This window comes from Spodoptera frugiperda, chromosome 25 (assembly GCF_023101765.2).
Source record: "Spodoptera frugiperda isolate SF20-4 chromosome 25, AGI-APGP_CSIRO_Sfru_2.0, whole genome shotgun sequence".
Lineage (NCBI taxonomy): Eukaryota > Metazoa > Arthropoda > Insecta > Lepidoptera > Noctuidae > Spodoptera > Spodoptera frugiperda.
The window spans coordinates 19,090,714-19,162,802 of NC_064236.1; the positions used below are offsets into that span (position 1 = coordinate 19,090,714).

Here is a 72,089-nt window from a genome sequence, read left to right on the forward strand (position 1 = left end):
GAAATAAAACTTCCATGCGAAGACCGACATCCGCGCGGACGGAGTCGCGGGCGAAAGCTAGTGGTAGAAATAATTAAATTAAGTGCTTTATATTATTACAATGCTATCCTAGGGCGTTTAGCTATGAAAGTAAAGAATGTCAACGCCAATATCAACTTTAGTATTCCTATTTTTAGGGTTCCGTAGGCAAATGGCAAAAAACGAAACCCTAATAGATACGTCATGTCTGCCTGTCTGTCCGTCCATACATATGTCACAGCCATTTATTTCCGAAACTGTTGGGCCTACATAGTTTAAACTTTGTAGGTTGATGTATTCTGGTAACCGCTATTCGAATTTCGAATAAAATCAAAAAATTAAAGGGGCGATAAATGCTCTGATTCGAAAAAAAAAATTTTTTTTAGCTAGCCTATCCGTGATGGGTGTCTCTGAATAGGGCTTTAAAATAGGGATTAAGGTGCTTAAAACCATTTTTCGTCAAAATCAATAGTTTGAAAGATAGAGAGGGTCCAAAGTGTAAAAATGAACGAGACATCATTATTAGTTTTTTAAGAAATAATACATTTTCAAAAAACGCAAATATAACGTTGTCGTTGATACAAACACTATGTAAAACCAAGTTATTTTCTAACTTTTATATTATGTTATCTAATTGCTGCTACGGAACTCTTCATGGACGAGTCCGACTCGCTCTTGGCCGGTTTTAATAAATAAGTTATCCATTTCTTATTGATATAAATGTTTTATTGCAGCCCATAAATTATACTGATTTATTATTTTTAGATTATTAAGTTTGATTTAAGTGTATTTGTGTAAATATGTCATTGCTACCACGGTGGTATAAAAATAATCAATGTGATCCGACTCTATACATTATTGTTTAACTCGTCGTTGTGCAATAATCTCAACGATATGTCGGCCACCATCAAGTTTCTATCCGTTTTCTATCTGTGTGTGGTGCTGGGCGCAGTATTTGGGAAACACGTCGCGCCTGATTCTAAGCCCGTGTCTCATCATGTTGCTAACACTGGAAATGCCGATACAATCGTTATATATTTGAAGGATATTAATCACCATCAAGATGCAACACGATTTAAAAGGAGCCCATGGCTGGAAAAGTGGAGAGATCCTTTGGCCTCTCCGAGTGAGGAAATGGAACCGTTATTTATTTAACCCGACTGGTAATGATCAGTTAGTGTAAATAGTTTATGTAATCTTTATACAACGTGTAACAAAATACCCATATACATCAAGAAGCCCTGATGAATACAGGTTGAATAGAATTTCTATGCAAAGTTTCAGCATAAAACACGTTTAAAAAAAATTAGTACCAAATACTTGGTATCGCATAGTTCTTGATTTCAAATCATATAAACGTGTCATAACACTACAGGGAACACTCGCTAATATTACGAAACATTTCTTCTATCAATCTGACCGCCTAGTACCTGTCTACCTAATTTTGATTCGCGCACCGGCGCGATTTGAAATATTCATAACTTGGTACCATGAAAACATGAGTTTAAAAAACCCTTACCGTATCGTTTGTTATGTTATCTAGAAACCGTGCAATTGATATGTATACCCCCTTTTTGTTACACGTTGTATATATAATTCTTCTGTAAGTGTGTATGTCACTGAACTGCTCTTAAACGACTGGACCGATTTTGATGAAATTTTTTGTGTGGGTTCAAGGGGATCTGAGAATGGTTTAAATTCACAATTTTGTACCCTGGATACTTTTTTTAAAATTAAAGACGTGTAGACAGGACAACGTCTGTCGGGTCCGCTAGTGTTAATATATAAATTTATTTTCGACCGAATAAACTTTTGTAATTGAATGATTTTCCCTCTTTATACAGCTTCGAACGCGTGTTGGGCTGGTGGTGGATGATGAAGCAGCCAACGTTGGACAGCACAAAATTATAACGACCTTCGCATGCATAAATGATAATAGGTATTATATTAAGCTTTTGTTTTGTTTGTGTTTTTGTCTAAATATAAATTAAAGTGGTTTCACGTGGTTGTTTTAGTTATTGTGCTCCCAGAGAGGCATATTTCCATTTTGAAACAATTGGTGCATCACAGGGATTGATGTTAAGTTTATCCCTCTTATTAGAGAGTTTTTCCAAGAGAGAGAGAGAGAGAGAGAGAGAGAGAGAGAGAGAGAGAGAGAGAGAGAGAGAGAGAGAGAGAGAGAGAGAGAGAGAGAGAGAGAGAGAGAGAGAGAGAGAGAGAGAGAGAGAGAGCGATTGTGATGGAGTTTCTTTCCTGGTTTTTCTCCATTCGAAACTACACTTAGGAACAAGCACCCCACTTCACAGACGGACAATTCAATTTGACGGTTCAATAGTACCTAATTAAGGATTAATTGAAATCAATGAAATCAAGGAATGCTTTGACATTGCTCAAGATTCGCCCTAAAGTTAGGCTTTTGAAACCAAACCGTTATTCATTAAACTAGACCTATCAAATTTTTAACTAGACTGATTTTCGACAGCAAATCCTAAACGCTGGCCCGCTTATACAATATATACAATACAGGAACAGCAAACGGTTATATTACAAAGGCTTACGAACTAGTTTAAACATAATACATTTTTATTTATTTAAAATTCTCTAAATTTACATTTTTAAATACTACAACATACAAAATAAAATAATATTTAAAAATATAAAAATAGGAGCCGACCAGTAGCGGGAGCATGGTCCAAGCTACTGATGGTTAGGGCTCCAGAAACAGAAACCTTCTCACAATACGTGCCGTTTCGAAGAGTACTGCCTTCTGCGTCAGGCCCTTAATCCATCCGCCCAACCTTAGCCTCCTAAGGTGATTGTCGAAGCTGTTGGGTATTAATCCGTTGGCCGACACGACTATCGGCACAATGATAGCCGAATCCACACTCCACATGTCGACAACCTCGTGAGCCAACTTTATCGTTCATACAAATACTATGCAAAACCAAGTTATTTTATAACTTTTGTATTATGTCATCTACTTGCTGCTACGGAACCCTTCATGGGTGAGTCCGTCTCGCACTTGGCTGGTTTTTTAATTTAAGTCATAACGAAACAAACAACAATGCAAACAGAACAGAGCGAATGTCAAAGAATGACTTTTTGACATAACTATTAGCATGCCAATGACGTTTCGTTACATCTAATCACTAGACGTTCAACACGAAATAATAATAGGACAGCGTTATGTAATAACTAATTAAGCGACACTATAGAAATTTGAGTAAATGAGCTTCCAAGATTTTAAAGATAAAATTGTGGTTGTGATATCATTATTTATGTTATATGTATGATTTTATTACTGTAAATTAATCCCACAAAAACATTTCATTTGACGAATAGCAATAAAAATCAATTTTAACAAACAAAAACAGACTTCAAAAAATAAATATTCCAAAACAAATTAATATGCACTAAAAAGTAAAAAAAAATAATTGCGTATTTTTCGACAACTTAATAGATCAGATAAAATGGGTCACGTATTTTTTTTTCATATAAGATACTTAGATAAAACGAATCAAACTTTAGGAGTGGGACCAGAGACTTTTTCACTACCATCATACCGAAGTAGCTCTGGTCTGCGTTCACATAATAATATCTATCGAATAGTTCACTCGTACTAACACCTTTCAAAACATTGATGTTTTCAACTGTCAACTAGTAATTCAAGCGTCTTAATCACTACGTTTTATTATAAAAAATGTATTTGATGTTTAAATTATTCACGTCCCCATATACTATTGAAACTTTGTGTATTTACTGTTTTCTACGTTAAACTTTCATTTTTTCTTGTTTCTATTATATTTTCATGGAAAAATGTAATATAATTTTATTGTAACTTTCGTGAGACATACTAAATTATTTATTATGTTATCGGCTTACTCATGTAACTGTTTATCGCGGCGATTGTCGCGCTGCTACTCATCATAATATATCATGAATATGAGCCTCTTGCATGGCTTGAAACTAGTCGAGTTCCCCGTCAAACAGTTACGTGAGTAAGCCGATAACATAATAATTAAAATGTATTATGTTTAAACTAGTTCGTAAGCCTTTGTAATATAACCGTTTGCTGTTCCTGTATTGTATATATTGTATAAGCGGGCCAGCGTTTAGGATTTGCTGTCGAAAATCAGTCTAGTTAAAATAATTTGATAGGTCTAGTTTAATGAATAACGGTTTGGTTTCAAAAGCCTAACTCTAGGGCGAATCTTGAGCAATGTCAAAGCATTCCTTGATTTCATTGATTTCAATTAATCCTTAATTAGGTACTATTGAACCGTCAAATTGAATTGTCCGTCTGTGAAGTGGGGTGCTTGTTCCTAAGTGTAGTTTCGAATGGAGAAAAACCAGGAAAGAAACTCCATCACAATCACAATCGCTCTCTCTCTCTCTCTCTCTCTCTCTCTCTCTCTCTCTCTCTCTCTCTCTCTCTCTCTCTCTCTCTCTCTCTCTCTCTCTCTCTCTCTCAATCTCACCGATACATTATTTTGATCCATGTTTCAAAAACGGTGCTCACATAATGTAGGTAAGATTGGAAAAACATAATAGGGATAATAAGAGGGATAAACTTAACATCAATCCCTGTGATGCACCAATTGTTTCAAAATGGAAATATGCCTCTCTGGGAGCACAATAACTAAAACAACCACGTGAAACCACTTTAATTTATATTTAGACAAAAACACAAACAAAACAAAAGCTTTATATAATACCTATTATCATTTATGCATGCGAAGGTCGTTATAATTTTGTGCTGTCCAACGTTGGCTGCTTCATCATCCACCACCAGCCCAACACGCGTTCCAAGCTGTGTAAAGAGGGAAAATCATTCAATTACAAAAGATTATTCGGTCGAAAATAAATTTATATATTAACACTAGCGGACCCGACAGACGTTGTCCTGTCTACACGTCTTTAATTTTAAAAAAAGTATCCAGGGTACAAAATTGTGAATTTAAACCATTCTCAGATCCCCTTGAACCCACACAAAAAATTTCATCAAAATCGGTCCAGTCGTTTAAGAGCAGTTCAGTGACATACACACTTACAGAATAATTATATATACAACGTGTAACAAAAAGGGGGTATACATATCAATTGCACGGTTTCTAGATAACATAACAAACGATACGGTAAGGGTTTTTTAAACTCATGTTTTCATGGTACCAAGTTATGAATATTTCAAATCGCGCCGGTGCGCGAATCAAAATTAGGTAGACAGGTACTAGGCGGTCAGATTGATAGAAGAAATGTTTCGTAATATTAGCGAGTGTTCCCTGTAGTGTTATGACACGTTTATATGATTTGAAATCAAGAACTATGCGATACCAAGTATTTGGTACTAATTTTTTTTAAACGTGTTTTATGCTGAAACTTTGCATAGAAATTCTATTCAACCTGTATTCATCAGGGCTTCTTGATGTATATGGGTATTTTGTTACACGTTGTATAAAGATTACATAAACTATTTACACATATTGTATGCATACCACGTAGTCTGATCATTACCAGTCGGGTTAAATAAAAAACGGTTCCATTTCCTCACTCGGAGAGGCCAAAGGATCTCTCCACTTTTCCAGCCATGGGCTCCTTTTAAATCGTGTTGCATCTTGATGGTGATTAATATCCTTCAAATATATAACGATTGTATCGGCATTTCCAGTGTTAGCAACATGATGAGACACGGGCTTAGAATCAGGCGCGACGTGTTTCCCAAATACTGCGCCCAGCACCACACACAGATAGAAAACGGATAGAAACTTGATGGTGGCCGACATATCGTTGAGATTATTGCACAACGACGAGTTAAACAATAATGTATAGAGTCGGATCACATTGATTATTTTTATACCACCGTGGTAGCAATGACATATTTACACAAATACACTTAAATCAAACTTAATAATCTAAAAATAATAAATCAGTATAATTTATGGGCTGCAATAAAACATTTATATCAATAAGAAATGGATAACTTTTTTATTAAAACCGGCCAAGAGCGAGTCGGACTCGTCCATGAAGAGTTCCGTAGCAGCAATTAGATAACATAATATAAAAGTTAGAAAATAACTTGGTTTTACATAGTGTTTGTATCAACGACAACGTTTATTTGCGTTTTTTGAAAATGTATTATTTCTTAAAAAACTAATAATGATGTCTCGTTCATTTTTACACTTTGGACCCTCTCTATCTTTCAAACTATTGATTTTGACGAAAAATGATTTTCAGCACCTTAATCCCTATTTTAAAGCCCTATTCTGAGACACCCATCACGTATAGGCTAGCTAAAAAATTTTTTTTTTTCGAATCATAGCATGTATCGCCCCTTTAATTTTTTTAACCGACTTCAAAAAAAAGGAGGAGGTTCTCAATTCGACCGTATATATGCTTTTTTTTTTTTTATGTTTGTTCGCGGATAACTTTGTCGTTTATGAACCGATTTTGATGATTCTTTTTGTATTTGGTAGGTCTTATACCAGAGGTGGTCCCATTAAAATTTTATCAAAATTGGTTCAGCACTTTTTGAGATAATTAACAAAAACAAATATCAATACAAACATTTACTATTTCTGTTCGCGAATAACTGTGTCGTTTATGAACTGATTTGGATGATAATTGTTGTATTTCGTAGGTCTTACATCAGACGTTGTTCCATTAAAATTTTATCGAAATTGGTTCAGCACTTTTTGAGATAATTAACAAAAACTTTTTTTTATGTATGTTAATCGATATCTCCGGCAGTTATAGACCGATTTGAGAAATTCTTTTTGTGTTTGAAAGAGTACGATGTCAGTGTGGTCTCATTATAATTTTTTTAAAGTCTGACCATAAATGTAGAAGATAATCCAGGGAACTCCTCAAAAATAAACAGAATGTGCTCTGCGTTTGAGTTTAAGTGATGTATATTAGCTTATCTTTCTGAGTAACCATAAAATTCAGGACAGATGGTAGCATATCTGGTATAGAATGATGGGTAGCTTGATGTGCTGTCTGATTTACATGTATATGTAGGTACCTAATCTGTTTGTGTTTGACAAATGCATATCTCTGGCAGTTATAGTCCAATTTGTGAAATTCTTTTTGTGTTTGAAAGAGTACGATGGCAGTGTGGTTCCATATAATTGTTTTTAAAGTCTGACCATAAATGTGGAAGATAATCCAGTGAACTCCTTAAAAATGAGCAGAATGAGCTCTGCGTTTACGTTGAAGTGATGCATACTAGCTTATCTTTCTCAGTAGCCATAAAATTCAGGACAGATAGTAGCATATCTGGTATAGAATGATGGGTAGCTTGATGCGCAAGGAGTCGTTGCAAGGATCCGTAGGGATTGCTCGCCGCCCGACCAGATCCAGACCCGTGCGTGCGGCGCGTCGCGTTCCGCGCGCGCCTCAAAGAGCCATCAGACCACCACAGATGGGGCCCAGTAGGGCTGATGCCTGATCCAGAGCTGCGGACTACCTAGCGGGTTTACCGGGGCTCTGGTTCGAAAAGCAAGAGTAGGAACGGGGTGGTTTTTAGTCAGTAAGAGTCTGACACTCCCTCTCGCCTCGCCCAAGACGAGAGAAGTCATTGGATGATTTTCCACCCTCAAAAAAAAAAGCTTGATGTGCTATCTGAGTTACATGACTGTATACCTATGTGGGTATCTAATCTGTTTGTGTGTTTGAAAACTGACTATGTATGTAGCTTATGAACAGGTTACTGTCAACTGTCGGCTCAGCAGATCATAAGTAAGGGTATCAGGTTAATATACATTTGAAAATAATGTAATTATGCGTCAATATGGACAGATATTAATATTATTCATTTAAACGGCGCTGTCTCATATGAGCAGCGCGTTTAATAGGTCGACCCATACTCAAATAAGTTATTCACTAAAAATCAAGAAATAAAAAACATTTTTAACAAAAAAACCGACTTCAAAAAATAAATATTCCAAAACAAATTAATATGCACTAAAAAGTAAAAGAAATAATTGCGTATTTTTCAACAACTTAATAAATCAACTAACTTTACTAACTCATCACACACATTATAATGTAAGTAGATACAATTATTGTTATTTTTGGAGTCGGTGTCAGCCTAGGAAACGCCAACAACTAGCACGGTACGGGCGGAGTGGTGGTTAAGTACCTACTTACAACTGGTGTAAAACTGTAATGTTTTGTTGTGAAAATAGGTAAATAACAAACCTATCTTAGTTGGCTGACACCGACTCCAGAAATAACAATAATTGTACCTACTTACATTATAATGTGTGTGATGAGTTAGTAAAGTTAGTTGATTTATTAAGTTGTTGAAAAATACGCAATTATTTCTTTTACTTTTTAGTGCATATTAATTTGTTTTGGAATATTTATTTTTTGAAGTCGGTTTTTTTTTTGTTAAAAATGTTTTATTGATTTTATTCGAAATTCGAATAGCGGTTACCAGAATACAACCTACAAAGTTTAAACTATGTAGGCCCAACAGTTTCGGAAATAAATGGCTGTGACATATGTATGGACGGACAGACAGGCAGACATGACGTATCTATTAGGGTTTCGTTTTTTGCCATTTGCTTACGGAACCCTAAAAATAGGAATACTAAAGTTGATATTGGCGTTGACATTCTTTACTTTCATAGCTAAACGCCCTAGGATAGCATTGTAATAAATAATATAAAGCACTTAATTTAATTATTTCTACCATTATAAGTGCAATTAATCTTGTACCTAACCTAAACTGGTACCTAACCTAAATGTGATATTTTGTTCTTAGGTCTAGATAGAAACCGCAAGTTCTAAAGGCTTCACCCGAAGGACACGGTGGAGCATACAGTAGCGGTGTGCCCTGTATGGGCTGAGCACCGCCGTGTCCTTGGGGATGTGATCGGCGACGGTGACCTCTCGCGGCTTTGGTTGAGGCCATGGTGCGGAGCGAAGGGGATTGGGACGCCGTCTCCTTCTCCTGCGAAGCAATCATACTAGCTAAGCAGGAGACGGAGCGCGTGAGGGCGATCCTCCTCACGCCAAGATACTCCGGGCGTCGGGGATCACGTGTCGATCTCCGGCCATCGTAAGTGCGGGTCTGCGGACGGCGAGCAAGGGTAGCTCGTCGCCCGACCAGAACCAGACCCGTGCGTACGGCGCGTCGCGTTTCACGCGCGCCTCATAGAACCAGACCACCACAGGTGGGGCCCAGTGGGGCTGATGCCCGATCCGGAGCTGCGGACAACGTAAAAGGTTACCGGGGCTCCGGCTCAAAGAAGAAGAAGGAACGGGATTGTTTTTAGTCATCCAAAGAGTCTGACACTCCCTCGGAGAAATCATTGGATGATTATCCCCCCTCAAAAAAAGTTCTAAAGGCTTTTAAACATGTTTAGTTATCACTAATAGGGCAGCAATAAAATGCTACATTTTGGGATGGCATTTGGAAGTTTCTGGCATTGTCATTTGGAACTTAGTTCAATAATTGTGTGATTGTGTGTAAGCGTGGGAAAAAATCTGAAAATAAAAAAGTTTCTTATATGCATAAAAGTTTTTTTTTATATTTGTATCGTTGAAAGCGTTACAAGTTGATTTTTGAAACCATCCAAATATAATTAGATTTACAAATGGTTAATATATTATCCGACCAAAAACATCATCAAACTTTATAAAACTTTATAAAATTACTGATGTAATGAAAACTGCATTCGTTTGCAACCATTGGTCGCCTCAGTCCTGAATCAATCTTTATTTTTGTACTTGCATGCAAATGTCTGTGTTGACTGTACTAGTACAGTACATAAGCAGATCACTCAATATGACGTCAATTATCCTTAACACCCAAGTTTTTATATACCTAATTACTTACCAGATAATTTTTCATTTCATCAGTCAACATCCCTATTACTCTAATGAGTATTCATATATACATAGGTACAATGTATATAAGTGTTGGATAATTTCTGTTAACTGATGGTTAGAGAAACTACAGCCAGCTGTGTAAGCTGGCAGACTGTTCTAGACTTCTAGGTTACGTAACAAAACCTGTGTTCTGTGTAGATGAGGTACGTTTGAAATAGCCAGCACCCGGCGCACTGTAGCATTCATCAATGTTCTGTTTCTTGTGCCCATAAAATACCAATATTACGTAACAAACATTACACTTTTTGTTCCCCGAAGGAAAGCGAGGAAGAAGTATAAAAAGCGAGGTATTGCATAATGTATCTTTTACAAATTGGGCCAAATGTCCTTTTAGCTAGCTTATGTTATTACGTGAATTCAATGCAAAGGAGATTTAATTTATCAGGTCATACCGCATACGGTAATGACTCACTTTTTAAAAATAAAATGCCTAATACTTGCATAACATTTCAAGTGTAGGAGAGCCACGTTTCGACACGAACGGGCTGGCTCGACCGGAGTGATACTACTGTGGCTTCACAACAAACTTACACAAAACAACGCTTGCGTTATATTTTGTCGTACTCTATTATGAGACTCAATCATTCCCTTTTCCAAACTCCCTGAACCCTCAACAGTCCTCAAACTTTTAACCCCCAAAAGACCGGCAACGCACTTGTAAATCCTTTGGTTTTTCCTGGAATCCATAAGCGGCGGCGATTACTTACAATCAGGTTATAATGATCTGTCTGCTCGTTTACCAGCTTATCCCAGAAATAAATCAATTATATTCATCCTAAACATCTAACCAACCGTTTATTAGTCAGTCACGAAGATTTCCAACAACAAATTGCAGTTCTTAAATACGTACCACATTTTAAACATGCAAGTTCTTCTACAGCACCAAAGTACCCCATCATAGTAAGAAAGCAAGTTATTACAACAGTAATAGTGCTTAAAAGCTTTTTCAAACTTTATTTCTACTTCATCACAAAGCACTCGGGAACTTATCGATTAAATGCCAGCTTGTCAGACGTTCCACCTCAGACGAATCTATTTTAGTTTGCAAGTCGGCAAAGTTTCATAAAAATTTCAAAGATTTCGTTTTTCTCTGATTTCGTTCGTGTTGAGTAAAGCGCCTGGTTCTGCGATCTCACCTGTGTTATAAATATACCAGTTACTAGTCGTATCAGCTAATCTAACGTCTGATATGTGTCAAATTATATGTGAAAATGATATGACTGTCTTCCCAGTATCTTCCGTCTTGGTTTTGTAAATTTTCAGTCAATTTACCAGTTACTTCAGTTCCAAGTTTGAGGCAGATCTTATAATGGAAGTTACTTAAATAAAGAATGACTGGACTGGCTAGTCAAAGTTGAATTATAAATGTAATGGAAAGTGACGTAACTTTGTTTGGAATAGTATTTGAGTCACCATAGTAGACTTTGTTTACTGTTCTATTTATTTTTGTTGTTCTTAAACTAAACGCTTGAGAGTTTGAGATAGAAGTGTTTAAGGATAAGGAGTAAGTGATTGTGATGGTTCTGTAAGAACGTATGTATCTTCTGTTCTCCTTATGTCCAGCAGTGGGCGAGAACAGGCTGATGATGATGTATCTCCTGTGTAATGGATTCCCAACCTTTTCTTGATTAAGGATATTTTTTAACATATTTGATAGGCCAGAGACCACTATTACTATTACCTTTTTATGAAGTTCATTCTGATAAAAATTGTGACTTTTTGATTATTGGAAACAGTTGATCCTCTCAGTTGTGACATATGTATATTATATTTGAACATTAACTGTAGTGTTTTTATTAGGCGTTGTATTATATATCCCTCTTATTTCGCGGACCATATTTTGCTTTCTGCGGACCACCGGTTGGGAACCACTATTCGAAGTGGAAAGAAGAAAGGTAGGATAGTAGTTCCTCCCCTTAAATATAAATGTGGGAAACGGAACGTGAGTGTACGTGAGTGTAAGAGTGAGATAGAAGTATGTATACGAGTGAGAGAATGATAGTGAAATGTTAAATTCAAATTTGACAGAGAAGAGTGGAAAATAAAGGACGACGAGTGCTAGGCTGCTAGCCGTAAGACGTTTAATTTTGTAAGACGTTTAATTTTTCAAGAGGAAATACAATTTAATTTATTTCAAGAGGGAAGCTTTTCTTTTCCCTGCCCAATATCCCACATAAATGATTTGTATTGTATATCTAATGAACCGTATCTTCACTATAAATTGTGTGGCTAACATGACTTGCATTTATGAATAAATAGTCTAATTGAATGTGCCGTTTGCTAAGTTTATTGATTTGTTATGAATTATGAAATAAGTTGGCACGTCTGACACAGTTTGATAATAATAAATAATAGTTGCGAATTACAGAATACTGTCTCGTTCATCATGTGTAAAGTTGGAATATTTTATGTAGAAATGGTTAAATACAGTGTTTTTTTTTTTGAAGCGATGTACTGTGTAATATTTATAGAATATGTAAACTTTATTTATGTTCTGTGGTAGTATTAATAGCAACATCCCGTGATAGTCTACTGGACTGGGAAGGGAATTGGGGATTGTAAAGATTGGGAAGGGGGTAATTGGGCCTCCGGTAACCTCAATTACACAGCGAAAGCGTTATTTCACGTCGATTTTTTTGTGAGGCCGTGGTATCACTCCCGTCGAACCGGCCCATTCGTGCCGAAGCATGGCTTTCCCACACTTGGTAATACAATAGTAGTTTTAATTACATTATCTGTACCGCCGTCGCTAGTCGCCTTTTCTTCTGTAAATAAGAAGCCTTGAAAGCAGAACACATAAATATGAGCGATATTATGATTAACGATTAACAAACAAAATATACATATTTTGGAACGAAAGTCATGACCGAGGTCATTTAAATTTTGTGTAGATTCAAAACTGCAAATGAGTTTGAACACACCTACCTACTGCAGTTTTTTTAATCGAGCGATGACATCATAGTTTGAAGTCTAGTTTTTTTTTTGGTTTTGCCATTAAATGATTCATTCTTAGAGCAATGTTTGTTGAATGACTAGGTAATTGTCGGTTTGAGTGCGATTGTAGGAAGTCGGTAGTTTTGTTCTCAGGTTCATAGGTAAGGCTTTAAGGGTGGGAGAGCCATGCTTCGACACGAATGGGCAGGCTCGACCGGAGTGATACCACGGCCTCACAGAAAACCGACGTGAAACATCGCTTTTTTTTTTTGAGGAAAATCATCCAATGACTTTTCTCGCCTTGGGCGAGGCGAGAGGGAGTGTCAGACTCTTACTGACTAAAAACCACCCCGTTCCTTCTCCTGCCTTTCGAGCCGGAGCCTCGGTAAACCCGCTAGGTTGTCCGCAGCTCCGGATTAGGTATCAGCCCTACTGGGCCCCATCTGTGGTGGTCTGATGGCTCTTTGAGGCGCGCGCGGAACGCGACGCGCCGCACGCACGGGTCTGGTTCTGGTCGGGCGGCGAACTACCCTTGCTCGCCGTCCGCAGGCCCGCACTTACGGTGGCCGGAGATCGTCACGCGATCCCCGACGCCCGGAGTGTCTCTCGCGACGGCTGGGGCGTGAGGAGGTTCGTTCTCTCACGCGCCCCGCCTCCTCCTTAGCTAGCATGACTGCTTCGCAGAAGGAGGAGACGGCATCCCAGTCCCCCTCGCTCCGCACCATGGCTTGTACCAATGCCGGACGCGAGAGCCGTCGCCGACTACATCCCTGAGGACACGGCGGTGCTCAGCCCATGCAGGGCACAGCGCCACCGTATGTTCCACTGTGTCCTCAGGACGGTCCTCGCAGTGATGACACCCGGGCGTTTCCTCCCGCCCAATCAGAAACAGGAACCTACCGAAACTTCCATGTCCGGTAAGCACCTGCGTCAGGCGGTAGGTGAGGACGCCGTGGCGTCTCTCAAGCCACTCCTCAAAGAGGGGACTTATCGCTGCAATGACAGCGAGCCCAGTGAAACAACGCTTGCGTTGTGTTTCGTTGTGTGAGTGAGGTTACCGGAAGCCCAATTCCCCCCTTCCCAATCTTCCCCATCCCCGATTCCCGAACAACAACCCTTAAATTCCTAACTCCCAAAAAGCCGACAACGCACTTGTAACGCCTCTGGTGTTTATTTAACGTGTTTCTGACAAGGTAGGTTTGTCGAACTTGGTTAGAGGATGAGGTCGTGGGGAGAATTGGGTAGTTTCCTCAGTCAAAATACATTTCTTCAACTTTCATTCATAGAATTAATGATCTACTTAAAGTAATAGGTAATAAGTCTGCTATTAGATGCACTATTTCATAAATAATACTGTTTTAGATATTTCAAAAAACGCATTATATTTGACCGGTAGGAAAATAGCCTATTAGATGGAACCACACGGAGTCTATAAAACAAGCTGTATGGCATTAGGCTCATCCTATATTTTTTTAAACATTGCCCCACACTAGGATTTTTCCTGTGTCGTGGGTGCGTTAACAAACATACAATTTCACAAAAACATGACACCTAGACCCGAAACAACACTTTGTGGATCACACAAAGAATTGCTCCGTGTGGGAAACGAACCCGCTACACGTTGCGCGGCAGCCGATGGCCCAGCCACCGTAGGAAACGGCCAGTCGCTTTTCATAAGTATTTAACGTGTCCTACAATAAAGTACACACACTTTACCCACTCTACCCATCCCTTCACGAAATAAGTGTTATGCTATATTTACGTAGCCTTAAGTATGTTATGTCATTATAACGTAATTTTTGGCACACATTGCTGCAACGAGTTGTAATAAAATATTTTACGTTCAATACGTACATACGTGTGTTTTATATATGTATGTTTATGTATTTTACTGGGAGTTATCGGCTTACAATGTAAGTAGGCACACGTAATTAGGCAATACCTACCGTTTAATACATACGTTCACTTTCATAAAAAAAAGAATGTTCTCCATTCATTTAACTGTTATATCATTTGATTTGACTCATGTATAATCTGTTTATACACACATCAACATCACATCAACAGCCTATAAGTGGCCACTGCTGACCAAAGGCCTCTTCTCGCATGAAGGTTTGAGCATTAATCACCACGCTTACTCAATGCGGGTTGGCGATTTCTAACTTATAATAATAATTAGAGATTATAAGCCAATTCCTTACGATGTTTTTCTTCATCGTTTGTCAATAATGTACAAGTAATCTTAGAAAGTACATATAGCTCGGAAAAAGTCTCATTGGTACTTGCCGTTTCAAACCCGCACCCTCATGCATGAGAAGCAGGAGTCTTAAACCTTCGGCCCACCACGACAAATCATTAATATGTTCATTCACATATTTATTTTATTTATTAATGGTTTGAATGGTCTAAAGTGAGTGTCATATACACTCAAATCAGATTTTTTCTTCTTCTTTGAAAAAAATATTGTACAACTTTACGATGTTTTCACTGTGTCTTAGATGAGTTTGCAAAGATACAAGTTCACATACACATCACAACCAGACGCAGACCAATGTGTGTATCGAGAATCATACAAAGAGTTGCTCCCAGCGGTAGTCTTACTATCTACAGATTGGGAACCAGTTAAATACCTACCTAGTTAAATTCCTACCCAAATAATCTTTAGATGAAAATTTTAAACTTTCCGATGAATGATCTTACATAAGCGCAGAAAGATTATGAACACCATAATCAAATCACACTTTCGATGATGGACGCTGTCAACACGAATAAATAATTACCTAATTAAATGATCATAAGTGAGCTAGATAAAAGGTACATAATAATGATGAATCAACAACTTTTTGTCCGCATTACTGGTATCAAGTGACGTAAGTTTAGTAAGTTGTGCTGACACGCGATTGAAGTACGATGTGAGATGATGTGTGTGCTAACAGGTCTAGTCGAACCTTTATAAATTCTTCAATCGGCGAGGCGTCACCGTTTCATGGTAGATATCCCACCCACTCGCACGAAACGCTTCGCTTCAAGCTTCCTTGTGCGAACTGCTAGGGAGTGGAACTCCTTGCCGGAGTCTGTGTTTCCTGATGGGTATAACCTGGGTGTCTTCAAAGGCCGAGTGAATAGGTTGCTTATGACGTGCTCCACCGTAGGCCGCATCATCACTTACCATCAGGTGAGGTTTACCATCGGCCAAACGTCGACCAATTCAATTAATGTATAAAAAAATCTACATTATATTTTTTACTAGATACTGCCTCAGAGTTTCACGGTTCGCTTTAGTTTGGCAAAATATGTAATTTTTAGACGAACTATCAACCAAAACGTACATTGAACTCTGAATAATTTTTTCACCATACTTTATGTGATTGTACTGAAAGAAATATGAATTGCGTTAGTAGTGGCAAATTTTACCAAAGTTGGCACATTTAATAAGGATACTACATAATTATACCAATTTAAACTTTATTTTCTTACTTTCTTAAATTCAGCACTAAAATATTTTTTTGACACGAAGCTCCGTTTCGATCAATTTATTTGGGCTTACTAAAATCTATTTTAGTATACTCAAAGCAATAACCTCGTATCAACTAGACCACGCGCTCAATGAATCATAACTGCAATAAAATTTCATATTACATTTACGAAGGAACATAATTCACATAACATAGTTTACTTAGATAATACTTAGTAGGTATGACGTCATAACTCTAAAATCTTAACAAATAAGGCACGCACGTAACGAATTCTTTAATCAACATTTTTCAAAGTAAATAATAATTATTTCCGTTTTATTATCTGTGTGTGAAACGCTTATGTATATAGCGGATAGATAAACCAAATATTTACCTAAACAAAATTGCACCTGCTTTTTATATAATATATTATATCGTCTCGCCTTTTATCCCAGAAGGGGTAAGCAGAGGTGTCTACATGGAAGGGGTCAGTAGAGGCACGTATGCCAATGTACAATGTTCAAAGGGGGAAAATCATCAAAAAACTTCTCCCGCCTTGGGTTGGAAGGGAGAGTCAGACTCTTATTGATTAAAAACCACCCCGTTCCTACTATTGCTTTTCGAGCCGGAGCCCCGGTAAACCCGCTAGGCAGTCCGCAGCACCGGATCACACAGTACAGGTTAAAAATTGAAAGTTAGTGCCCATCATTATAAATACTACACTCTAATTAGGTACAGAATAAGTAATAATGTGGATAAACAGTGGCCACGCGTCGCGGTCATTTCGGTCAGATGGCTATCTCTCACTGCAATAAATAACTTTTATTTAAACCTAACGCAGTGAAATCGTAACGAAACGAAATGTCGATTATATCATTAAAATTTGCACTAGGTTCATGACTGAATACCTTTTTTTATGAAATAAGGCGGTAAACGAGCAGACGGATCACCTGATGGTGAGCAATCGCCGCCGCCCTAGGAAACTTGACTTGAAACATCAGACCAGACAATTGCGTTGCCGGCCTTTGGGGGTTAGGAATTTAAGGGTTGTTGGGGAATCGGGGATTTTAAAGTTTGGGAAGGCGGGTAATTAGACCTCCGGTAACCTCACTCACACGACGAAACACAACGATTCGATTTTAACGTGTCTCACGCAAACGTGAGAACGGGATATGTAAATCCATAAATGTTGTACTTATACATAAGTAATTTCCTTGCATTGTCCGTATTTTTTTTAATCCTCACACGAGAATAATCTCAGATGGGTACAGTACACCCACCCCGGCATTGATCCTAACTCATAGTGCCTATCGATCTTAGATTTGCATTAGTACCTATGTAGGTTAGGAACAACACACCAAAATTGCACAAGCCCGGAATCTTCACCTTTTATGGCATTTATCAAAGACCCCGAAGCAAAGTGATGCAATTAGGTAACTTATGTTACCCATTATTTCACATCGTCCTTTCTGCTCAAGCTAAAAGGGCAAAAGATCGTAATGACTATGCACAAATACCAGCTCATCAAAGTACACCATTCTGTCAAAATTCTCTATTCGATATTCAACTTTGTCGCTAACTGTTAAAGTTGAAATTGCATTAAAGGAATTAGTCAAATTGGGATAGGTTCAGTTGCTGCTGTCTGTGTATAAAACCAGTCTTCGGTGTGCTAAAACGTTACCGGGTCAGCAGGAAGCGATGAGCATCAGCCTGGTACCATATTAAGCTGATATTATGAAATGTCTCTGAGATACATTTTCGAAACGCCAAACTGCACAGTGACAATTTTAAGGTGATCTGGGTCACGATTTTGGAAAACCGGATAAATGCAATTTGGTCACACGGTTGCACTGTCGCCGATAGTGCAATTTATAACAGGTAGGTATATAATGTGTTAATCGAGGCAATATGTTAAGTGCCATAACAGGCGTTGCACCACGGGGGCGGGGTTGGTCTACTAAGAGGGACCGGTGCCTCCTCTAGGTGCAGATGGTGGCCAAGTGGAAGTTCTAGTGCGGTAAAAATCTCACACTCCCTAGGTCCCTAGTATTTTCCCTAAAAAGCTAGGCGCCTTTTGAAGGTTTCCACCCGTCGACAACAACAAAAAAAAGGTATTGTGTTAACCTGAATAAACAATCACACTTTGGCTGTATGGACAGGGCATTGACCTATAGAATGACTAATTCCTTAAGTTATATACTATAGGTTGTGTGTACTACAGATGTTCCTCTTTACTACGCTGGACCCATCGGGAAACGAGCTGGAGACTCACGGCGATAGTAGACATTCAGCTGACAAGATTGTCTCGTCCTTATACTCTGTGCCTAAAATACAGATAGCCGACCATAGCCTACTCATTCACCTGACAGAAACCCTCAGCATTGCACAATGGCAGCCAAAACAGTCTACATCCAGGGTCGAGGAACCATTTCAAGATATCACGCGTTGCCAAGATTGATACTATGTAAGATTGACACAAGGAAAACTTTATGTGCTATATCTACTATACAACCTACATAATACTAGCTTCAGCCCGCGGATTCACTCCCGTTTTTTAAGGGAGAAAATCATCCAATGACTTCTCCCACCCTTGGCGAGGCGAGAGGGAGTGTCAGACTCTTACTGATTAAAAACGTTCCTGTTCCTACTCCAGCTTGTCGAGACGGAGTCCCGGTAACCCGCTAGGTAGTCACTAGGTAAACCCGCTAGGTCGTCACTAGGTAAACCCGCTAGGTAGAACATTACGAGCAATAGGAGGCAAGCAACAGGAGAAACCGACTGTCCTTGACAATGCAATAGAGTGTCTTTAAACGCGGAAAGATAAAACGCAAACATAATATTATAATATTATTAAGAAACGTAACCCCAAATCGCGATACAGCGTGTAATTTTGATACTATTATTTATTTCTTAAAGAACGAATAAATTGTAGATAAGAATAACAGATTACGGACACAGACGTTGAAGTAACAGCTGACATTTCGAGGCTAGAGTAAAAGGTCGATGCTCGAAGTAGTCTACGTATTAAATAACATTACGTTTAAGAAAGTTTATTGGGATTTTATAAATATACTAGAGCTGACCCGACAAACGTTGTTTTGCTTTATAAATTATTTTTAGATAGTAGTCGATTCTCAGACCTACTGAATACGCATATAAATTATGGTAAATATCGAAGGAGTACGGTTACTAACATTGTGACATGAAAACTATACATATAAATACTAGCGGACCCGAAAATTTGTCGTATCAATGTAAAACATTCCAAAATCAACAACTACTAATAAATTAAAAATTAACTAAAAAACATTGTCCAGTGGACAAAATTGTGAATCTAATCCATTCTCAGATCGCCTTGAACACACAAAAAAATTCATCAAAATCGGTCCAGTCGTTTAAGAGAAGTTCAGTGACATACACACTTACAGAATAAATATATATATAAAGATAAGTATGTATATGAAGAAACTTCAGGACTATTTTTCTTGCAAGGTGACATAAATGTCCTCATTATCATTCCAAGCCTTCTTCAATCATTTCGTATAATATATCTTGTATAACCCTTTCAAGTTGTCCTATTGTAGCACCTATACGGCCATCGATAGATTCGTCAGTTCTTATTTAGTTCATTTTATACCATTATCTTACTCAACTCGAGAAAGCATATTTTTAGGGGAGCCTATCCTAAATCTTTCTGCTATTAAAAGTATCATTTGTTTAAATGTACAACGTTAAATCCTACTAATATTATAAATGAAATGTTTGTAAGTTTGTCTGTCTGTTTGTTACGCTTTCACGTCCAAACGGCTGAAGGGATAGGGATGAAATTTGGAACAATAGTGGATTATGGTTTGGAATAACACAGGCTACTTTTTATTTCACGGGAACGCGGCCAAAGCCGCTGGCAGAAGCGAGTATTCAAATACACTTGAAGTAGCTCTCCAGTGAAAGTGAAATCACTTTATAGTCTGTTACTGTCCCTTGTACACTTTGTAAGACTACAAAATACTACACAATTCGCGAAAATCGATAAATAATCAGTTTGGAATACCGGAATCGACTTCATACTGACATGTGACACTTTGGAATGTAGATAAGTACATACGGTCGCTTTATGTGTATACCCCATCACAAGTATTTTTATAACTTACTGGGGACGTCTCAATTTTGTGTATGCATGACAATGTTTGAGAACAATAAAAGCAGTTTTATTTTTTATTTTATTTATTTATGTGTGAGGATTGTTGCTACAGTACTTATAAATGACTAGCTACTTCCGCGCGGTTTCACCCGCTTTGCTTGGCTCCTGTTGGTCATAGCGTAATATTTTATAGCCTCCCTCGATACTACCCAACACAAAAAGAATTGTTCAAATCAGACCAGTAGTTCCGGAGATCAGCCCGTTCAAAAACAAACAAACTCTTCAGCTTTACAATATTAGTATAGATAGTATAATAATATATTTATAATATTATAGTATATAGTATAGATGTGTTTTTTTATACACATTCCTTATTGGCTGTAATGTATCTATCCTGTTTTGGATGACGGAGAAAACTATGGCAAGACACTTATGTGTATAAAAGGCTAACTGTATAAGGTGAGATAGCGGCCAAACGTCGACCCATTAAATGTAAAAAAAATAAAAATAAAAAAACACTCCCCTAAAATCTCAATCTCAATCATTAACCACATAATGAACTATTCCTAAACCTTAAGCTTTGTGTGGCACCACATTTTATAAAAAAATATCTGGAGTTGCTAATGAACCATATTATTAATATTGATAGATTTATGTACTGTATCTATTTAGATAAGTTACATCTTAACAAACAACATTATAATAATATAACTTAATAAACATCATCATCATCAATAACAGCCGGTAAGTGGCTGCTGCTGACCAAAGACCTCTTCTCGCACGGAGAAGGATTGAGCATTAATCACCACGCTTCCTCAATTTGGGTTAGCGATTTCAAATTTATAATTTGAAATTAAATGCCCATGTTTCCTTACGATGTTTTTCTTCATCATTTGTACGTGGTTGTGTAAATACTCTTAGAACGTACATAAATGAGAAAAAGTCACATTGGTTCTTGCTGTTAGTAGGTTTCGAACTTGCACCAAAATGCATGAGGAGCAGGTTAAGCCTTCGAGCCACAACGACTGTAAACATAGTACAATGTTATTCACAGCATAGCCTATAAATGAGACTTGAAGCTAATGAATGATGCATCAAGTCGGAAGGCTGGTGACACCTAGTCTCGGTCTGCAGTGTCCATGGTAATCAGGCTACTGATGTAATCTACGAGGAAGATACGCATTCCTAGGTGTGAGACAAGAAGCGTTTACCTGGAATGTTTTATTAATAGGTGCTTTACTAGTAAGGATGTATTGAAAAAGCATTCAATGTTTGTAATGTCCTCTATGATTTTGATAATTATGTACATATTTAGGGATGCTTTTTTCCACCAGAGATGTGCTATGTAGCCATGTTACGAAGATGCTAAGCTATGACATCTTCTTTATATCTTTAAATTATGTGACTGTTTTCACTGATAGTTAGTACTCCAGACTCCGTGATATTACTATTGAGAGAGTTCACAATATAATCAATTTGTAGAGCACATGACCAAAACTTTGCCTTTCAACTTGGCAATGCGGCCAGTCTTTTGGGAACGTGCCCCAGTGACATTGATGCTTCATCAATCATCTTCATCAACATCAATCATCTAATGACTTCTTCCGCCTTGGGTGAAGCGAGAGAGAGAGAATCAGACTCTTACTGACTAAACACCACCCCGTTCCTTCCCCTGTTATCAGGAGGGATTAGCCCTACTGGGATCCAATGGTGGTGGTCTGGCTCTTTGAGGCGCGCGCGGTACTAGGTCGGGAGTACTATGACGCTTAATGGATAGATTGTTTGGTTTTTCTTTCTTTCTCTGTTTGTTTTAAGATGTATATGTTACGGTAAATCTGATTAATTGAAAATTATTAATAATTATCTACTATTATTAATAATTACCGAAACTCGAGCTAAAAGTGATAAATTAATCACATTTGTCGGCTATCTATACATATAATAAAATCGTAGAAAAGTGCTGTCTGTACATTGAAAATAAAAATAAAAAAAATAGCAGGGGTTATTGTTATGTCGATGTCGAACCCAAAAATGTAATTAACTTTTTTTTTGTCTGTTTGTCTGTTTGTCTGTTTGTCTGTTTGTCTGTTTGTCTGTTTGTCTGTTCGTCTGTGCGCGCTAATCTCAGAAACGGCTGATCTGAGTTGGATGCGGTTTTCACGAATATATTGTGGGATGCTTAAATTTACATTTAGTGTTTGTTTCATGTCAATCGGTTCATAAATAAAAAAGTTATGTCAAATTAAAGAATCACGTCGAACATTCTATGCTTATACCATTAATCTCCGCAACTATTTGACGGATTTGGTTGAAATTTGGTACAGATATAGTTTAGGACCTTAGAAAGGACATAGATATATTTTTATTTCAAAAATCTATTATTAATAATCATGTTATTGTTTTAATTCATCGAAAAAATAATATCAATATAATAAAACATTTAGTACAAAGAAAATGCTCTAACGGAGTATAGATAATTCTATGTCGATCGTTACACGACTTCGGTTCATGTTATTGTTTTAATTCATCGAAAAAAAGTAAATAAATAGTAAAAAGGTATGAAAAAAATAATATCAATATAATTAAACTTTTAGTACAAAGAAAATGCCCGAACGGAGTATAAATAAATAAGCCAAGTTGTCTTTATCCTCGATAGATCGAAATAGATCGTGCTATGGTTTCGTTACATTCATTTGGTTGGGTATCGGCCGAGCGCTTCGGTACTATCGTAGAAAAAGTGTATTATCAGTCGTATGATTATTTGTCTGTAGTGGTCCTGCTGTTTCGTATATTCTAAATTGGTTTCGTTGTATTTGTCAATTAATAAGTTTATTTGTTGGGTTTTCCTGGTTTTTTGGTTAAACTATTTAACGTAGGTTTAGTTTGATATCGATTATTAGTAGTTACTGTAGTTAGTTTTTTTAATAAAATTGTAAGTCTAATTTATAAATTAATTAGATTAGATTTAAGTCGTTTCTTTTAAATTATTTAGTTTAAGCTTGGTTATTATAGCATAGAGGATAGGTTGTAATATAGTTTCGTTTGTTATAAATTCGTAATTCGTAGCTTTCTTTGGTTTTAAGTTAGTTTTCATCTTAAGTTTGGAAAAATTATAATATTTCTTTAGTTTAAGTCCGTTTTTAAACTATTTTTTCAATGCCCTAAGTGAGTATACATCTATTAAATTCAAACGCAGAGCTCATTATGTTGATTTTTGAGTTCCCTGGAATATCTTCCACATCTCATTTTTGAAGAGATCCCGCGAGATCGGGAACTATGTGGTTAAAACCAAAAATTTGCCGGAAGTCACTATTCCACGCGAACGAAGTCGCGGGCAAAAGCTATTATTAATATTTTTACCCTAGTAATGATAAATGTAATAAGTGGCCAAGATGTTATTTTTATTTCAATTTAAACGGCAATATATTGTACTTGCACCACAAATATTTGTTGAATTCTATGAAAATACTTTTAAAATTTATTAATTATTTTCATTTATATATTTATAATTATATTTATTTATTTTCATTTCTTATTGTTCGAGTAGTATTGTGTTTGATTAGTATGGGCACACAGGCGTAAAAATAGTCTATTTAAATGCCGGCATAATATTGTGTATGAACATTAATAAGGTATGATAATATCTATACAATGTGATAGGGGCGAGACTTCTAACCCCTTAAGGCTGAATACTACATCTAATTTTAACGACAAAAGTCCTGGGTCGAAGGGGTCGAATCCCCTCCCCCTAAAAATTATGGCCATTTTAATATTTTTTTTACTTTTTTTGATATCAAAGGTTGTATGCGTCGTAGAAACAAAAAAAAGACGACAAACGGTAGCTAATAACCTTGGCTAACTAATTCATTACTTTTTTCATATGTTTGATAATGTTTTGGTGAGAAAAAAAATAATTTGTGAATTATTCTTACCGAAAAAATCACTATTTTCCTATATTTTCAATTAGGGGTTCAACCCCCCATATTATTTTTTTGTCGATAAAATTAGATGTAGTACTCAGCCTTAACGGGTTAGAAGTCCCAAGCCTATCACATTGTATATCTAACGTGTATTATAAACTCAGAATAACGAGCTGTTTCAGACTGAAATCTAGTATATAATATCATCACGCCATCTAAATGTGAAGTAAACACGCCATTCTCGTATTATTCATCAGTTTATCTGTATTATTTGACGTCACAAGAGTTTTGTTTATTAAGAGGGGTAAATCATCCGATGACTTCCCCCGCCTTAGGCGAGGCGGAGTGCCAACTCTTACTGCCTAAAAGCCGTTCCTACTCCTGCTTTTCGATCCAGAGTGTATGTGTGTTAAATAAAAAATATTTTGTAAGTGGTGTTTCAAGTCCCACGTAAAAGGAGATGAGCTATTGCCTTAAATATATTACTAACTACTACTGCGTACCTGCGTGGTTTCACCCTCTCTGCTCGGTTCTTATTGGTCGTATATATTCTTTAATAAATCCTACAAAAAAATAATAATTCAAATAGGATCAGTAGCAGATTAGCGCCTTCAAACAAACTCTCAGCTTTATATATTAGTGTAGATGTCCAGTTTAATTAATATGAGGTATTATATTGGCCACGTCGTCAACGTCACGCCTTTTAACCCCGAAGGGGTAGGCAGAGGTGTTCATTACGACACGTAATGCCGCTTTACAATGTACACCCACTTTTCACCATTCGTGTTAGAAGTCCCATATTATAATAGGGGGTGAGCCTATTGCCATAATATATGTATACTGGACACGATTCCAGACTCCGTGCTACTACTGAGAAATTTTCGGAAAACCGAAAAAAGCCCAGTAATACTTTGCCCGACCCGGAAATCGAACCCGAGACCCCTTGTACGGCAGTCGTACTTGCGACCACTCGACCAACGAGGCAGTCTATTCAGCAAGAGAGGTATTCCACATTGGACACCTGTTTAAATGGAACTCCAGCTAATAGCACCTGAGATATTCCACTTACGGCACATAAAGGTATTTTTCGAAGGTGCCATTTGTTGAATCATTTAAATTTTTATTCCACCTATGGCACCTATTATACTAGCGTTGGGAAGTTCCCGTTTCTCAGCACGTTAAATAAAGAGGATTCAGGCGACTGGGACCACGAAGAGCTGGGACCGCGGTCCCAGTCGCCTGATAACATTTCTGAATCGGTCCACTGGGACCATAACCTAATTTGCTTTAATGTACAGTTAACAAAAAAAATATTATAAAAAATCAGGTTATACAATGTGATAGGGGTGGGACTTCTAACCCGTTAAGGCTGAGTACTACTTACATCTAATTTTATCGACAAAAAAAATAATATGGGAGGTTGAACCCCTAATTGAAAATATTGAAAAATAGTGATATTTTCGGTAAAAATAATTCACAAATTTTTTTTTTCTCACCAAAACATTATCAAACATATGAAAAAAGTAATGAATTAGTTAGCCAAGGTTATTAGCTACCGTTTGTCGTTTTTTTTTGTTTCTACGACGCATACAACCTTTGATATCAAAAAAAGTAAAAAAAAATATTAAAATAGCCATAATTTTTAGGGGGAGTGGATTCGACCCAGTAGTCATTCTGCATAAAACATCTAAAACATAATTTGAAAACTTTAAATAATTAATAACTTTGTTTTATTTGTGATACTTTTGTGCTAGCTGTACAAATTCTTGTACTTCAACAATGGATTTGTAGATAAAATTAAGGGTGGTCCCACTCGCCTAAGGAAATAAATAAATAAAAACTAATTAGGCGACTGGGACCGCGGTCCCAGTTATGTAGTGGTCCCAGTCGCCTGAATCCTCTAAATAAAATCGAACATGATCCGTAAAGAGTTTAATGTAAGTATCATAATAATAAAAAGTTATGCTACTTAATATCCGACCCAGTATTCAAATTCTGGCCATAATAAAATCAGTGAAGCTAGCATGTCTGTTAATTAAATTAAAAAATAGTCCTCCCTCGGCATTTTAGAAATTAATTTCCTGAATTTTGACTTACGTCATAGAAGAAACTCTTGCGCACAGCGTCACGGTACTAGATCTAGTGTTATGTTATAGTGTCTGAGATAGTGAATTTATGAATTTTATTACATGTAAAATAATTTAAGAAGTTATCATTGTAATAGCCCTCCGTCTTTTTTCGAGACTAATTAAGACTTTTTATAGGTTTGTTATCTCGTTTTTTTAATTGTTGCAAGTATACCTAGTTGCTCTGAAATGAGACGATGAGCTGAGATCATTGAGATAGTGATCCAACGATTTACAAACTAAAAAAAAGAAACAGTTATTTTTTTTATTCCTAACTTGCATATTTAAATACGGTCATACATAATGCGTATGACGTAGGATTGGCCTTCTCAATGCAACAAGATGAGTCTTTTTTTATAATTTAACATCGTGACACATACTAAATTAACTAATAATCACAGTTTACTTACCTAAATTAATGGAACAAAGCTCTATTAGTTTCAATTCCCAGAGGGACTCTTCGTTATGAACAGTGTGCGCAGACGCGGCGACGTCGCGCAGCCTTACTCCCTACTCATGATGATGAGTTCCTTTGTGACTCGAAACTAGTAGAGCTTTCCTCCATTAATTTACCTGTAAACCTGTACCTGTTTACTGAGTAAACCGTGAATTTTAGTTAAGATGAGCGTTGTTTCACGTTTGTTTTCTGTGGGGCTGTGGGGCTGTGGTAATACTCCTGTTGAGAATGGCTAAAGCATGGCATGTAAAGCTCTAGTTCTACATACAAGTGATAAATAGGTGTTTGTTAAGTGCATGTACTATGTACTTCTCTGACTACCCATTCGAACATTATAGCGCGAGAATATGAGATGATATATGATATGAGAACTTTAATATTTTCTTTTCATAGATACGTAGATTAGTTACGTCTATTTTTTCAAAAAATAACTAAGTAATAAGTATATTTGTATCAATGCAAATGTTTCATTATACGTATGTTACATAAGGTTTATTTTACAACAACATTATATATTTCTTAAATATTTAGCCATATATTTTACGCCACCTAGTTAAATATCTAGGTAAATTACGAATTTATTACGTAACTACTTATAAATAAAGTCGTTTTCGTGTAGCATTCGACTGCATCTCGATATATGAATGCAATTAATGTCATGATTTGTGTTAGATCATTATGCTACCTGGTATCGAGAATGTAGGTTCAATAATTTTACCATACAAATTAAAAATAAACGAACAAACTTTCACATTTCTGATATTAAGGATTCTGCACAGTTGGCGCAGTGGTTGGACTATTGGCTGCTGGTCAAAGTGTCGTAGGTTCGATTTTTGTACACGCCTTGATCCACAAATTGCTACTTCGGGTATGGGTGTGATATTCCTACGTGATTTTGTATGTTTATAAAAGCACTGTTGGCGCGATAGCTGCCGTGCAATGTGTCGCGGGTTCGATTCCCGCACGGAAACTCTTTGTGTGATCCACAGATTGTTGTTTCGGGTCTCGGTGCCATGCATATGTGAAAATGTATGTTTGTAAACGCACCCACGACACAAGAGAATATCCTAATGTGGGGCAACGTTTTATAAAAAGAAAAAAAAAGATACGCAAGTCGCAATAACAGGATGGATTACAGATAATGGATTTGTGTTCCATCGGACTTGATCGACTGTTTGTTGATTAAAAACCTTACCGTCACTGCAGTAAATACTCCTCTGGTCTTGCCGCGGGTTGTGTTAGAGGCGACTAACGGAGGACTCACTCAAACAGAAAATGTTTTTAAACTGTGAAACAAGCATAGGTAGCCTCAAAGAGACATCAGCTTTAACCCGGCACTGCGGACTACCTAGCGGGTTACCGGGGCTCCGGCTCGAAGCAGGAGTAGGAACGGGGTGGTTTTTAGTCATTGATTCTGACACTCTCGTCTACGTCTAGGCGGGAGAAGCTATGGGAAGATTATCCTCCTTAAAAAAAGTATGGAGTTTATAGCAAATTCTCTTATCGCTATCAGTATGTAGGCTTTTGACCAGTACCTAGTGTTGATGACGATAACAATCACTAAAATGACGTTTCTCCATAAGTCACTAACATAAACTGTATAGGTAGAGATCCAGAACTGTCATGGCGCCTATCGCTTTAACGAAGCTCATAGAACAGTAACTATAAATTTTCTTAATTTAGATAAAGTACTATTTTCCTAACGATCCAGGAACTCAATAATTCCCACCTATCATGTAAGCAATACATATAATATTACATATTTACTCAATGACGTAAAATTACACAGCTAATAAGATTTAAAAAAGAAATAAAACACAAAAACACACACATTCGCTCGCAGCTTGTAGTTTGTATTCGCAGTTGCACAAAATAAAACAAAATATATATAAAACATTACGATGTGTTTATACAATCTAAGTACCTTAATATACCCATGTATGTTAATTTAGACCTTACAATATAAAATTAAATCAATCAAACATTAGAAGCTAGTCAAATCACAAACGTACAAAAAAAAAACAAGACGAGATAACTTCTTAATGTTATTTTAAGACAGACAAAAGAAACAGATATTGGAATGTAAACAATTACTCGTTTTTAACAAACAATTAAATTATCAATTACTTACTTTCTTTAACAAAACTCATACACAATGTGGATTGATTACATATCTTAAACATCTTAACTATGCTTAACAATCAATCGGACTCGATTCAATTTAGTTCGGCAGGTACCTATTCAACTAAAAAAGTAACTCGAAGAGCGTCGACGTTTATTTACCAAGTTTTTATAGATCAACACTTAGAAAATACACTTAAAAAGTTTATACGATTGAATAGAACTCTAGACGAGAACATTAAGTGGAAAATCTTCAAAGAAAAACACGCTTATCACTCAGTTACTGTTAACCTCACTTTGTCACATCAAAAAACACAGAACTAAAGTATCAAGCGTCCGTTCTCGATGCCCACCCCACCTGTGGCTACACGACGCGATTGTAAAGTGATCGTTTTACGAGCAAGATCCACGAATGTGCTACCTTTCTAAAATCGCCGGGTAAAACGGGCTAGTAGGGATGGACTAAGGGGCAAGATTATGCAATTCTTGGACTTGCAAACCAACGAGTATATAAGCTTGTGGTGCGCTCAGAGGAGTAGAAAGTAAGCCAGTCTTGACAGGCAAAGTGTAATACGGAATCAGTCCAGCAAACCAAGCAAGATGTACGCGAAACTCGCTGTGAGTTAAAAAAATAATTTAACAATTCATAATTATTATTATTAAAAAAGAAACAAAACGTAAATCATAATTTTTTCGACAATGTTCTTTTTTGTGCGGAGTTCTGTGATAAAAGTGTCGTTCGTTTTTTTATTTTTAGTCTTTGTGAAAAATAGCGAGAAATGTTTTTATTAAAAACACATTTAGTAGATTCAGTGTTCTCGAGAGTTAATTAATTTTTTTACATCTTTGTGCACTGAGTCTTTGAGTTTATTAAGCTCCGACAGCGCTTTGTAACTTCATATTTTCCTACGGCACTATCAGATCCTTTCTAACTTATGGAAAATTATTTTCTTTGACAGCTTATCTCCCTCCTGGTAGCCGTCGTGGTCGCTTCTCCAACCCCCGGTGGTGGCGGACAGTGAGTATTTTACTAAATTCATTTCTTACTAACTTTGTAGTGCAGGGTTATAATACTGCGCCATTATGCTAAAAGCGGACGATATTATCGTGATGTTTATATTCAAATACAAAGAAGCGTTTTATGGTTGAAAGAAAATCGGATTCAAAGGAACGTGCAGTTTATTTACCACTCATTCTTATTAAAAGATCTCATCTCATTCATTCGTATACAAAAATGGTAAAAAAAGAATCATAGACGACTGCACTAGTACTATCATTGTCTGTTATTCACTAAACAAACAAAAAATAAAGCAAACAAAATTGCAAGTAAAACGACATGATGCAACCAAATTCAAGTTCAAAGACAAATGTAATAAAAATAAAGAAAATAAAATTGGTTGTTCGTTTTTTAAAGAGCAAAAAAAAGTCGTTCATTCATCGTTCGAATTTAGAATCAGTTCGGCCATTGTTATTGGTTGTGTAATGTTCAAGGTTGTGATGTAATGACAAGAGTTTTTTTCTTTTTTATTACACTTATGTTATTAGTGAATGTAGTCGAGAATCTCAGCGTACCGTTGCATAGAGAAAAAAAAGTAAGCCAATATATTTGTGGGCGTCAATAAAAGTGAACTGTGAACTTAGTTCTTGCTAGATTCTTTTCCTTTAAATTCTGACCAGAATTTATAGAAATTGGGACATAAAAATCAATTACATTATGCACCTAATAACGTAGGTGTACTACGCTCCTCTGATTATCAAAAGAAGGATATCGGCATTCAATCACTAATCAGATTGCGTAGCCGGAAAATCAGTCATGCTGCATTTGACGTAATTAACCTAGTTGGGAAAAGGCCAAGAGAAATAATTATTCAATTTGATTCGTAATTTCTTTCTACGTACATTATGTTGGCAGCATAGTACCTACTGCTGCTTGTAGTGATTTCAAAACTATACATTATTTCAATATGGCAGTTCACTGTTGCTTTTAGATTGTTTAAAAATATCGGCCATTATTTAAGTGGGACTTCCAAACCCCACGGGAAGAGAAGGAATGGTCTCAAATGCAATTTGCTCAACTGCCACCGTACCTAGTAGTACATACTTTCTCATCACATGCTAATTACATGTACCATACCTTGGACTGTCAACCTTGCCACCATCTTTGTCGACACCTACGACAGTAGTCAGAGCTGATACTCGTGCTAAAGATTACAATTACTTGCGAAGAATATTTTAGGTACAACAGTAATTCCAAGAAAACCTAATTTCTTTGTAAAAATATATATTTCATAAATTCTCTCTTCGATTCAAAATATCAACAATACCCGTCTCGTCATTATAAAAATATTTGTTGTTATCACAATAGAGTCGTGTTTTCTCTACACACATTGTTACCTATTTATACGAACGTTTTATTCGTTTCATGGAAATGTAAGCTTTGTTGTAGAGATATGGATGCTCAAATATAATAGGTATGTGTTGTATATTAAAATTCGCTGGAAGTTATTTGAAGTTTATATAAAATATTATGAGAATAAGTCCTCGCATAGTCATTAAGTATATGAGGTACATATTATAGCAATAAATGTAGACCCTATAATGTGTGCAGTGCAGTATAGTCTCTAAAACTAATTTATTAGATTTTAAACCTAAACTAGTTTGTAATAGAGTCGAAAATCATTGAAAACAATTGACAAATGACATTGTGCCTCTGTCATATTGCAACGTCTATTGCTGTCATTACCTTATTATCAGTTTAAAGAAGTCAAGTAACGTGAACATGTCTCGTTCAGTGAGCAACAGAGTATCTTGAAATTGTTTCGGATTACTCTGAAATATTTTCTAATAATTTATCGCACGGTTGGTGCATGACACAAATTCTGTGTTTGTCCAGAAAATATTGTAACAAGAAATAAATTTATACTTTGAACGCACTCGGAAAACATTAGTCCAAAAATAAGTTACACATTAGTCTATAGATAACAGAATCCTTAGTACTAGTTTAATTACGTTGAACGAAAACGAAACGAAAGCGCGTTCGGCGCTTTAATTGGTTGGTTTATGGTGTGACGTCCAATCAGAGCTCCGACCGCGGTCTCGTTTCGATTCCTTTAAACGTAAAGCAAACTTATTCTAAGGGTACTGGCTGTAAAGTAAATCGTTATAGTCCAAGTATGAGTTAATGACCCGAGCTATAGTCTAGCCGCTAGCCTATCATCGGTGGATGTAGATAATGTAACGGGATTATGTAACCAAGGAATCAACACATCTGCTCATTGAGCGATCGATAAATAATCTCATTATATACTTATGTAATACTTCATTCTTATGTAAGGCGAGAGTAATTAGGGAAGCTTACTGTTTCCGTTAGTGAGAGCTATGTGACTGACGAATATGTTATTGTAAATTGATTATTTCCGATTTTACCGACTTTACCGATTTTACCGATTTTACCGATTTATCGACTTTACCGATTTATCGGCTCCAGTCTATATACTCAACTGCAGTTATGATATAAACTTGTGAAGGTCAGTGGTGTCGTGCAAAGTCAGTATTAGGCTACTTACTATCACACCAACTTCATATAGGTAGATCATCCCACTGTGGCTTATCTATGTATACACTATATATCTTAAAAAATGCATTGAAGTCAAAGTCAAATCAGTTATTTCATATATAAAATGTTGAACATCAAACTAAATATTTGATCCATATGGTTGTACGACTGTATACTGCCTTACAACTACATATAATTAAATAACATCGATTTATGTCCGTGCGTAAACACTTGAACTCGATATGAAGTGTCGATGTAACAGTTTACAATCCTGACTGCATTGCAAGTGTCTGAGTTCGAGTCTCGGGTCAGACGGTCTAATGATTTCCGGACAGACAGATATAGAATCTGTTGGCCCGGTTATGTAAAGGTCAAGTTTATAAATAGATATTTCTTTTTATATTAAAAAACTTGCGATTTCGTTCGCTTGTGTATGATTGATATAAACACGGAAATCTAGATAATACTTAGTCTAGACTTCTCTTTTTGACGAGTATCTTTAACGTAAGTTACATCGATAGTTAAAGTAATATTAAACGCGACTATTCAACTGGGGTCACGCTTTCGGGTACTAGACCAATCAAAACATTACAGGTAGTTTAATTTTCATTATAATTCCATTTTTTATGTAATAAGCCGGTAAACGTTTAGACGGATCACCTGATGGTAAGCAATCGCCGCTGCTTATGGACATCTGAAACACCAGAGGCGTATTTGTAACGCCTCTGGTTACCGGCATTCTGGGGGTAAGGAAATTAAGGATTGTTGGGGATTCGGAGTTGAGAACACCACATCCATTAAATAGAAAAAAAGAAATTGCATCTGTTTACTTTCATGGAATTCACTACGAGTCTGGTGCAAACATATAAATTAATAGAAAACATGTATTGCCAGCAAACCTTTCATTTAGCCATGTCTATAATAAATATCACTGTGTAGTTCCGTACGGAAATGTACCGTAGTTACTTGTATATAATAATGGAGTAACAAGTCTAACGCTGTTAACTACACGTTCTATAACTATACAATTATATATCACTATATAATTCTGTGTAATTACTAGCTACTCCCGCGGTTTCACTCGTCTTATCTCATTTTTACGTGACGTTTTATATATGCCACCCTCCATCCCTTCAACTATCTTCACTAAAAAAACTCATCAATTCGTTGGTTCGTTTTGCCATAAACTACGGTCAAAAAATCACACACAAATGCAGTTTCACATTTACAATATACTAGTTTCAGACAGCGGCTTCACCCGCGTTCTCGTGAGATAGAATATCCTGTCACCCAAGTCAGTTCTACTACAATTTTTGCGTGTTTGGGGGATAAAAATCCAAACAAATAAACTTTCATATTATTTTATAATATTAGTGTGATTACTGTCAGTGACCACTCGTCACCAATTAACTGGTGGACTATGACTCCTTCACCACTTAAGAGATTTTGCCTTAACCATCACAACTAACTGACGGGATGGTGATCTCAGTTTAAAAACTTTACCAGTACTTTTCACCTTCAATCCTTTTGTCTTTACGTGAATAAAGCTATATACATAGATATACAATTGAATGTCATATAACTGGAAGGTGCAATGGCAGGTACCTACATCTATCACTTAATAAACTAGCTAGTTCAGCAATTATATAACATGTTCGAAGACTGACCAAAGCCTTTCTCATTGTTTCTTGTTATAATAATAGTTATTGGCTATAATACTTACTTTTGCCAGTGACTTTGTACGTTTAGTAACAATAGGAGTTTCTTATACCTAAGGGAGATTCGGGAAATTCTTTCTTAATGCTATTGTGATACATGCCAATTTTCAATAGTGCATTTGGTAGCACATTGTCCATTAATTACTTGATTAGAGGAAAATATATAGGCACAGTAATAAAGAAGTCCACATTTCCCTTCTAGAAAGCATAAATCTACAGTAATTTTAAAACTTATAATTAAAAGCCTTTTTCCACAATATTAATCTGACATCCATTTTGTTACTTTTATTACATTTTACATCGAAATTAAAACCTCAATACTCGTATTACTTTTGAAATGAAAAGCCCTTCGAGTAATCAGATTAAAATGTTGCCAAAAGACCATACAATGTTTTTAATTATAGTCTATTATGTAACAGTGGTTGAAAATCTGCGTGTGAGCTCATGTTCCATACGATTATTAATTCTCTTTGAGGTTCCCCTTTCATATATTGAATTGCGTGGCCTGACTTTACTCTCTATACTTAAAAGATTTTGATTGTCTGTTTGTCCGTTAATTTCATGTAGGCTCTGATACTACCCGACCGATTTGTCTTTATATAAATTATTTCTTTTTGGGAAGCAATGTTGTATCCCGAAGGGGTAGGCAGGGGTGCACATTATGGCACGTAATGCCACTATACAAAGTACACCCACGCTCCACAATTTCTGTTATAAGTCCCATGTAATAGGGGTGACTCCGTGCTACTACAGAGAAACTACTGCTGAAAAAAGCTACTAAAAAGTACAATACTTTGCTCGACCCGGGAATCGAACCCGAGACCCCTTGTCCGGTAGTCGCACTTGCAACCACTCAGTGGCAACTCAGGACGACTGACGAGGTAGTCAGTGTAAAGTAATTATACCTAAGCATACTTTTTTACCCAGTTATTAAAACAGAATCTGAACCAACTATGTAGATGAAAATCTTCTAAATGAAAAGTAAAACCGCATTCAGAAAGCTAGTGCTAGGTTAAATAAACCTGCAATGCAAGATAGCCACCCGTCTCCGCCCGTCTTTTGTTCCTACACAAAGACGCGTCGAATTCAAAGGGTGATCGCTTTACAGTTATTTTAATTAAATGCGACCCTAGCCTCTATTTACTTACGTCTAGTTTTCAATAGCACCTCATATTACTCTAATTTAAGCTCTTTGAGTTTGTCTGTGAGACTAATTTGTTTTTTATTGGTACGAGCGATTGTGAGCTTTATTTACTAAATGATAAATGATATTTATTTTAGCAAATAGGTTATAAAATAACACTTTTACACGTCAATACTACTTTTAAATAAATGTGCCTTTTAAAAAATAGAATAATAATTTTGATTGTTTAAATGTCGTGTAATTAATCTGTCATCGATGCCTGTACTGTTGATAAATAATATAATAATACAATGTAAAGTAACAAAATGTAGCTTTTGAATAAATGTGATTTGTCCTGTTTTCATTTGAAATCCAATTAATGGAATGTTCAATACGAATTTCAATTTGTTTTCAATTACAAGTTGCAAATAAATAGGTCCTTCGCTGTAATAACACAACTGGTGCAGTTGGATTAGTATTTTGTTACCGACAACATAGTTCCTAGGAAATTGAGTGGTTCCTTTGAGAGCGATTAGCGATAAGCGACATTGAAGTAAAATTTCGCGCAAATCTCAGTGCCAACACCAATAAGTTAGTTTACTGTCACTTCTCAGCCTATCAGATTTAATGAAACAAACTCGACAATGTACCTAAATCTGACACACTTCCTACGACAGTAAATATACCTATTATCTTTTCTTGTTGATAATGCAAGTTGTCACAAACATCTGTCCTATAAAAAGAACATACTGTAAAACATTTAACAATAACGTCCCGTACCTTATTTGTGCAATCGTTAAGATCATTAAAGTTGTCAACATATTAGAAAATATAAACCACATGTTTCGTAAGTATGTATTTTACAAAAAAATACAAGGTTAGAACTATGTTTCGTCTTTTTCGACCACAACGAATGAAACGAATGAAATAGAGCAAATGGTATGTCTTGATTGAACTTGAGTCAGTTAACGTGTTTTGTCACGCTTCGTTTACGAAGATTTACACCTTTACAACATTCTTATTTATATGATAGATATCTATTTCGCTGAGTAAACAAGTATAAACTTGTTTTTGATTAAATTATAACTTAATAACAGTTGAATACATCATGTATAATATCAGAATATCTATATCGGAATATATAATATCAGTTGATGAATATTTTATGAAAATTATTAACAAAAACCGACAAAGATTCCCCTTAACAATAGAGCTAGAATTAGAATTAGAGAAGAAAATATGTTCCCGCTAACACTGGCGCCCAACCTCAACGCACCCTCTATTTAATTGAGAACGAAATGCAAGACGGCTTCCGACCGTCAATAACAGCTACAGACGGTTTCTAGTTTTTTGAAAATTCAATTAAAAACTAGAAACTCTCAGTCACAATCACGGGACACGGTTACAGTACAGACGTAGTTTTGGATTGCCGAAAAGGTAAAAAGAATAAATCAAAACACAATTCGAACCAACTCTAGGTATGAGAGGGTAGCGGGTTTACCGAGGCTCCGGCTCGAAAAGCAGGAATAGGAACGGGGTGGATTTTAGTCAGTAAGAGTCTGACACTCCCTCTCGCTTCGCCCTGGCAAGAGAAGTCATCAGATGATTTTCTTTTCTTAAAAAAAGATATGAGTCATCTACTTTTGTAATAATTAAAGATTATTATATTACTCAAGTAGCTAGACTTACGGCTTGTATCTCTAGACATTTCGTATCTATTTACGATCTAGTTTAACGAGAACTTGTGCAAATATTATGATAGATGGATTTCGTTATAAAATATTATATAGTACTAGCTTTCGCCCGCGACTCCGTCCGCGCGGATGTCGGTCTTCGCGTGGAAGTTTTATTTCTCCATTTTGAGTAACTCTGACAATGACATCTTATAAATATCTATTGGACCCAAATACGGCGAGGCCCATAATAATTAAGGAGATCCCTCTATTGAGCTACTGCTGTTGAGCTCGCGTTCTGTAGAATAAAACTGAAAAATAAAGATTTGTTTTCTACGTATTTTCAGTTGACCCTTCTACAGATTTATTATAATATGAATGAATGAATGAATGAATTAATGAATGAGAGTCTTATAAATTATATTACTCAAGTAGCTAGACTTACGGCTTGTATCTCTAGACATTTCGTATCTATTTACGATCTAGTTTAACGAGAACTTGTGCAAATATTATGATAGATGGATTTCGTTATAAAATATTATATAGTATTACTTTACTACGTTACTCTTACTACACATTCTTAGAATATTATCTATTTGTTGGTAAACTTGATTACCTAGAAACCTAGATAAAATCGCGATACTAAGTAATGTGTTGTAGCTTCTTTTGTAACTGTTGATTGTTGATAATTGCGGTTATTTCTTAGATAGTCTGACTCCGGGTGACTGAATACTAAGCAGTGTGGACTAGATAATAAAATGAACTAATTGATCAGTTTATGACATTAGTTATTTAAAGATTCTCCCAAAAACATAATTATATCGGTTCAGAATAAAATACCTATTCATTATTATTAATTCTATCAGTTATTACAATTATGTATTTGCGACGTTCATGTAGCTTAAATCAGTTATAGTATTAAAGCTCTTATTTTTACAAATCATTATCTTATTCATATTATTTTGGTTACATATGTTAAAATTTGTTACTTAATATTGTTATAGTGTTTATAACAATTACATTATAGTATGTATAACTGTTTCCATACAATTAGTGGTGTTACTCCACTGTAGCGAGCTGAGATGTAATTGTTATGTATATTACGCCACGCTCTCTTATGACTACTCTAATAACTTATTTTGTTTTGTTTCGAATCAAGATATGAAAATAACACTATTGTTATTGTAATCCGTGTTTAGGAAGATGGTTGAAGATAAATCTTATAGTTTAATCTAATTACGAGTGTTAGGCTCGAGATTACGAAGTACCTATTTGTGTCAGAATTCCGAAGTTCTCAACAGGAATTCGTGCTTAAGAGTGTGTTACATAGGACTCCTAATAAAAACAGCCGAGTTGTGTAACACCTGGAACTTTCTAGGTAACAAAAAACCATTAAGTACCCAGTGGCATGTAGTAATGTTTTATTAATGAACTCAATTACAAAACAACACATAAAAATTAAGAATAACCTGCTTCACAGTGTTGAGATCACTCACTCCAGTCACCTTGCGATTTGCACGCGTAATAAACCCAGATGCACATTTACGTCACATGAGCAAAGTCGTCGCAGTCCAATTACTGGTTGCATCACAAATTGTGCGTTTCTCTCGCATTATCCACTTTGCTAGTAAGCAAGTGTATAGGGAAAGTGCGCGATTTGTAAGCACCGAAGACATCGCGCGTGCGATTTGTTAATCTGCCGCGACCTGTCGCATATTGAATTAATTTCTATGAGGCAACGACTTTTTTTCGTGTGAATTTTATGCCGCTCGTGTGTTGCCGACTTTACTTGTATGGAATTAGATTTCGGAGTTTATTTTGTGTTTTGACATTGTTTTTTTTTTATGGATGAACCTCGGCACGTTCCTTTGTTACTTGCGTGGAATATTCGTAGGTCAATGGAGAACATTTTCTTTCGATTTCCATTCGTTTAGATTTGACAATTTTGCTTGATTTTTTATGTCACCCTAGTTAGACTAAGAAGTGGGCAAAACATATTTAACTGACTTTAAAAAATAATTGTTTGTTTGTGCGCGATTATTTAACGAATGGCCGAACCGATTGTGATGCGGTTTTCAGAACTTTTGTTCGGTACACTAAGAAACAGGTTCTAGTATATTAATCGACTTTAAAAAGAAGAGGTTAAAGTTGGTATTTTAAACATAGTTTACTGAAAATTATTTACCTTTATACGCTTATGAGTCCCCTCATAAGTCTATAATTAGTCCCATAACTAACCCAGGGAGGGTTAGTTATGGGACTTCTTACACAGAGTTGGGTATTCCACCGCAATATCAGTACGTAATTAATCAGATACCCCATAATTGCATTCCAATTACATTAGTATATTTCTGAGTAACAGTTGACAGGTAATTGTCATAATAATCCGATTTCTAGTAGTTGTCAAAGAGCTTTTGTTGAAACGGGTATAATGTATAGGTAATTGCACTATTTGTTATGCCATTTGCAACTCTAAAAGCATAATAATAAGAATTATTGTGCATTTAAACATTGTTTTGTAACAAGAAAATCGCATTAAAAACCACTTTTATTTAGTACCGTGAAACGGTGAATAGGTACAGAAGAGAGGTGAAAAAATGTTGGGAAAATATTCTAACATCTATTCACCCCATTTTACCGCTATCCCATCTTAAAGGAGAACAAAAATCAAAATCTCGTTACTCTCTCTCTCTCTCTTCATCATGAGTTTGTTTACGACACAGACACTATCACATCTTTGCCATCGATCCACTATAATATTAACTCCGAAATTTCCAATTCCAGCCACAAGCACGTAACCATCCACGTGCCGTACAAGGTGCACACCATCCACCACCACCACGTCTCGAAAGTCCACGTCCCCGTGCACGTGCCCGTGGTGAAGGAAGTCCCGGTGATCAAGGAGGTGCCTATCATTCAGCACGTTCCTGTCCCGGTGTACAAGCACGTTCCTGTCCCCGTGGTGAAGCACGTTGAGGTGGAAAAGAAGGTGTACCTGCCCGTGCACCAGGAGAGCCATGGATGGGAGGGCGAGTCGTTGTCGCACGGCTGGAACTGATGGACTTTACTTGTTTTAGTTTAAGGTTTGTTTTTGAATTTTTATACTTTGCTAGTTGCTCTTTCTATGGGAGTTGATTTTTTTTCTTGAAATTGGAATGGAATAGGATTTTGAAATTAAAAATACGGTATGTTTAACAATAATACAAGTCCCTAAGCGTTACATAATTTTGGACAAATGGAATTACCTATAAAGTATTTCGGACATTAATTTTGCAGTGAATAGACGAAAAGTCCGAAAGTCTTAGTTACAGAACTCTCTATAATTACTTCAAATGTTTTCATCTGTGTTAATGTATTCAAATCTTTTGAGACAGGATTTTCACACTATGTAGCTTAGATAAAAAATCATAGATACTCAGTTAAAACTATCATAACTACTTAAGGATCATAATAGTCTGAAAATACAATACTAATTCATTCCTTTTGTTCCCAGGATTCTTAGGTTAAGAAACCACACATCGTAATAAACAGGAGTTGCCGCCAAGATTACGAAGTCCCACGAAGTCATTTTCCGAACTTTCCCGAAGTTATTCCGAAGTTTCCCGAACCCAATTGGAATAGGATTTTATACTTATTACAAAATCAATTTGAATTTGAATGAAAGAGACAAAACATTTCATATCTAAGATCGAATCATCTTCTTTTCTTGTATGAAATGTAAATTATTGTACGTAATTGTAAAAAAGTATCAAAATAGACTAAGAAAATTTTCAAACAAAATTTGTACTTACCAGACAAACAAACAGTGCCTGTGTTTTATATAGTTACCATAGATGTTAACCATTTTATTATGTAAGAACCAAAGAGAATAAAAAAGATGTGTTTTAATTTTTTTATAAAAATATGAATTTTTATTTGGTCACCCTATGACTACGTGTATTCCGGAGTTGCGGACTACCTCCGGAGCTGCGGGTTTACCGGGGCTATTATTTTTTTTATCAAATAGGTACGAACACAATGAAATATTTATAAATAGGTATATTAATTAAACGTAAAGTCTATAATTCTGTGGTGTCAAGGTAAAAGGGGATAAGTCATAAAATTTAAAAATGAGTCAATGACACAATTGGATAAAATAAATGAATTAGTTTTACGGTAAAAAGGAGATAAGTCAATTTAAATTGACTTAATATCTCCTTTTTTCAATTTAAATTGACTTATCTCCTTTTTACCGTAAAACTAATTCATTTATTTTATCCAATTGTGTCATTAACTCATTTTTAAAATTTTATGACTTATCCCCTTTTACCTTGACACCACAGAATTGTACATACATTTTCAAAGGACATTCAATGTTGTGTAGTATAATAAACTTACAAACTTACTTAAGTACTTGTAATAAAAAACTAAATAAAAGAAGGTAACAAAGGCTTCATAGCACACAAGTCTGAGACACACTCGAGAGAACTCAGCATTGCCATAATAATCATGATATAAATGTGAAGTGTGTCTGTTTATTTGTCCGTCGTTCAGGGTAAAACGGAACGACAAATCAAAGTCAAAATAGTCGAAGGGATGGACAGTGACACAGGCTACTTTTTGTCTCTTTCTAACCCTCCACTTCTCTAAAATAAGGCATGGAAGTTTGCATGGAGCATTCCACAATTTTCATGGCAGAAATAAAAAATTGCTTGCATTTATTTATGACAATTTTTTTTTATATAATTTTGGAAACTGCTCCCAATGCCTTAAAGCACGTGCGAAGCTGGGCGGAAACCTAGTAAAATCATGTGACGCGGAATGCTGCTCATCAATATAAGCCTCTAGTATGGTTTGAAACCAGTTGAGTTTCTAGTCAAACAAACGCGACTAAGCCGTAAAATATGTATCATTAATTTAAAAAATCATATTTCATTATTCATATTTTTTTTCTACATTTCATTAATTATTATAATATTATCGGCTTATTCACGTAATTGTTTGATCGAGTTTTAAGCCATGCTAGAGGCTCATATTCATGAGCAGCGTTCCGCGACCCACGACGCGACGATTGTCGCGCTGCTTCTGACTTGAAACTAGTCGAACATAATAATTAATTTAGTATGTCTCATGTAAGTTGTAATAAAATCATATTTCATGAATTGAAGACCGTACAAGAAGATCTTACAGTCTATAAAATTAGGCTATGACAATGACACACGACCGTTTTTCCGATAGCCGATAAACAAGGAGGATAGCGGGCCGCCTCTTAAAAAATTAAAAACACAAGATTTCTTATTTATTTACGCTTATTGATTTGAACTCTCTGAACGTGAAACAAATTATTTCGTATGACGTGAACGCAAATATACTGGTCATTTGGGCTTTGTAAACGGTTACTGTCCATCCCCTAAAGAGGCCTTTCAAACCTTCTTTTTTATACGCATACTTGAGGCATTTAAATATATGATTGCATCTGATCAAGTGCTTAGCTTGAGTCGGCGTTTTGTATTTTTCGTTTGGCTTGTGAGTCTGAAACAGTAACCAAGATTTAAAAACCTCATTAGACTACATTACTAAAACATAATTTTAGTTCCGGTGCACTGAGTTTCTTGGTCATTCTTCTCCATAGGAATCTACACCTTGGAACGAGCAAATAGCTTCACTAGAGGACTGACCGACAGACAGACATTTTCTTTTCTTTATATTGTAATATTTGCTTTAACGTTTAAAAGTGCCTTCCCAGTCTATTTGAAATAAATAATTTTGACTTTGACTTTAAATTAATCATCAGTCGCAAGATGGATGCTGCCGAATACAGGCTTCCTCCAATGACATCAAGATCAGTTGCCGACCAGCATACTGTACACAGACATCATAACCAAGTTTTTCACCGACAACTAGCTATTTTCTCGCATTACAAGACACTATGCGATGTTTTTTACTCAATCAGGAACTAAATGATATAACTCATGTACTCAGATGTAACAACGTACGGACAGTCACACAAACATTATATTTAGTTTGCGAAACTGACGGACGTACGCACTTCCTCACCACGTTAACAGTCAGTCGTTGAATGACAGTGATTGCAACTATATTGTAGTTAACTGGTTAAAATACTACATAGTTAGAGCTAGTGCGGATTTAACACTACACCACCAGTACACCATATGAAAATTAGTACCCATTATAAGTCAGGTAGATGCTAAAACAATGACCGATTTTGATGCTCGGCTCAAACAAATGTAGGTATTGTGTTACTGTCCACATATACAGGCTATATTATTATTGATCACATTAAGAAGGCTGGTCTTCATTGATATTTTTGGTAAATTAACTTCGATCCAGTCCCCAAGGGTAGGTATGATGACCCTTCGCTTACTGGCTGAATATAAATTAGAAGGAACCTAGTAGAAGAAAATAAGGGAATTATGTCTTAAGGTGCCCCATTAAACAGTATAATAACACTTACAGAAAACTGCAATCTTCGTTTAACTAAATCCAATGGATATGTGACCGACTTGGAGATGAAGCCAGCGGTGGAAGCAGCCAAAGTACTAGCCATTACAATGTTCTGAGGTCTATGCTTGTTGCCACTGCATTCCTCGGGAGGGCAGACAGCGAACAGACTAAGAAGAAGAGGCTGCATGAAACTAAATACTGCAAACGAAATCCCCGCTTGAGGTCCCATCTGAAAAAAACGTTTAGGTGATTAAAAATTCAACATTTTTTTTTTACACGAGTGACCTCGATTTTATGTAGAGACAGAGAAAACGTGAAAGAACACCTCTCGGATGAGTTTCATAGTCATAAGAAGCAGGTATAATCATCAGGTCCGCTCATACTGTTGTGGTTCTTTCCTCTAAAGACCACTACAGAATCAACATGCACGGTTCTCTCACATTATCCTTTACTTTAAAAGTCTGGACTTTAAAAGAGACTATGACTTCTGAGTTTGTTTCGGAATTTCTTCTCAGAGTAGCGGGCCTCATCTACTTATTTCAACGATTGACGTGTAAAAGTGTTATTTTGTAACCAACTTGCAGAAATAATATCATTTATCATAAAGGAACAAGTTGGAAGCGAGCGACGTGAGGTAGCAGCAGACGAAGTGGCGACACTACGTACTATGCATTTCCATGAAATTTTCTCCGTTGATAGCGACACGGAGCTAGCAATACATCGCCGAGTGGCAGACGCCAGTGTCACCCGACCTGAGATCAGTAGTGATACGAGTAGAAATCATGACTGCAGTGACAGGGTAAAACGATTTGTTCGGGTGACAAGAAGCGATTACACGTCGTCGCCGCTTCCATCTTGTAACTTAATGCTATTTGGGATATTTACCCGATAGGAGAGATCAGTATGGATTATCAATATGCCAACGTAGGTATGTAAACAAGCATACGAAACCCTTGATAAAGCTCTTAGCATCCATAAACATCCACAGGGTCATTTATGATTGTGTGGCCTATATAACTGAGTACGCTCTTTGCTCAAGGTTTTCCGGAGGTATTTTTTTAAAGTATTGATTGCTAACCGTGGCACTCAGAATCATTATTTTAATGGTTACTTAACTCAGTCCTTAGCTATTGTTTTCGGAACAAAATCGTCACTAAGGAATAGTTTAAGTAATCATTAAATGTCTCTGAGTACGGTAGTAAATGTCTTAGGACATTATTTCAGATATAAATGGACCTCACCTGCAATATTGAAGCACTCAGACCTTCATAGAAAGCAGTGATTCCTCCATATCTATAAACTGCTTGTGCTCCCTTAAATACACTACGATACTGATCTTTGACTACCATCTGTCGCACCCGAATTACTTCTAAAGGTATCACCAGGGTGGTTTGTACGCAACCAGCAATGGTGCCGCATATAAAATTGCTGACAGGTCTGCAACAAAGAATACGATAGTTTTGTAGCAGTAATTATGCAGAGGAGTGTTTTTAACCTTGAAATAATATGTCATCTCAGAATAGTTCCATGAAATTAATAAGGATAATCCTGTTGCCATGTGCATCATTTCATATACCGTGCTGCTAAAGTACTAATGAAACTTTCAAAAACCAATAGATGTTTACAATTATTTAAATGGTATAATGACAGTAGGCTTACCCTTAACTATACCTATTAAAGCAGGGGTTCCTAACCTTTTCTTGATTAAAGACCACTTTTTAACATTTGCATTTTAGTAACTATTATTACTTTTTTCATGAACTCAATTTTCACCAGGGTCGTCAGGTTCGTTCTCATAAAAATAGTGATATTTTATTATTGCAATCAGTTGATCCTCTCAGTTGTGACATACAATTTTATTGGAATTTTAACCATGGTATTTTTATTAGGCGTTGTATTTTGTATATCTCTCTTATTTCACGACCATATTTTGCCTTCTGCGGTCCAGTGGTGGTGTACGGACCACCGATTGGGAAGCCCTGTATTGAATGGACGGGACTCATAATATAACTGGTGAAAATGGGTGATGCGGAAAACAGTTGTTTTTAAAGTGCCATAAATTTTAATAGCAACGAGTAGCTCACTGTCGTAATTGCGTTACTACTTGGACTAAATTCAGACTCCTCTATTGTGATGGGTTCCTGTCTTCAATTGCAAGTATTGTATATTTAAAACTTACTTTATTGTATCTGATACATCAAATGCGGAGAACCATTTTGTGGTGAGCTCATACACGAAGAATTGACTGCTTACTGATAACACCGAATGGACCTTAAAAATGAACAAACTGAACATGAAATTTTAAATATTATAAAACCTGAAACATAACAAATGTTATTTTACAAAACATACAGCACAGACTTATTTTTGTTAATTCTAAAAAAAATACAGTGTTGTGAATATCGAAGGGAACCATAATATACATTCATACCTAATACTTTTAACACCCACGTATAACAAAAACAAACAAAGTAAACGCATAAAAGTTTGTTTAAGAACATCGACGATAATATGATAATCCGCAACCTTTATAATTATTTTGTTCAAGTTCAAGTTTAGTAATATAAAAACCAAAGAAAAACGAGGGAAGTGGTCCTGGCTACGTTTCTTATAGTTTAAACGATGTCTCCTTTTCTCTTTCTATCAACGGTATTACGCACACTCCGAGAGGAAACGTTTCATAGAAGATTTGATGAGACTCGTTCATCTGGCGGGAAATCAGCCGCGAGAACAGCTAGCTTAGCTATTTCTACTCATTCTGCACCAATAAGTAACCCGTACTCAAGATTGTATTAGTCATAGGTTTTGGGATTTCGACGTATAAAAAAATTAAATCTTAACTAGGGTTAAATAAGCCAAAAATGTTCTGAAGAATTAACCGTTAAAAAGACCATTCCTCGCTTGCGATGTGTATCTCGATCTACATCTTCGGAAGTCATTACTGTATAGTCGAAGAATGTTTTTATTTGATACGAAGCTGGAAATGTTGAACTTTACATTTACCTGCCCCAATAGGTGGCCGTGCCAGAAGGCAGTGATGCCCTCCTCCCAAAATATCCTCCTCGCTACTCTGTACGTCACGTTTTTCTGTTTCGGTTTCCTGAGCAATTGAGACCTGAGTTTGATCACGTCCATTGGCTGCGTTATACATTTTGTCATCACTCCTGATAGACATCCAGCTATCAACTTTTCTTGAGACGTCATGGAATCATATTTGTCATACCCAACCATATTAAGTGTAACATGATGGGCAGTTCTTGTCTCTTTTGATTACAATGATGTTCATAATTTCAGCGATACATTGTATACATGTCAATTTCAATTTTTATTTGACAAGTTTTATGTCATACCATAGACGTATAAACGTATATGTGCGAGTTTTATCGGGAGTTTTGGCTTCAGTTTTAACAAAGGAGATTGGGTTAATTTATTTTCTTGTTAGTGGAATTTGGGAACAAGGAGATGGCATAATGGTTTAATAACAATTCATATTAACTAGAAATAAACAGGATATATATTTTTTAAATAAATCCAACTCCAAATCATTGGTCGAAACTAAACCAAATTTCACTTGGCATTAACACACAAACAGCTTACATATTGTACCCACAATCATAAACCTTACCCAATAGACGCGAGTTAGACGACAGAGGCTTAATCCTAACACCACAGAGATGTACAAACCAGATTACCTACGCCTTATCCCCACTTGTGTCGGGGTGATAGCGTGGTTAAGGCTACCTGACGCTAGGCGAAAGGCCCAGTCAAGTGACCGAAGCCTAAAGCGCGGCCATTGAGGCGCCTTGTATCGAGCTAATCGGTTTAGCTGCCTAACCGACACGTTGGAGTAAATTCGTACTGGCTTGTAGTATAATCACATCGAAGTGTTAAGCCGAAACGTCACAGGGAAGAAAGAGATGCACATAAGTTACTGAAATTGGAATATTACTTATTAAACAATAATCATCTACAGCTGGTGTTACTCAATTAGTGAATGCTATAAAATGAGCGGTGATAGCCAAATGTCCCAAACTACCTAAATTACGAACAATCTCAAACAAAAATCTCGTGACCTCACCGATCTATCGATCGACGAGGTTTTGATACAACAAAAATCGAAAATCCATCTATAACCAAAGATTTTAAATTGAGGCCTATTATTATTTTTATTAAGCTTAGTTTATTCGGATCGTAGGTACGTCACCCGCCGGACAGGGAGATAGGAATGGTAAGGTGGGGGGACTAATATTATCGTACAGTTTTCTGAGATAAGTGAAAAATAACAGGAGTGAATTAGTCATTTGCCATTGACTCGTAAGTTTAGGTACACAGAAACAACATCTAGCCTGCCCAACGCAACCGTTTTGATTATAATCAGAAAATCAATACAAATGATAAATGGTTTCGCAAACAAAACCGTAGTAGTTATTATGGACTAAGTATATCTAATTCATTTGGTTAGTCAATAGTTATTTTTTATTATTGTTCTGTTATCTAAGTTCAAGTGTATGAGGGACGATTGGTCACGAATGGTCAGGTGGTATTTACTATTATTTTTTTATCTGATTATAATAAGCTGTGGTGAAGCTCCTCTTACAGGTTAGGTGACTGCACATCTGGTAGAGACCGGGCAGCAGCGGTCTTTGATAAATCTGAACCTTTATTCTGTGATTTGTAAAAACTATTTATTTACTTACTTCATTTGCATCACGAGACGTTGGTGATGATGACTAGATAGGCTATTCTGTCTTTGTCAATTCTAAACATTCAAAATTGACTGCTCAGTTGGCGCGGTGGCTAGGCAACTGGCTGCCGCGCAACGTGTAGCGGGTTCGATTCCCGCACGGAGCAATGTCATGTCATGTGTATGTGAAATTGCATGTTTGTAAACACACCCACGACACAGGAGAAAATCCTAGTGTAGGGCAACGTTTAAAAAAAGGGAGTTCAATCTCGTTCGCTATCTCACCCGTCATTGTTCGAGATTATTCTCATAACAAAGGATATACAGAATAGTCTAGCAGGATGCATACTTTCATTAAACATTAAAATGAATTTAATTCATAGTATTTGCCTGATTTCAATGGAATGACTGTGATAAAGGGTGATAAGCAATCAATCAATGGAGCTAGTGTCTGTGATAACATTATCAAAGGACAATAAAACCAGTGGCCAATAACAAACATTACAGGAAAAGTGAAATTACTTACTACGAATATAGAATTGATTCCGGTTATAATTGCAAGGATAATTTTGATTCTGATAAAGCATTATTATATTAAAATACATACATACATATACATACATATCGTCACGCCTTTAAACCCCGAAGGGGTAGGCAGAGGTGCACAGTATGGCACATAATACCACTGTGTGCACCCACTTTTCACAATAATTTATGTTGTAAGTCCCATGTAATAAGTGGTGAGCTATTGCCATATACCGGGCGCATTTCCAGACTCCGTGCTATCACTGAGAAATTATCGAAAAACCGAAAAAAGCCCAGTAATACTTCGCTCGACCCGGGAATCGAACCCGAGACCCCTTGCCCGGCAGTCGCACTCGCAACCACTCGGCCAACGAGGCAGGCATATTAAAGTATTAATATTATACTAATAGTATTAAAACACTATTTTGTAACAATACATACTTACATTTTACATTAACCCACATACTATAATAGAATAAGATATACATGTAAGAAATACCTACTTCTATAAACTTATACTAAGTCATAGGTTAAGTGAATATACTCGTAATTTATGGTAAGTTAGTGATAGCCCTCAAATTTGAAACGCCCGAAAAAGGCATCAAGCTGCTCAAAATATTTAAAATAAGACGTGTGTAATACCTTATTTGAGTTTATTATAGGCAGTAGGTTCTCCTCTGGTGTTGCGGGTGTCCATGGGCGGCGCTGATCGCTTACCATCAGGTGACCCGTTTGCCTCCTATTCCATAAAAAAATGTCTGAAATGAAGCGTGGTGTATAAGACGCTCGCCTCATAACAAGACTATTAAACAGCGCTGTGGTACATATGTGCATTATCTGTGAGTTTCATGTTACAGAGGCTGAGCCAGATGCCACAAAGGGTTTTTAAAAAATCTTATCAATGAGCGTGCTTTTCTACTGGAGACGTGCTGTGGTATGTAGTTATGCTACGAAGATATAATAGCTAAGCTGTGAAACTATGTGACCATTTCCACTGGTACTTAGTTATGTAGCTGTGCTAGGAAGGTATGCAGCTAAATCTAATCTAATGCCGCTATCCACTTTGTTGTACACTCACTTTTCACCATTTGTGTTGTAAGTCCCATGTAATAGGGAGTGAGCCTATTGCCATATACCAGACTCCGTGCTACTGAGAAAAATTCGAAAAACCGAAAAAGCCCAGTAATACTTTGCCCGACTTGGGAATCAAACCTGACTCTTCTTGTCTGGCAGTCGCACTTACGACAACTCGACCAATAAGGTAATCTTTGTAGAATAAAATGGCTTATACCTAATATTGTATTGCCATTAAGATTAAGAGTGTATATTAAATATCAGATCGACCTTTTGTAAGAAACAACAAACAAAGCAAGGCAAGCTAAATATATAGTTTTAAAACTATTTAAAAACCAATCATTACTTTTTTCTTTGTTCTCAAGGCAATAATAAAGTTCGAGAGAGCAGATATTAGCTGGGAAAAATGCACTTTAATATTACTTTATTAGTCTGCCTTTATTAGATGCACAGCGAAGCTTCTACGGTAGGTCTTAGTAACAAGGGTAAAAAGGAGGTTTAATAGGGTAAATTAATTTACAAATTGTACACTGATTTTTTATTGTTGAAGCAATTTAATATTGGAGAGGAGTTTTACGGGCGCTGAGTGCTTGTTAAAAATGTTCTTCTTAAAATAAAGAGAATGCTAGGTATTTTTAATTTGAGGTAATTTCAAACTAGCTGTGTGTGGAAAAATGTGTAATTTTCTTTAGCTAAACTAAGCTTTACTTTGTGATTTTGTTTGTGTAGTGTGTGCAATGTGTTCACGTATACTTATGTAGAGGGTGGTAAAACAAATTTAGCCTCAGGCAGTAATTGGATGTGTGCCAAAATGTTAACAACGATTTTTCAAAATTCTCCGTCAGCTTGGGGGCTAGTGTATCGGATAATAGAATCCGCCAATCAGGCCCACCCCTATGAAATATTGAAAATTCTCGTTGAAAATGTTTTTCACTATTTTTGGCATTTAGACGCCTACGGCGACCTCTTCCGCCTGCCTCCCTACATTCCAATGCCCGTATGGAATAATTAACAATACGAAATATACGACCACGTCTATTATTTGAATCAGGTCTATCAAACATTTTCACTAATTCATAATTTATAATAGGTAATTATTGTCTCTTTTGCTATAGAAATTTTAATGAAAAGGTCTGAATATCATGTGACAAAGCGAGTGCTGAATTCAATCGTGGGTGTAAAGGACATCACCAAAGGAAAGGTTTATAAATGCTGTAACAATTTGAGGATTATGAGCAGGAAAGGAGTTTATTGGAGAATATGGAAGAACATGGAAACGAATGGAATATAACCTTGTAAAATAACAATTTACTGTCCCCAAACAATTTGTTATGCGTATACGGGTCGGATGAATAAGGTGATACTGAGAATTTTACTATAATACTTTATTGGATATAGGAATTTTCCTAAATAAAGTATTCGCAAGTACTAAACTCAAGGCACTTTCTTGCTTTTTCTTTAAACTTGAATATATACACAGCTACCTCTATATACCACTTTGCAACGAGCAAATAGCTTCACTAGAGGACTGACGGACAGACAGACATTTTGTTTTCTTTACATTGTAATATTTGCTTTGACATTCAAAAGTGCCTTCCCGGTCTATTTGAAATAAATAATTAAGACATTGACTTTGACTTCAATATTTTCAATATCTGGAAGACGTCCACTGCTGAACAATATCTTAATCCCCTTAGACCACTACAAACAGACCACAGACAAAACATAATGCATATTAGTTCATTAATTGCAAACTAATTAGATGCGGCCTTTGGACACGGTATGTTGCGGCTAAATACCGGCTGTGCGGTTTTATATTACGCTGATTAGTATTAGTATTATGGAATTAGGAGCTTACACTAATACATATTATTAGAATATAGTATACGACTATTTTAAATATCCGACTTGTACATTATATTAAAAATAAACACGTTTTTTTTTCTTACAGAAACAAATTCTTAGGAAGATATTATATTGGTTTGAATAATATCGTGTGAGTCACTTTTTACATTTTTCGAAGAAATGACGTATTGCTCCCACTCCTAAATTTTGATTCGTTATATTTAAGTATTGTTTTATCTTATAGACAAAATAAAAAAATACGTGTCCAATAATAATATGTATTCATTACTTACCTTACAATTTAAATTTTCATACTTTCTAACATCGCTTTACGTTTCTACTGGTTGTAGAAAATCATCGTCATCTGCTAGGTTGAGAACTGTTTTAATAAAGTTCTGAATTTTCAAGTGTGGGAGAGCCATGCTTTGGCACGAATGGGCCGGCTCGACCGGAGTGATACCACGGCCAGACAGAAAACTGACGTGAAACAACAATTGCGACATGTTTCGTTGTGAGTAAGGTTACCGTAGTCCCAATTACCCCTTCCCAATTTTCCCAATCCCCAACATAAATTCCTAATCCCCAAAAGGCCGGCAACGCATCTTGTCACGCCTCTGGTGTTGCCGCCCATGGACACCCCTAAGGGCGGCGACGATTGATTACCATCAAGTGAACCGTGGGTCTGTTATACCATAAAATAACACGTGACATATGTGTAACACGTAAGTATCAGCTCTTCCTGAACCACTCTGCTGTAGAAGTAAATTTAAATCCTAAAGTAATGTACTATGCAAAGAAAACTATATGAAAAAGCCCAATAACTCTTTGTCTTGCAATCATTAGACAAGTAAACACAGCCAGTGATACGTCATCGTTTTAATTAAACGTGATACAATCAAAAATATAATTTAGTGAGATAAGACAGGGTCGAGTTTCGATCGCATGCCCGCTACATCGCGTAGTGACATCGGTATCGTTTCGGCGGACACACCATTGTGTGTCACTTCCCCATACCGCACGCCTGTCGCTAAAATATAAGTGCCACTATGGACGAGCCTCCTGTTCGCAATGGGGCCAAGGAGACCAATAAGGTACAACATTTTATTATCTTTTATAAGGAATAAGTAAAGGCTTAAAAGAACTGATTATTTTTTTACATTTACGACTTTCACAAATGGCTTTTTTACTGAAATTTTACTGCTTAGCTTTTTACCTTTACCAAACTAACGAATACCGAACAGTTTGTCGTTTATTTATTAATCGGTTTCATGTTTCTGTAAAACTATGGAATAAATTGATTTTATAGTGAGAGCTTATTTCGTAAATTTGGTTTAGGAGAAGTGATTGATGTGTTAAACATTACTGAATATTATTACGAGGTAGGTAAGCTTTCATGGTCTGAACAACTTACCTTTTCAGATATTAGGTTTTCTTTTTGTTACTTATTTATAAAATACTTTTCGAATAAATGTGTCTATTAAGTGAACCTAACAGAGCTTAGGAACCTAAAATTTGTCCATATACTATGAAGAGTAAAATTAACTTTAGCATTTTTATTCTTAAAACAATATTTTTTATTAGAATTAAGACGGGATATTAACCTACGATGTTTATTTATGTCTATGAGTTTCCGATATTTCGGTACTGTTGCAAGCGCCATAATCATAGATGAACTTAAAAAATATTTTTTATTCTGTAGTAATTAAGCTTGTTTACATAAAGTTACACTCTTTTAGGATTTGTACTGGTTTACTTATGTGCATAATTATGTAATTGTATGTGTAAATGTATGTGTGTGTGACACAATAACACGCGAGTGCAATCTGTCTCCTTGCTGCCGTTACCTCGGAAGATGAAACCTACTCTACCGGACCACTGAAATTATCCTTAGGGATGAACTCTTAGGAATATTGGTCCAGTCTGTTGTTTGAAATTTTAGTATCGTAGTAAATTAGTTATTCTAGTTCATAACTAGGATGTGTTGTAGGTTCTGGGTTTATAATAAAATTATATTTAAGCACAACAACAACAATTTCTTAATAATAATAATCTTTATATTTTAAATTGGAACACATACACACATAACGTATAAAAAGAAAATAAATATAATAATTCTTATTACCTAATAAGAGTTTGCTCTTTTAATTTTCATTAGATGACCAGAAATAAGCTATGTAGTTAATTAATTAATCAATACAATCAGCATTTGCGACCGATTTACATTATTTTCGTGTACTTATTGCTGTGCTATTCTCGTACTGCTAGTAACCTAGATTAAGTGTGGGAGAGCCATGCTTCGGCACGAATGGGCCGGTTTGATCGGAGTGATACCACGGCCTCACAGAAAGCCGACGTGAAACAACGTTTGCGTTGTGTTTCGTTGTGTGAGTAAGGTTACCGGAGGCCCAATTACCCTACCAATTTTCCCAATCCCTGATTACCCAACAACCCATAAAACCCTAACCCCCAAAAAGCCGGCAACGCATTTGTAACGCCTCTGGTGATTCAAGTGTTCATGGGCGGCGGCGATTGCTTAACATCAGGTGATATGTACGCTCGTTTTTCATAAAAAAAAGGTTTTAGTCCTCTTTTGTATTTGTTTTAGCCTTCCTTGGTTGGCAGTTTATAGACCGTCATTTAAATTATAGAAACAGGTTTATCAAAAAAAGGCTTCTGTCTGATAAATTGTAGGCCCTTAGTTCATTCTAATCCTAGTGTGGGGCATCGTTCATTAAAAAAGAAATTGACATCATTTCAATACATTTTATTTAAATTTAATTTTTATTCCTACAACTAAACGCTAATAACAACAATTTGTATAGTCTAGTTTAAATTAAGAGCTCAAAGTATAATAAATCTTAGGTGCACGTGAACTTAAATCGAAGGGGAATCAACGCACTTCCCATGATAACCAATTACGCTCGCACTGCACGTACATAAGGCCCAAATTCGTATGCACCGTAATTAGTTTCTACCCAGAAAGGTACTGTGACCTTGGGCTATTTAAAATGCTACCTGGCTTAACGATGATGAGTTTTTTGGCAGAGTGATGGCCGAAATTGGGTACAAGTATTGTTATATATAATTATTTTTTGATCTGGTGAGGGCGATGTAACCTGCGATCTAGGCTTAGTTAATGATTCGTTTTCATTTAAATAGGTCACTAGCAAATCCCGCGAACTCCGTTTCACCACCAATGATTTTCCCTGTTTTCCTACTTTTCTTCTATTTTTTTTTGCTGTAAATCTCACGGATCTCTAGACCTTTCCATCAAATGCAAAACCATGGAACTTATTTTTATATTATAGAAGATTATTTATGTATTTGGTGTATAGTGTTGTGTGTAGTGATTAGTTTATAAGGTACGTTGGTGTTAAAGTATCCTAAAGGACAGACAGGACTCCTTACAAATTATAAATAGAAAAAAATATTTTAGGGTAAAGCATAGATTTGTGACATAAATTTAGGATAACTATGATCTGAATCGATCTCTATTCCCAATACGAAGATGACTAAATCTCTAAAGGACATGGCTAAACCAAAGTATGGACGTCATAACCCGCACAAAAAAATATTGAATAAATATGGTACCTAGCAATAAATAAAGCCGCATAATTAAAAATTAATATTTTGTAATTAAGAAAGTCCAGAAACTTGGGATATCTGCACAATCCTGAAAATAAAGTAGCGTAACTCCTACGTCAAACAACGTTACAAAAACTTCAAACATAACATTGCTATGAACTTTTACCAAGGCGTTTTGATGTACCTGATCCGAAAGTTATTAATATATGAGGTAGATAGGTAAACAATTATGCTTATACTAGATAATGAACACAAAGTAACCAAGGACATAAAAGATCATTCATTCATTTCATTTCGCAAGGATACTGCGAGCATAGCACCCCTTCCGTAGCCCTTTGGGTGACTTTAAGCCTTCTGATGAGGTATATTGTGACTGACTACATTTCGGAGTCATAATGTCATCACTGGCAACAAACATCTGTCTTTCAAGACTTTCGCCTTGAGAAAATGTGGTATGTTGGACGAGAAGACACAGTGGACCTCTTTCTCGAAATTAGATCTACCCAACTGGACTGTCAGTCTGAGGTAAAAGTAATCTCACAATTTCACATGGTTGTTTATCATGACTAGTTTTGTCCATGTTCATTTGAGGACCCATCCTTTTGAAAGTTCTACCGAGGAACATAAAGGTACTGAAATAAAACAACAAAAATGCGATTTCTCAACATAGTATTTATTTATTCGTAAGCTGTAAGTGTGATAAGCACATTATCTAAAAATGTAGCTGGAGATGATAATGTGTTCTGATGTCTGGCCCATCCGAGATACCAGATCACTGTCATGACATGACAACAACAGCCCAAAGTTCTGTTACCCACTATACAGCTGCAGTAATATGAGAGTATGTCATCTAAATGATTGATTGTAGGCTCGGTTTCATATAAAATATAAACATAGTATATTTTTTGGCCGATATGTCTTGACTTTATTCGGCCTCTTAAAAGTTGAGGTCTTGATCCGCCTAAATGACTGACTCGTTCGAGATCTGGGCACACTTCAATATTGTACATACCATTTGCTCTAATATGCTCTCCATAATATGACCGAGCTTGTTTTACTTGATATGGTCCTAATGCCATCAATATTAATTGCCTATAGTCCAATATTGGAAAATGCTCCAATTGGGGCAGGTTGCCATCCACTCTTAAGAACATTGATCGTTGCCTATTCAAATTATTTTCCCTTACAAAGATTCCCAAACTGTTAGGCTGATCCATAAAACGTACTACTCTTTGTATTATTTCATCTGAGTTTGGACTATCCTCGATTAGTACATGATATTTATTAATTAAGGCTGCAGCTATTTTGAAATCTTCCATCAGGTGGGGTGTAGCTAAATTAAAAAATCGTTGTCGAAATAATTTAAAATCGCGTTTAAAGCGCCCGTTGACCACTTCTACAACCCACCTGCATAGTGTTACTTTTCTGCTTTTGTTTGCTTGTTCAGTACTTAATTGTGTTTGACCATGATCCAGTGACTCAGGTTTATGGATTTGATAGCCTAACCTTTGTAGTAGTGGTATAGCATCTCTGAACCCCCTATCTAAAATAAATATATCATTAGGCTGAAAGAGCTGTCGATACAGACTGTCTTCGGCTTCAAACAAATGATTCATAATCTCGGCATCAGTTTGAGTAGCAGCATATGGTCCAACAACATCAATAATATGCCCATCACACGAAACAATCATAAAGGGTTTAACTAAATTGTCATATTTGTGCAGGCTGTATGTTTTTTTCTGGAACAGATAATTTGAACTTTTTTGTAAGTATATATAAGTGCCATCAAATATGGCAATAGCAGGTCTATTCTGCTCATTACCAAAGACAGCATTTGGTATGCTCAAATTCCTGTTTACAATGTCCGTATGATTTATATGGCTCGGGCCTATATAATTAGGTACTAAATAATGCATTAAATATTCTCTAATTTTTTTTAGCATTGCTGTTAGTGTGGGACGTGACACATCAAAAAGTGTTGCAAGTCGTCGGTCAGATTCCCCTGTTCTTAATTTAGCTAAATAAAGAGCCAACGCATTTTTAGGCCTTTTAAAAGAGAGGGCAGGCAAGATGCTAAATAAATTCAAAAAATTGACGATTGTCAAACCAGTCCAATAATGGCATAAAACATTTGGCATTTCAGAAACCTTTTCAAAATTAAATACTGGCAGTTCTGATTTTGCGATAGATATTATATCTTCAATTTGATCTGCTGTAAAACTCGAGTACATATTATTATTTTCCAGCAGCAAGTGCCAAACATTCATATTTAAATGTAAGTCACATACCTTCGTATAACGAGGGATATAAAAATTATATTTTATAATAAGCATTTTTTTTATAAATGCTGGAATCACGTGTAGCTGTTCTTCAGTAATACAACCATCAAATACACAGTGTCTAGAGGTGTTTGCAGCCCTTTTATAGGTTGGCAGGTTTAATTCTGGCTCGGGAACACGTCTCGGTGCTGGTTCAGGTTCAATTACAGGTTCAGGTTCCGGTTCAGCTTCAGCTAGAGGCTCAGGTTCACTTGAACCTCCAGCTTGAGGCACTGGTTCAAGTCTATGCAGAGTTGACCGATTTAGATCCTGATTTGTCCGCCTTTGATGCCGTATCCAACAGGGATGACACACATAGTTGGTAGCCTGAAAAAAAATAATATTGGTGTTTTGGTGATTTACATTATTTTATTATATTGTATAATTATAGTGTTGCTTTTGAGTGCAAAGAGTTCCTATTCAGGTGATCACGTCAGGGTCACCACTGTTGCATGTCCAGGTTTTACAATGAAACGAAATTGAAACGAAATGAAGGATCTCATTCTGCTACAATATAAATAATAAAAATTGTCGGTTTATTTACATGATGAAAAGCTGGATGTGATATTGGTAAATCCTGCATCATCAAATCGTTTCTTTCCACTGTATGATGTTGTCGTACACGTCTCAGAGAACGACCACAAGTTACGCACACCATCGTATGGCCAAATAAACGACCACCATTAGCTGCTTCTGAACTCAGCATTTCATAACAAGGATGACAAATATTGGCATCCCTTGGAACCTAAAAAACAAAACTGAGTGAGCAGTTGGTAATATATAAACCTATTAAATACTACTATTTAACTATTATGACATTTGAGGCCATCGGTTTATTGTCGTTATAACAATTATTACTATTTCGAGACCCAAGGTACTTATACAACTTGAAGATCACCTTTATTGATTGTGTTTACGTTTACTACTTATATAATTATTCGAGCTTTAGATGACTTACCTCAATTGTTAACCATCGCGCTAGGGTCATGAGTAAAACAGCAGGCAAAGAAGAGGTGAGATAACGCCGCAGTCTTTGCGTGGCTACACCACAGTTTATGCACTGCATGATTGCAATTCAAGTCCGTGTCGAGTTGCGAGGAGTCAGTAGGTAGGCGATCAAACAAAGTCCGTGTCGAGTTGCGAGGAGTCAGTAGGTAGGCGATCAAACAAAGTCCGTGTCGAGTTGCGAGGAGTCAGTAGGTAGGCGATCAAACAAAGTCCGTGTCGAGTTGCGAGGAGTCAGTAGGTAGGCGATCAAACAAAGTCCGTGTCGAGTTGCGAGGAGTCAGTAGGTAGGCGATCAAACAAAGTCCAGTAAACGAGCAAGGGTTAATGAAAATCCAAAATCCAAATAAAGCACAACGATGAAGTAAACGGCAGAGCGTTCAAATGACGTCTGACGTGACGCATAAACAAGTATAGGGAAATGCATAGATTACCTTTTTCCAAAATGATCCAAAATCGATATAATAATCGAAAAGGTTGAACGAACAAAATATTTTTTCCGACATCGACAGACACAAAATATATAGTAAGATTGTGCAATCTTATACAAAATATATATTTTGCGTCGATCAAAACATTTACAATTATTTGGTTTCAGAAAAAAGTCATTATACCGTTATTAAAAATTGATGTTCGTTTAATTATTTCGATTTGATTTTCGGGAAAACTAATGTCCCTCCCTAGCTTGCAGTACTTCCGTGTTGTCATGTCAAACCACAACAGAAAAAAACCAATTATGAAACTTATTTTTTGTTAATTTTTGTTCACCAAGTTATAAGAATTAGTTAAACACAAAATAATTCATAAGTGAATATTTAAATGATACGGGTTAGCGTGAAATTCGTATTCGTGTTAATTTATTTCTGGGTCAGTCATTTAGCCATCTCCTTTTTGTAAGCAAATATTATATTTTTTTAAGCAAATATTTGAAATGTCTGTCTGTCGGCGAGTCCTCTTATTAAGCTATTTGCTCCTATGAATTAGAACGAAATTTTTGTAAGCAAATATTATATTTTTTTAAGCAAATATTTGAAATGTCTGTCTGTCGGCGAGTCCTCTTATAACGAGCAAGAAACTCCATAGGTTACTCTTTCTCAATGTGGTTCACAATACAATTGTTACAATAATAAGTCCCCAGAGACGTTCCAGATCCACACCATCACCATCTTCTATCAGCCACAGGACATCCACCACTGACTGACTGATGATAGTACTTCAATGCCTTCAAGCTTTAAAATATTTACAAATAGTAAATCTATATATTAATACGTGATGCAAAAACTTTGGACCGCTTTTTACGAAAATTGCGCGGACGTAGGAGCATAAAATTTGGTACACTTATAGTTTATGTGTAGGAGAAGTGAAGAACCCTAATATTTTTCAAAAATAATGCTTATAAAGTACATTAAATCAATAAAAAAACATAACACACACATGCATAGTATCTGATCGTATTTGACAAAACGTCAAAATCGATAGACATTGCGATGATATTCTCACGTCTCATATGAATAGAGTTTTATAAAAGAGTTTGTTTGAGTTTGAGTTAAATAAAAATTATCCTTGAACGTATGTTAAGTGGTATTGTAAATTAAATCGTATATGGTTGAATTTCGACCACTAGGCGACCACTAGTATTATTTAATACGCAAAGTACATAATCCTTCAGCTATTGTTTCAGCAAACGATACTGGGTGTAATTTAGTAATTATATTGCTATAAGGACTTAGCCTAATTGCTACCGAACTATTAATCCATTAGCTTGATTGATAGTCCTATATGGGAAAGTCACCTTGGTTTCCTTGAACTTCCGAAAATAATACCCATTACATATTTGTACCTATATAGGTAGCTACAGTGACCTTTTAAATTGCGAGCTCAGAACTGGACTCTTAGAGTTTGGAATATTAGACTGCACGGCTGGCGCGGTGTGCTCAACAACTCTTTGTGTGATCAACAGATTGTTGTTCCCGGTTTGGTTTGTCATGTCTATGTGAGTTTGTATGTTTATAAATGCACTTATGTCAGAGGGGAAAATCCTAATGATGGGGCAATGTTTTTACAAGAAAAAAGTGCCAAGGCAATTAATTTAAAACGTGACCCATGGTTCTGCAGTAGGCAGCTACGAGCTGTTTCTGATGATAATCCATCTATAGGTACGAATCCCCGATTTCCCAACAACAACATTGAATTCCTAACCTCCAAAAGGCCGGTAACGCACTTATAACGCTTCTGGTATTTCTGTTGTCTATGGGCGGCGGCGATTGCTTACCATCAGGTGATCCGTCTGCTGGCTTATGCCATAAAAAAAGGTTATAAACAACGGTACAACCAGCTATTACAAATTTAATACCTATGCAAGTTTTCCAATTCTGTGCGTTAATAGTTTTTTGTGACATATGGGGTACCGAAATAGTTAAAGTGTCTTTTCTTTACACACCGAAGACGACACGGTATGGCTATCGGTACGTGTCAAACTAAAATGGCTACACACTATGCCGCTAGGTACCCAACTAACTAGGAAACAGGAGCGTGTGCAAAGGCCCTTAGAATAGTTTGGTCAAGCTAATTACTAATTGATACTAACAATAATTACATCAACTAATTAGTAGATGCATTATGTAATACGACATCATTATCGTAATTCAAAACTGTAACAATACGGTTTGTGTTCCCCGAAGGGGTAGGCAAAAACGTTGATCACAAAATACTTTTTTTAATCTATTTTTTTTCATAATAGGAATCTGACAGCCCCGTTATATGATACAACATTCAATAATACACAACAATGAAGCAGCTAAACCGCTTAAAGGTTTAGCTTGCCCTTAAACTTAAAAATGAAATGATTAAATGATACAGAGATGATGGTGATGCTAAATGCTATGAAATTCTTTAAACTTAAAATGACACCTGAGACTCAATTCGCCGACACGACACTCATACAAGACGATGATGCATATCCTCTACAACACCACATAAAAAAAGAAATACACTATTTTTTTTATTTCAGTTAGATTGTTATTTGAGCCTCTAGTAATAGTGAGTGAGCCTATTATTTTACATCGCATGCAATATTGCAGTTTTATTCCATTTTATTCCTTGATGTACCTACCTGTCAATATATGTATGTAGAATTAATTTGTTTCAGGTACGGTACGTTTATGCGTAGATAAAATTAATTACTATTTTAGTTACTAAAATGTCAGTCCATCCGAACGTCAGATATGTAAAGCTTATTGTATAACATTGTATTTCAAAATGCCAGTGTGAATATAGAAATTCATTAATTTGTTGTTATTAATATTGGAACAACAAAATATTCGTACAATTTTCGCTTAGTGCAAACTAGGTTAGTGTGTCTAACTAGATTTTGATAAAAATAAGTTTTAAATACAAGCATCCTAATTAATTCCAGATTGGTCGGTAACTACTAACAGACTTTTGCTAGTTTCGATCCAAGCTTAGAACTTTTGGTTTACTTACACAAATTGCTGTATAATATTCTTAGCTTCGCGGTGGTCAATGGCCCAGCCATTCTCTCTGAATATATTTATATATTTCCATATTTTATACAAATACCAAATCTTTTTACCATACCTGGCTTCAGCTGTGCGTTATTTAATGTCTGTTTAATCATATGTTGTGTATGTAAACTTGTACATTTATACATATATAAACGTACCTACACAGGAGAGCAACAACGATTTTATAAAATGAAAAAAATATACTTTTTATAAACAAACTTCACATTTTTTATCATAGCGAATGTATTTCGGATACCTGCAGTTTACTGAACACTAAATTAAAAACAATGTGAGTGCCTCCTACATAGCAGTCGATAGGATTTATGCAAAAAGAAAACTTAATGAAAATATTCAATATTCCAATATTCAAAGCTACACAAACAAAGCTGATACAAAGATTATTGAATTTGGAACAGATCTGACATACGACATCGCATTATACTTTTTTTTTACGGGCGAAAGTCATCCTATGACTTCTCCCGCCTTATGCGTAGATAGACGAGAGGAAGTGTCAGACTTTTACTGACTAAAAACCACTCCTTACTACTCCTGTTTTTTGAGCCGAATAACCCGCTAAACTCGCTAGGTTTTTTTTGTCCGCAGCTCCGGATTGCATTACACTTAAGATTCAAAAAGTATTTGTATTTTGTTGTTTTATTTATTTTAGCCGTGATCCGTCCTACTATCTTTTCCCCAAAAAGGGATCCCTACCTTCCTTTTACTCATCTCTGTGCAGAGCTTTCTGCGGCCAATCCTAGAGTGTCAAGTTCGTCCCGCCATATCCTTCTGGGCCTGCCGCGACGTATTTTGTTTTACACATTTTTTGCGAATGAATGTAAAGTTTGTGTCACCACCCCCATTCAGTGCTAAGTTAAAAAGTACCTTTACGTAATTAACAATATTTTAAGTTCCCTAAAAAGGAGCAAATCAATTGCTTTCGACATTACTAGTAGCCGAAAGCACTTTTCTGCTGAACAAATATTACTCCAACAGCTATTTCGGGGTATGATCCTAATCCCTAATTCTACGATTTGTTCTATTTATATATTCACTAACAAATTAACGTGCAAACAATTATCTTGAGCAACAACATCACAAAAAGTGTCAACCAAAGCCTTTAAAAAAACCGTTAGTGTCTGAAATTACACTTATAGTACCATCGAAAATGCCGCCAAAAATTGATCCGCCATTTTGTTCGAGGCATGATGGCATGCACAAACGCGTTATGGCCACTGATAGCTATTTATTGCCACGAGGAAGGACCATACAATGGGTCCTCTAGTAATTATGGTACACCAATTTGGTGAGGTTTTGAAGTTGATTAATATTTATCTTGGTATGAGTTGTACTACGTGCATGGTGATTGGTGATGATCTCCAACTCCAATGCCTCGTGTGATGATCATGGTAAACTCTCTTATGTAGAGGAGTCCATAGTCCGATAGCTGGCTGTGAATTATAGAGGGTTGTTGATACTGATAAGTTTTTTTTAAAAGTTGTATCTTTTACTTTTAAATGAAAGTATTTGGGAGCCAAAAAACGCTGTTCTTAATTTCATTTAAACGCCTACTAAATAGGAATGCAACAGTACGCCGTAAAATAATACTTTAGGAAACTGACAGGCATGATGTAATAATATTTCAACCAATAACAATATAAACCAAGGAACATAGTAAAAAAGACAATAACATTGAATTTAATTCTCAGTTTAAAGTTACCTAGGTACAAATATTTTACATAAGTACTTAATATATTATGTAATAACATATTATGTCATTACAAATTTCACTCATCGAAGAGATTTGGAAGATATGCATAAATTAAACGGTATACCTACAGTTAGTTACTCGTCAAATAATTACGTGAGTAGGTAAGCCAAAAAATATAATAATTAATTTAGTATATCTTACGAAAGTTATAATATAAACATAGAATAATACTGTATCATCTTAGGTTAGTCATGTTTTCTTCTTGCGCAGAGACGAAATATACTTTAAATGTATGAATTAATTTTTTATGTGTTTCAGGCACTTATTTCTAGAAGTTCCACGGTCAAAGCGAAGACTCCTGAGCCTCGGTCTCCACGACTGCTACCTCCAATCTATGCAGATGTTGCTAGCTCCTCTGGTAAACAATGTTACATTATGTTTAATTTGGCAAATGAGACTGAAAATTAAAAAGAGTGAAAAGGGAGGAGGGTTGTTTGTAAATAAATTACATATACATATATTAGCAAACATAGCGAATTCCGTTTCGCCACCAAAGATTTTCCTGCTTTACTCTTACATTTTATTTTTGCTATATCACGGAGCCCGCGACCGTTCCAACTAATGCAAAACCGTGGAAATCAGTTCGTGCGTTTATGCGTTCTGGAGTTATAGTGCCAGGAAGGAAAACGCGGCTTATTTTTTCATAATTTTTATTCTTAGGCCGCACCATACCAGTACAGCGGCCACCAAAGGAAGAACAGAGCTGGTCGCGGTTCCATAGCGGCTGCAGACAGAGACACTCCATCTACTTGGACTGGAGTGCTGTCAAGACGGAGAAGAAGTATACAGGTACGCACATATAATATTTGCATATTGCATTTATGATCAAACATATTGCGTAGTATAATAAACAAAGTTTATTTAAAAAAATGTTTAAAGACAAAAAAAATGTAGTGGCACACAAACGCACACATAATACACACTGTATTCAAAATGAAAAGTAATACTAGAGTGTAACTTTTCGGTTCTGCGGACGACGAGCAAAGGTAGCTCGCCGCTCGACCAGAACCCGCCTCAAAGAGCCATCAGACCATTACAGATGGGGCCCAGTAGGGCTGATATCTAACCCGGAGCTGCGGACTACCTAGCGGGTTTACCGGGGCTCCGGCTTAAAAAGCAGGAGAAGAAACGGGGTGGTTTTTAGTCTGACACTCCCTCTCGCCTCGCCCAAGGCGGAAGAAGTCATTGGATGATTTTCTCCCCTCAAAAAAAAGAGTGTAATTTTTATATAGAAGTGTTTATTTAAGTATTTAGTGCCTAATTCTGTTAAGCATCTTAGTGCCACTAGACAAGAAATAAACAGTCCATGCAATCGACAGGAAATTGCAAATGTAAAGTTGCAAGTAGTATTCTACCTAACAAACGTGTCGCTTCTACACCCGACCTGTAACAATCACTGCAAACGAAGCAATTTAGTGAAAATATCTTCCAATTAGTGCAGATGTTTCACTGAAAAAATAATAATTGAAGAATTTTCCAATGAACATATTGTTTTCAGTAATAGTAGGGGAATTCGTGATGGAATTTTGAGAGTTATTTGGACGCATCAGATTAATAGTGGGGAAACATTCGGTATCCTGTTGGGTACACTGCATGTACATAGTTTTATTTGAAGAATATTTCTAATTCGGATAATATTTTAAGCCATTTCTATAAGGCAATCAACATATAAAAAAGATCACGTACAACTTGTCTATTTAATCATGTAAATAAATGAGAGCGCCTCAGTTGTTCTCATAGCAACAACCTACAGTGTGACTAAAATAATATAATATAGGTCCTAGCGCATTATTATATACTCGAAGTATAAATTAATGCGCGGTGGCTACCTTAATGTCGTGGTGGCCCAGTAGTTTAACTTTCGTGTTTCTCATGCACCCTATTCGAAACCTACCTGATGACAATTAACGTACTTTAGCTTAGTATAGCCATAGTTTTGAATGTTAATAGTTACTCGAATATTAGTTTCATGAATAAGTAAATAAAATGTACTAAACAAATCTGCTGCTCATACACTCATCCAGGAATAAATAAATTTAAAGAAAAAATAAATATACAGGTACATTTACTTAATATCTTATTACTTTATACAAAATTGTAAGTAAAAGTTAACCCTGTTGGACACTGCATATTAAATAATAGACCGGAGGACACAAACTTACGTTGTTTTCATTCGATTATCAAATCTTCAAAGTTCAATCATTTTCACCGAATTAATGACTATATTTTTTTGGCTTCCTCGCGTAATTACGCCGCGTTGGATTACACGGAATGCTGCTTATGACTACGAGCTATTAGCATAGCTTGAAACTAGTCGAGTTCCTCGTTTAAAAGATAGTTACGTGAGTAAGCCGAAAAACATCATATTATAGTTAATTCCCACCGAATTGCGAATGACGTAAAAATTTTTGTCTTGTGCTCCCTTACTATTCACTTAGTAAAATGTAAATCTGTAAAAAGCTGAGAGGCGATATGGAACGAAAATATTTTTCATTCCGCACACAATTGGTTGGAACTAACTTAATTATGAGATGCACACCAAATTGGGAAGTCAAATGGAAATTTTATGAAACTACGGTTTTATTTTGAAGAGGAACAAGTGCCTGTGGTTATTACAATAGCTCTTATTTGTACATTGTAAAAGATATTAATTAGTTAATTAGCTATAATATTCAAATGTTTTATTAATACCTGGGAAATATTGACTTATTTATTTTTAATACTCTGCTTTTTTGCATTTTTTATATTAAACTAGCAAACCCGGCGAACTCCGTTTCGCCACCAATGATTTTCCCTGTTTTTCTGCTTTTCTCTTTATTAGTTATGTTTATAGCAAAGAAAATTTTCCTAAATCTTCTTTTTGCTATAAACCTGACGGCGCCCGTGACATTTCCAACGAATGCAAAACTGTGGAAATCGGTTCGCGCGTTATTTTTATATAATAGATTACAATATATCTAATTTTGCATGTTAATGCCTGGAGGGTCACCGTCAGGTGACTTATTAACGGCATAATATATTAATAAACAGCGGAGGACTGATTATGAAGGCTATTCTCAAACAATCTAAACTGGAAATTCCTACTTAAAATACTATCTTTTTCATTTGAAACATTACATTCATATTTTGACAAGTCATGTGTGAATAAATCTTTGAATTATATTGGTGAAATAAAAAGAAGCATTTAATATCATAATCCTCCATTTTGTCATGTTACAAAACCCTAGCTTAGAGTTAGAGCTATCGATGAATTTTCAAGCACTTTAAAAGCAGGATTACTCGCTCAATACGTTCGATATGAACACAATAATCCCGTGCATGTTACAGAATACAAGCACAGAATTCACAAAGCTGTCAAAGGTAATTTAATTACCCAGAAATCTTTTAATAAAGTATTTTGTTCACAAACAGATTGAACATTGACGATATGACCATCGACATTGTCAATGGTCATCAAAAATACGAATGTTTGCGAAAACAAAGCGACCCTACCCATTGGGGCAGTGCCAGAAATATGCACGCTTACTTTAAACGAAATGAAAAGGATTTTTTATTTTTAAATTCTTCCGTCAGAATTTAATTTTGAAATACCTGCAGCTTGCATCTAGATTCGTTAATTAGCGTTTGTTTTGTACTAATTAATTGCTTCGTGTGTTTTTGTTTACAGGGAGTATGCCTAAGCGGAACAAAGCGAGGTCCGTGACTTCTTTTAAAGGTTCGTATGAAAGGAAAGCTAAAAATTCGGAAGCAAAATATGATCGTAAATATTTTTTTATGGTATAAGCCGTTAAACTAGCATGATGGTAAGCAATCGCCATTGCTCATGGACACTTGAAATACCAGAGGCGTTATAAGTACATTGTCGGCCTTTTGGGGATTAGGAATTTACGGGTTGTTTGTAAAACTCCGGTAAGTATATAGAAGATTTTTTTTGATATTCTAGATAGGCATTCTAGCAGTGGACCGTCATCACGATCTGTTGATGTTGATTACATTATGTTGATATTCTGCTTCTCGAGATAGAAAGTAAAAACCCTCATTAATTTATTCAAACGTGATTCGTTTTAGTTCTTTGATGTTCTTTCCCTCTACAGAAGTAGATAGGCGTTGTTTAAATGTTCAATTTTGTCTGATGGCAGATGCGGAAGAACAGGATGTGGCCGAGTATTTAGATAAGAATAAAGATTTCCTTGAGACCTACGTCACAGAACGAGTTCCAGCTGAAGTCATTCAGAAATGGCTACAGAAGAAGACAAAGAGGAATTATGTGAGCACTTCCACTTATTAACTTTGTACTGTAACTCTACTTATAATACCAATCTGGCAGCATTCGTAATGAACCTTATCTATACCAATCCTTCGGCATTTGTGGTAAACTTTATTTATTTTTTAGGTTGCTCCCTCAACGTACAATCACAGGCAGATGATGACATTCAAGAAAACAGAGGAGTTTAACAAGAAGGAAATGTTTTCGGTAAACAAGCGTCTACAAATTCGTTCTTAGAAGCTCAAATAAGCTAAATTCTTTTGATTTTTATCAGTGTGAAATTCTTAATCAATAAATCAGCAACGTTTATATTCACTCCTTGATATTGGCTTCTTCAACAGTTAAGTATACTCTCTTAATCTGTGTGTGACGTATGTATTTTTGTCCAGGACCTCCTAAGGGTTCTCAAAGATGACCCTAATGAGCACTCAGTTCTCTGGGAGCTGGCCAACTACATTACCAGCTCAGTTGGCGTGGACGCGCACCGGGTCTACAAGCTGTACCCTGATCATCCAAGTTTCGTTCAATTCTTCGTCGTTGATGTTAAGGTGACTGTAATAAGCAATTTCTTTGTCTTATAGGTAGTCAGCTGAATATGGGCTAGAGATTCGCCTTTTTCTGTTACGTTAATATACATATTCACACTTCTTCTTTCTTCTGTCCATTATTTCTAGTTGAAAACAATGAAAAGTATACTAATAACTTTTTAATTATTATGTTATCGGCTTACTCACGTAATTACGGCTTACTCACATTCCGCGACACACGACGCGGCGAGTGTCGCGGAATACTGCTCATGAATATGAGCCTTTAGCATGGCTTGAAACTAGTCGAGTTCCTCGTCAAAACAATACGTGAGTAAGCCGATAACATAATAATGAATTTAGTATGTCTCACGAAAGTTACAATAAAATCATAATAACTTTTTATTGCAGCCCTCTAGAGACGTTATAAGGAGTTTAGTCAGAGCATACGCTGACCAGGTGTACCTGGTGTTGGAAGTGGCGAAGACTGGAGCGTGTCGTCGTGTCTCCAGACTGGATGACAATGTCAGATTCCCGGAGACTCCTGTCGCATTGTTCAAGTCCATGGGCAAGAATGTGGTAAGTACTAGTAGTGGTTAGTGAAATTATTTACTCTTAATCTTAATCTTGCTTGAGAATTTTCTAAATAAATAATAATTCTTATAACGTAAAAATATCTTATCATTTATGAAGTGACTGTTTCTGACCCAAAATAAACAAAAAAAAATCATACTAACACAAATTAAGCACCAACACCACTACACTCATAGATATGCATACACACTACAGTATCATAAGCTGCAAGACCAAAGGTCACTGACATTAGTAATTGAACTTTTTATATATTGTAGAAACAAGCAAACCACGTGATGTACCAGCCGATCCTCACGAAGAATGGGAAGACAGCATACGTGATAGAGATGTGGAGGATCAAGGATAGGTTCAAAGATGTGGATGAGGAGATCAGCTCCAACTTCCTAGTGCTAGGCAGTCTGGCGTTACATTACTGCAACCTATACCTGGACAAGAAGAGAGAAAGGAACATGTCCGACTTTCTTTTGGATGTCGTTAAGTATGTTGGTTGTAATAAAAGATTAGATATTGTGTAGTTGAAACATTGAAAAGCCGAAATGAAAAATGGAATTTTAATAGAATAGAGATACACATAAAATTACTGCAAAAACTTATTAGAAGTCTGACATAATTTACACGTTTTTCACATTCTGAAAAGCGTTCTTATGTGGCACATGCTTCATTAGTTAATGGCTTAAGCGCGGAGATAAACTTTGAAATTTCTCATTCAAAGAAATTCCACAATTTCGGTGTAATTATTTTTGTTCTATTTCTATCTGAGAGAGGTTCTCGCAGAAATGAAAATGTTTCAAATTTTTATGCACTTACAAAATTAACTCGTCACATTCTGTGTATGTTTGGTACAAAAACTTTCAATTTTCAGAGCCATATTTGAAGAAATGGTTTCTTTGGACCAGCTGATAAAAAGGATCTTGGAATTTGCCCAACGTTTGGTCAATGCTGATCGAGCGTCTCTTTTCCTCGTTGATTATAGGAACTTCGAACTAGTCTCCACAGTTTTCGATCTAAAGTTTGAGCCAGGACACGATAGAGACATGGAAAAGAAAGAAATTAGAATGCCTATAAATAGGGGAATAGCTGGCCATGTTGCGTTATCGGGAGAGACTATGAATATACCTGATGCTTATTCTGATTACAGATTTAACAGGTAAGGAATTTTAATTCAAGAAGTATCTTATGTGTGTTCTGTAGTTTAATTTCTTATCTAAAGACATCTAAACAAGAGATTTATTCCAGGGAAGTAGACGAAGCTACTGGTTACAAGACAATAAGCATCCTATGCATGCCAATCAAAGTCGAAGGCAGAGTCATTGGTGTCGTCCAGATGGTAAACAAACGCAACGATGACAATTTCGGACATGAAGATGAGGTGTCATTTGAAATATTCTCCACATTCTTCGGACTAGCACTCCATCACGCCAGACTTTACGATAGAATCATGAGGAAAGAGCAGAAGTACAGAGTAGCTCTTGAAGTCCTGAGCTACCATAATACTTGTAGGGAAAATGAGGTCGCAGCTATGCTGAGTGACAAAGAACCGATCAAAGTGGACCTTGATGACTTTTATTTGGACCCTTACAAGTTCAATGAATTCGAAAAGTGCAAATGCGTGATCAAGATGTTCAGTGTCCTGTTCGACCTGGCCAGTTTTGATATAAGCACGTTAACCAGATTCGTGTTGACGGTGAAGAAGAATTACAGAACGGTGCCGTACCATAACTTTGACCATGGTTGGACTGTTGCCCATTCCATGTATGTGATTCTGAAGAATGATTACAGAAAACGATTTAACTATAAAATGGTTAGTGTTCTTTGAACTTTTAAGAAATATAATTTTGAATCTTGATGACCTTGTTGATTGAGTAGTCGCAAGTGCGACTGCCGAACGGGTTCGATTCCCGTGTCGGGCTAAATATTACTGGGCTTTTTTCTGTTTTTCGAAAACTTCTCAGTAGTACCACGGAGTCTTTGGAGTATATGTGCCATATACATGGAACTTATAACAGAAATGGTGAAAAGTGGGTGTACATTGTATAGTGGCATTAGGTGCCATAATGTGCACCTCTGCCTACACCTTCGGGGATAAAAGGCGTAACGTTACGTAATTTTGAATCTTCTTCTTTTGTTGTCTTTCAGCGTCTAGCTCTGTTTGTGGCCTGCCTCTGCCACGACTTGGACCACCGTGGCTACACCAATAAGTACATGAGTGAGATTGCCTCCCCCCTCGCGGCTATGTATACCACGTCCACGCTGGAACACCACCATTTTAACATCACTGTCACTATATTACAGCAGGTAACTTATATTTTAGTGGTAAAAATATAGTTAACCCAATTTGAACATTTAAATATTTAACCTATTTCATGAATTCAATTGATTTTGACTAATCTAGACACACGGCAGTGTGTCCGCCAAGTTCGAGCAAAAAACCGACACACCGGCCGTGGGTTATATTACACGAACCATTTCGGGCCAAATTCGACCCACCTATAACTCAAAATCTATTTTATCTACGCATATGAAATTTCTATTATCTGTCGAGATCTACTTACTTATCTAAAATACAAAATTTCATTAATGTACCTATTGTAGGTCTTGAGATATTGACGTCAGAAAATCGCTATTTTTACTATACACTCACTGACTGACTCACTCACTCATCAAAAACCTAGACCACTTCCAATGGTCGTATTGACTTGAAATTTGGCATGGAGGTAGGTCTTTAGGTCAAGGTAAAGGAAAAAATCTGAAAATGGCCAAGTGTGAGTCGGTTTTAAAAATAATGAAGATGTAAAT

The 72,089-nt window shown here is 36.2% G+C and overlaps 4 protein-coding genes and 2 long non-coding RNA genes across 6 annotated transcripts in view; 3 read left to right on the forward strand and 3 right to left on the reverse strand.

Moving 5' to 3' along the window:
* The first annotated feature begins 860 nt into the window (after positions 1-860).
* LOC126912398 (uncharacterized) lies at positions 861-2,019 on the forward strand. Its single transcript, XR_007707084.1, has 2 exons — positions 861-1,181; positions 1,863-2,019. It is a non-coding gene; the product is annotated as an uncharacterized LOC126912398 (long non-coding RNA).
* A 2,652-nt stretch (positions 2,020-4,671) lies between these two features.
* LOC118265983 (uncharacterized) lies at positions 4,672-5,907 on the reverse strand. The gene is made up of 2 exons (XR_004782802.2): positions 5,530-5,907; positions 4,672-4,828 (listed from the first exon to the last, which is right to left on the reverse strand). It is a non-coding gene; the product is annotated as an uncharacterized LOC118265983 (long non-coding RNA).
* Positions 5,908-29,532: 23,625 nt separating this feature from the next.
* LOC118267101 (uncharacterized) lies at positions 29,533-41,038 on the forward strand. Its single transcript, XM_035580895.2, has 4 exons — positions 29,533-29,684; positions 30,026-30,084; positions 39,921-40,219; positions 40,630-41,038. The coding sequence occupies exons 1-3, from the start codon at positions 29,667-29,669 to the stop codon at positions 40,192-40,194; spliced, it is 351 nt and encodes a 116-aa protein (XP_035436788.1). The 5' UTR covers positions 29,533-29,666; the 3' UTR covers positions 40,195-40,219; positions 40,630-41,038.
* Positions 41,039-41,882: 844 nt separating this feature from the next.
* On the reverse strand, positions 41,883-46,902 carry LOC118267098 (mitochondrial thiamine pyrophosphate carrier-like). The gene is made up of 5 exons (XM_035580882.2): positions 46,584-46,902; positions 45,760-45,851; positions 44,822-45,017; positions 43,591-43,809; positions 41,883-42,647 (listed from the first exon to the last, which is right to left on the reverse strand). Exons 1-5 carry the CDS (start codon positions 46,809-46,811, stop codon positions 42,411-42,413), a joined length of 972 nt encoding a protein of 323 aa, XP_035436775.1. The 5' UTR covers positions 46,812-46,902; the 3' UTR covers positions 41,883-42,410.
* A 5,776-nt stretch (positions 46,903-52,678) lies between these two features.
* The window catches only part of LOC118264777 (probable 3',5'-cyclic phosphodiesterase pde-5), a 32,255-nt gene continuing 12,844 nt past the window's right edge, over positions 52,679-72,089 (forward strand). Inside the window, exons 1-12 of the mRNA XM_035577409.2 lie at positions 52,679-52,799; positions 64,167-64,266; positions 64,569-64,697; positions 67,576-67,623; positions 68,048-68,175; positions 68,302-68,382; positions 68,565-68,723; positions 69,111-69,278; positions 69,551-69,771; positions 70,156-70,440; positions 70,530-71,094; positions 71,430-71,588. Coding sequence (XP_035433302.1) covers positions 52,755-52,799; positions 64,167-64,266; positions 64,569-64,697; positions 67,576-67,623; positions 68,048-68,175; positions 68,302-68,382; positions 68,565-68,723; positions 69,111-69,278; positions 69,551-69,771; positions 70,156-70,440; positions 70,530-71,094; positions 71,430-71,588 — 2,088 coding nt within the window. The 5' untranslated portion in view covers positions 52,679-52,754. The remainder of the gene's footprint in view (positions 52,800-64,166; positions 64,267-64,568; positions 64,698-67,575; positions 67,624-68,047; positions 68,176-68,301; positions 68,383-68,564; positions 68,724-69,110; positions 69,279-69,550; positions 69,772-70,155; positions 70,441-70,529; positions 71,095-71,429; positions 71,589-72,089) is intronic.
* LOC118277412 (uncharacterized) lies at positions 55,236-58,860 on the reverse strand. The gene is made up of 3 exons (XM_035596189.2): positions 58,570-58,860; positions 58,156-58,356; positions 55,236-57,938 (listed from the first exon to the last, which is right to left on the reverse strand). The coding sequence occupies exons 1-3, from the start codon at positions 58,675-58,677 to the stop codon at positions 55,971-55,973; spliced, it is 2,277 nt and encodes a 758-aa protein (XP_035452082.2). The 5' UTR covers positions 58,678-58,860; the 3' UTR covers positions 55,236-55,970.

What these genes read in the sequence shown, in the direction of transcription:
- LOC118267098 (XM_035580882.2), bottom strand. Translation starts at nt 46,811, where the DNA reads ATGGTTGGGTATGACAAATATGATTCCATGACGTCTCAAGAAAAGTTG. An exon ending in TGAGTGCTTCAATATTGCAG is followed by an intron (nt 43,810 to 44,821) that starts GTGAGGTCCATT and finishes CGTTTTTTTCAG; the next exon opens with ATGGGACCTCAAGCGGGGAT. An exon ending in AACGAAGATTGCAGTTTTCT is followed by an intron (nt 42,648 to 43,590) that starts GTAAGTGTTATT and finishes TTACTGTTTCAG; the next exon opens with ACTCACAAGCCAAACGAAAA.
- LOC118267101 (XM_035580895.2), top strand. An exon ending in ACCCCCGGTGGTGGCGGACA is followed by an intron (nt 30,085 to 39,920) that starts GTGAGTATTTTA and finishes TTCCAATTCCAG; the next exon opens with CCACAAGCACGTAACCATCC.
- LOC118277412 (XM_035596189.2), bottom strand. Translation starts at nt 58,677, where the DNA reads ATGCAGTGCATAAACTGTGGTGTAGCCACGCAAAGACTGCGGCGTTAT. An exon ending in CGCGATGGTTAACAATTGAG is followed by an intron (nt 58,357 to 58,569) that starts GTAAGTCATCTA and finishes TTTGTTTTTTAG; the next exon opens with GTTCCAAGGGATGCCAATAT. An exon ending in CACATCCAGCTTTTCATCAT is followed by an intron (nt 57,939 to 58,155) that starts GTAAATAAACCG and finishes ATTTTTTTTCAG; the next exon opens with GCTACCAACTATGTGTGTCA.